The sequence below is a fragment of the Clarias gariepinus genome, chromosome 20 (genome assembly GCF_024256425.1).
Source record: "Clarias gariepinus isolate MV-2021 ecotype Netherlands chromosome 20, CGAR_prim_01v2, whole genome shotgun sequence".
Lineage (NCBI taxonomy): Eukaryota > Metazoa > Chordata > Actinopteri > Siluriformes > Clariidae > Clarias > Clarias gariepinus.
The window spans coordinates 110,590-180,861 of record NC_071119.1 but is presented as its reverse complement, the minus strand read 5'-3'; the positions used below and the strand labels follow the sequence as shown (position 1 = coordinate 180,861).

General features: G+C 40.8%; 7 protein-coding genes across 8 annotated transcripts; 5 read left to right on the top strand and 2 right to left on the bottom strand.

Moving 5' to 3' along the window:
- Positions 1–7,269: 7,269 nt before the first annotated feature.
- On the top strand, positions 7,270–8,334 carry cxcl8a (chemokine (C-X-C motif) ligand 8a). Its single transcript, XM_053480225.1, has 4 exons — positions 7,270–7,575; positions 7,750–7,867; positions 7,967–8,053; positions 8,166–8,334. Exons 1-4 carry the CDS (start codon positions 7,518–7,520, stop codon positions 8,176–8,178), a joined length of 276 nt encoding a protein of 91 aa, XP_053336200.1. The 5' UTR covers positions 7,270–7,517; the 3' UTR covers positions 8,179–8,334.
- A 1,639-nt stretch (positions 8,335–9,973) lies between these two features.
- wfs1a (Wolfram syndrome 1a (wolframin)) lies at positions 9,974–18,957 on the top strand. Its single transcript, XM_053479426.1, is given in 12 exon segments — positions 9,974–9,999; positions 11,929–11,985; positions 11,987–12,036; positions 12,769–12,993; positions 13,094–13,173; positions 14,962–15,106; positions 15,276–15,449; positions 15,723–15,794; positions 15,918–16,066; positions 16,204–16,314; positions 16,472–17,151; positions 17,290–18,957. Coding segments are annotated over 12 exon segments (2,931 nt in total). The 3' UTR covers positions 18,452–18,957.
- A 3,130-nt stretch (positions 18,958–22,087) lies between these two features.
- On the bottom strand, positions 22,088–29,985 carry ppp2r2ca (protein phosphatase 2, regulatory subunit B, gamma a). 2 transcript variants are annotated; one of them, XM_053480007.1, is made up of 9 exons: positions 29,318–29,985; positions 28,941–29,038; positions 27,228–27,402; positions 26,906–27,018; positions 26,504–26,681; positions 26,230–26,394; positions 23,866–24,035; positions 23,533–23,624; positions 22,088–23,301 (listed from the first exon to the last, which is right to left on the bottom strand). In XM_053480007.1, the coding sequence occupies exons 1-9, from the start codon at positions 29,376–29,378 to the stop codon at positions 23,010–23,012; spliced, it is 1,344 nt and encodes a 447-aa protein (XP_053335982.1). In that variant the 5' UTR covers positions 29,379–29,985; the 3' UTR covers positions 22,088–23,009. The 2 variants fall into 2 exon arrangements, with proteins under 2 accessions (XP_053335982.1, XP_053335983.1); XM_053480008.1 differs by having other exon boundaries at positions 26,293–26,394.
- A 16,050-nt stretch (positions 29,986–46,035) lies between these two features.
- LOC128508616 (histone H1-like) lies at positions 46,036–46,797 on the top strand. The gene has a single exon (XM_053480017.1). The coding sequence runs from the start codon at positions 46,075–46,077 to the stop codon at positions 46,702–46,704; it is 630 nt and encodes a 209-aa protein (XP_053335992.1). The 5' UTR covers positions 46,036–46,074; the 3' UTR covers positions 46,705–46,797.
- A 799-nt stretch (positions 46,798–47,596) lies between these two features.
- LOC128508620 (histone H2A-like) lies at positions 47,597–48,044 on the top strand. The gene has a single exon (XM_053480020.1). It carries the CDS (start codon positions 47,597–47,599, stop codon positions 47,981–47,983), a length of 387 nt encoding a protein of 128 aa, XP_053335995.1. The 3' UTR covers positions 47,984–48,044.
- Positions 48,045–48,765: 721 nt separating this feature from the next.
- LOC128508618 (histone H3) lies at positions 48,766–49,340 on the top strand. The gene has a single exon (XM_053480018.1). It carries the CDS (start codon positions 48,886–48,888, stop codon positions 49,294–49,296), a length of 411 nt encoding a protein of 136 aa, XP_053335993.1. The 5' UTR covers positions 48,766–48,885; the 3' UTR covers positions 49,297–49,340.
- Positions 49,341–60,070: 10,730 nt separating this feature from the next.
- LOC128508624 (histone H2B-like) lies at positions 60,071–60,582 on the bottom strand. The gene has a single exon (XM_053480024.1). It carries the CDS (start codon positions 60,445–60,447, stop codon positions 60,073–60,075), a length of 375 nt encoding a protein of 124 aa, XP_053335999.1. The 5' UTR covers positions 60,448–60,582; the 3' UTR covers positions 60,071–60,072.
- Between the last annotated feature and the right edge of the window lie 9,690 nt (positions 60,583–70,272).

Below are 70,272 nucleotides of genomic sequence, written 5' to 3'. Positions count from 1 at the left end.
TCTCACCCCTCATAAGTCTCACCTCTCATTAGTCTCACCCCTCATTAGTCTCACCCCTCATAAGTCTCACCTCTCATTAGTCTCACCTCTCATTAGTCTCACCCCTCATGAGTCTCACCCCTCAGGAGTCTCACCTCTCATGAGTTTCACCTCTCATTAGTCTCACCCCCATAAGTCTTATTTCAGTTGCATTTGACACTGTATTGTATTTGTCACTGGCTGACAGTTCTACTTTTGAGTTCATATATATCCTTTTAAAAAGGAGAATTGTAATTTCTATAAGAAAATGTTGGACATTTTTGTAGAATTGCCACAAAATAATTTGTTGTATTTTGTTAATTTTGCAGAAAAATATTTATTTTATTATTTAATAATTTTTTTCATTGGTGATGCTAATCAACAATTTGTTGTCCCTTTTCTTCTAAATGAGAATCGATTAGGGAATTGATAAAGAATCAAATCGTTAAGCAGAATCGAAAATGGAATTGGAATCGTAAAAATCTTATCAATTCCCATCCCTACTCACTAGTTTCAATTAGTCTCACCCCTCATTATTCTCACCCCTCATGGGTCTCACCTCTCATTAGTTTCACCTCTCTTTAGTCTTACCTCTTATACTGGAAGTCTTACTCCTCATGTGTCTCACCTCTTATTAGTCTCACCACACATGAGTCTCACCTCTCATTAGTCTCACCCCCATAAGTCTTACCCCTCATTAGTCTCACCCCTCATTATCCTCACCTCTCATTAGTCTCACCCCTTATTAATTCAATTAAATTCAATTTTATTTATATAGCGCTTTTAACAATGGTCATTTTCTCAAAGCAGCTTTACAAAAAATTAAAGAATTTTTATTTATTTATTTTTTTTAGAAAAGAAAAGGAAAGAAAATATTTGGAAGTGTGTATGTGTGAGAAAAATGTGTCTAGATAATAATGAGATGAATGAATGATGAATGAAATGTCTCTGATGAGAAGCCAAGGATGACGGCGACAGTGGCAAGAAAAAAACTCCCTGAGATGGCAATAGGAAGAAACCTTGAGAGGAACCAGACTCAACAGGGAACCCATCCTCATCTGGGTGATAACAGATAGAAATAACATCATGTGTGTTGTGCAGGTGAAAGTTCAATATAACAGAAGTTATTTAAATTAACATGAAGTCCAGTTCTGCACAGGTAGTCAGTAGGTGCAGAGGGCAGATGGGGTCTGGATCACTGGGAGCACAGGAGCAGGATGTGTAGCTCCAGCCATCAAAAAGCAGAATCCAGCTGGAGCTGGTCCTTCTCTGGATGCCTCAGGATCCTCGCAGGGTTGGCCTTTATCTACTGAAGCTGGTACAATCTCCAGATGCCTCGGGATGGGTAGAAAAATACAGAACAGATGGAGAGAATTAGCGTAGTTGCCATTTAGGATAGATGTACTGAAGTATAAAGTTATGGGATGAGTTACGCGTATGCCAGATTAAAGAGATGCGTCTTGAGTCTACTTTTGAATTGGGAAACCGTGTCTGCTCCCCGAACAGTGTCTGGAAGGCTATTCCAAAGTTTTTGAGCTAAATATGAAAATGCCCTGCCCCCTTTTGTAGATTTTAAAATTCTGGGAATTACAAGAAGTCCAGAGTTTTGTGATCTTAAGGAGTGTGGTGGATTATAGCGTATCAGAAGACTGGTTAGGTATGTGGGAGCTAAACCATTTAAAGCCTTGTATGTAAGTAGTACTATTTAGTAATTAATTCTAAATTGAACAGGTAGCCAGTGCAGGGATGATAATATTGGGGTTATATGATCATATTTTCTGGATCTGGTGAGAACCCTGGCGGCTGCATTTTGGACTAACTGTAGCTTGTTTATTGAGGATGCAGGACAACCACCTAGTAATGCATTACATTAGTCCAGTCTGGAGGTCATGAATGCATGAACTAGCTTTTCTGCATCAGATACGGATAGGATACTCCTAAGTTTGGCGATATTTCTAAGATGGAAAAAGGCTGTTTTTGTGATATTGGAAATATGATTTTCAAAAGACAAGTTACTGTCTAATATCACGCCCAGGTCTTTTACTGTTGAGCTGGTAGTAACAGTACATCCTTCTAAACGCAGGCTGAATTGTGAAAGCTGTTGTGTGCTGGTTTTTGGCCCGATGAGTAATATCTCTGTCTTGTCTGAATTTAGTAAAAGAAAGTTATTGGTCATCCAATCTTTTATGTTCTGGACACACTCGGTTAATGTAGACAACTTGGGTATTTCATCTGGTTTTGTTTAGATGTATAATTGGGTATCATCAGCATAACAATGGAAACTAATCCCATGCCTTCTAATGATGTTTCCCAAGGGAAGCATGTATATTGAGAACAGCAGAGGTCCTAAACTGACCCTTGTGGGACCCCATTTTTCACTGGCATTACATCAGACGGTACTCCATTTAGATCTACAAAATGGTTTCGATAAGACAGGTATGATCTAAACCATTTTAATGCCTGCCCCTGAATACCTATGTGATTTTGTATATGATCTATGAGAATATTATGATCTATGGTGTCGAATGCAGCACTAAGATCAAGCAAGACTAGTATTGAGATGCAGCCTTGGTCAGAAGCTAAAAACAAGTCGTTCGCAATCTTAACTAGTGCAGTTTCTGTACTATGATGTGGCCTGAAACCTGACTGAAATTCTTCTAGGATGTTGTTTTACTGTAAGAATGTGCATATTTGAGCTGATACTACTTTTTCTAATATTTTTTATATAAACAGAAGGTTTGAAATCGGTCTATAATTTGTTATTTCATTCGCGTCCAAATTAGATTTTTTAAAAAGCGGCTTAATAACTGCCAACTTAAAAGGTTTAGGGACGTGACGTAGATATAATCAGGAATTAATAATGTTTAGAAGTGGCTCTTCAACCGTAAGCATCACTTCTTTTAAAAATCTGGTTGGTATTGGGTCTAACAGGCACGTTGCTGATTTAGCTGAGGTGATAAGTTTATACAGCTCTTCCTGTCCTATACCTGTAAAGCACTGAGAATCTAAATGTGAAGCTATAGGCTGAACTTGATCGTGAGATACTATTAGAGGTTGAACCTCCGTTATTTTCTTCCTGATGCTATTGATTGTTTTCATTGAAGGAGTCCATAAAGTCTTCACTTCTAAACTGTGATGGGATACTCTCTGTGGGCATCTTAGGTTTTGTTAGGCGAGCCACTGTACTAAATAAGAACCTGGGATCGTTTTGGTTTCTTGCTATCAGTTGGCTAAGATGCTCGGTCCTAGCAGTTTTTAGGGCCTGTCTATAGCTGCACATACTGTCTTTGTACGCAATTCGAAAAACGTACGCAATCCGAAAAACAAACGTACGCAATTCGAAAAACACCTCACACAGACTCAAACAGTCTCACCTCTCATTAGTCTCACCCCACATGAGTCTCACCACTCATTAGTCTCACCCTTCATTAGTCTCACCCCTCATAAGTCTCACCCCTCATTAGTCTCACCTCTCATTAGTTGCACCCCTCATGAATATTATGAGCCACTCATTAGTCTCACCTCTCATTAGTCTCACCTCTCATTAGTCGCACTCCTCATGAGTCTCACCACTCATTAGTTTCACTTCTCATTAGTCTCACCTCTCATGAGTCTCACCCCCATTATCCTCACTACTCACTAGTTTCAATTAGTCTCACTTCTCATTAGTTTCACCTCTCCTTAGTCTCACCTCTTATACTGGAAGTCTCACTCCTCATGTGTCTCACCTCTCATTAATCTCACCCCTCATGAGTCACCATATATACACCATATGTACAGATCTTTGCAGTGCCTGATATTTTTGGAGATTTGGAATGAATCAATGAATGAGACCAAAGTCATTAGCTGGAGAAATGGGATTTCAGTAATTAACATAACACATTTTGTTCAGTAATTGTGTTGAAACCCATTTTTATAAATCATCACTAGTACTGTGTATGTTATAGAGAGAAGGAAAATTCTGATTCCTAAACCTTATCTTATATCATGCTACAGGATTCTCCTTATTATTATTATTATTATTATTATTATTATTATTAGTTTAGATGCTTTTATCTCCTCTCTTTGCGCTTCCATTGACCTCCTATGTCTTCTGTCTTCTAAACCTAAGAAGATTTCTTGTCCTGCTCCTTGGCTATCAAATGTACTGTGCAGCAATCGAAAAGAAACATGGAGTAAATCAAAACATGACTCAGATCTTGTCTTTCCCCGTCTTCTGTAAATTGTAAAGTGACTTCTGCTAAAACATTGTCTTCTACAAACAATGTCCATCTGTTTCTTTCTAAAACCTAAACTAAACACTCTTCCCAACAGTGTGTGACTGATGGTTGGTCTATTCAGTAATCGCAGTAAACCAGTGTAAGGATATATATATAATTGATGATGAAGTGATGGAGATTAGCTGATGTTAGATCTTGCACTACAAAAGACAGTAATAAATTTGTCCTCCAACAAATAAAAACTCCTTTACACTTTAAACGCGCAGGAAGTGTTATTTCCTCATGGACTCGATGAGATAACACGGTAGTTTAGGAATTAAGTCATTTTGTAATTTTTATAAGTGTGTGTGTGTCATAATTAGCCTTATGATTAGTGCCATCCTCAGCAAATGGTTCTGGGAAAATCCGGCTTCTTTGTCTCCCCATAAAGTGATAATTCCAATTACACACACTTGAGGTTTTTTTCCCGTAAAGAATTATTTCCTCTTTTTTCGGTTTCCTTTTTTCAGCATTGTGTGTGTGTGTGTGTGTGTGTGTGTGCGTTAAGTACTTTTAGCAGTGTTTGTTTTGATTCAGTATGTTTATATTGTAGTTAATGACACACAGTCAGAGCGCAGCATCTCAGAAACCTGAAGTTCTGATTAGATCCTGATGAAGAAGGCAGAGGTCACAGCGTCACAAGAAAGAAAGAGGAAGGAAGCTTCATTAGAGGAACCGGCATAGTCACGAGAGTCCTGATCTTCCTTGGTGAGGTTCAACAGTGTGATGATTCATCAGAATGTACAGGTGTGTGTTGTGTATGAGGCTGTAGAGAGGTCAGGGCGCCCATGCTGCCCCTGTGTACCACCGCAATCTCCTACGACTGAACCTCAGAGCAATGGGGGAAGGTGGCCTGGTCTAATGGATCACAGTTTCTTTTCTATTGTGTGTGTATGTGAGTCACACACACATACCTCAGAGAGAGAGAGAGAGAGAGAGAGAGAGAGAGAGAGAAGAGCTTATAGGACTATAGATTGCTTCTTACAGCCTGTCAGTGATCAGTGGTGTGATTACAGATTCCTGTTTTGCAACACAGGGATTTTAGGAATGTGTGTGGTTTGGCTGAATTGTGTCCACGTGCACACACACACACACACACACACACACACACTTGGCACACATGCACATATGTCTGTGTGTGTGTTTATCCATTATTAAAATAACACCTAAATAAATTATTTTTATTTTTTTATTTATTAAATAATTTCACTTTGTGTGTGTGTGTGTGTGTGTGTGTGTGTGTGTGAGTGAGTGATTGAGTTATGCAATAGGCCACATTTCCTGTATGGCATGCACATTGTTAGTATGATCCAGAGTGGAACGGATATGAGAACAGGCATGTACTGTAGCTGTCATGCACATGAGCATACTTTGTGTGTGTGTGTGTGTGTGTGTGCGTGTTATGACTGATGTGTGTGAATTTTGTGTTTGCACAAGCGTTTTTACGTGCACTCCTGTGTAAGTGTGTGTTTATGGCAAGTGTCATGTGTGATGTATTACTCCAGGGGAAAATGAGGATGTGACTAACGATAAACTCCGTAATTTATTAATATGTTATTTACTTTATTAATGCTGATAATAAACTTAATAAATCTGATAAAATAATGTTAACATTAATAGCATTCCTACACTAAATCAATGTAAATAAGATTTCACTAGAAAGCTTCACTAGCACTGATGATTCATGCTTTACCTTCACTAAACAGGAAATCTGATTTTATTTTATGAAACTAGATATCTGCTTCTTGACATGGAGGTGATTATTGGGGTTATGGAGGCGATGAGATCATTGGGGACATGAAGATGATTATTGGGGACATGGGGTGATTATTGGGGACATGGGGGTGATTTTAGGGGACATGGAGGTGATTTTTGGGGACATGGGTGATTATTGGGGACATGGGGGTGATTATTGGGGACTTGGGGTGATTATTGGGGTTATGGAAGTGATAAGATTATTGGGGACATGGAGGTGATTATTGGGGACATGGAGGTGATTATTGGGGACATGGGGGTGATTATTGGGAACATGGAGGTGATTATTGGGGTTATGGAGGTGATGAGATTATTGAGGACATGGAGGTGATTATTGGGGTTATTGAAGTGATAAGATTATTGGGGACATGGGGTGATTATTGGGGACATGGGGTGATTATTGGGGTTATGGAAGTGATGAGATTATTGGGGACATGGAGGTGATTATTAGGGACATGGAGATGATAATTGGGGACATGGAGATGATTATTGGAGACATGGAGATGATAATTGGGGACATGGAGGTGATTATTGGGGACATGGAGGTGATTATTGGGGACATGGGGTGATTATTGGGGTTATGGAAGTGATGAGATTATTGGGGACATGGAGGTGATTATGATCAGACACCTTTTTTTTAACTGGTTGCTTTCTGTAGGCTGTAAAAAGAAAATAAATATTTGTGGTAACTGTAAAATTTTAGCACAGCCCCTTGTTCAGATCGCAGCCCATCCGTTAGGACGCTGCTATGTCTCTGTCTTCTGTTTGTGCTTCTTGCTTTCAGACCCTGGACTAATGTGTGTGCCACAGCAAAACTGACAGGTTTTCAATCACATCACATCACACTGCTGGAGGAACTCCTGCTGCATTTGTCTGTTATAAGACGAGGTTTCTTTAGTTTATATCTGAACATCAGTAACATTAGAGTCGAGTGTGTGAATGGGTTTGAAACAGTTTTGTGCAACACTGTAACACTTCTTAATCATGTTTATGTTGAGTGCCAGGTGTCACCCTGATGAGGAGCCATTTTGGAGAAAGTTGTCTCCTGTCCATAATTGTTAATGGCTTACCTGTCCAACATTCGCTCTTACAGTCCTACACACCTACACTCTTACACACCTACACCTCCCAAAACTTTCCCCTCTAGCATCCTGCCTCTAATCTTTACTTCACTTCACACTTATCTTTTCCTACTTGCATGTGCACACACACACTTTAAGATTTAGATAGAACAGGTCGGCTGAGATGTCGGTGATGATCTCATTTCTGTGATCACAAAACAATTTTGTCATTAGAAACTTTCCCCACCACAAGTTTCACAATATAAACTGAGTCACACACAAACTCAGAGCTATATAACCGCGTGCCATCCTCACACACTTTCACAGACTTTCATACACACACTCACACAGACCTAACACAGGACAAGCCTAGACTTGAGTGAACAAATTAGAACTAGCAGCTTTTTAACATTAGTTTTTAAACATGAACAGCAGGATGGTTTCTATCTTCGTGCTTCTGTCCTTGATCACCCTGACTTCAGGTAATGTTAACACACACACACACACTCACATACACACACACACACACACACACGCACACATGCACACATGCACACACAGCTTTAATATCCATACCACTGGAGTTAATGCACATTGCTCATGGATGATGTTTATCATTGTACTGATGTGTGTGTGTGTGTGTGTGTGTGTTACAGGAGTGAGTGTAGAGCCACGGTGTCGCTGTAGTGGGGTCGAGAGTCGCCGTATCGGGAAAATGATTGAGAGTGTTGAACTTTTTCCACCGAACCCACATTGCACACACACTGAGATCATGTGAGTCTCCTGCACTCTCACCACCGCTTTAATAACAAACGTACAAATGTACAAGGATTAATTTCTGTGTGTGTGCGTGTGTGTGTGTCTATATATCAGAGCTACACTGAAGAGCACCGGGCAGCAGATCTGTCTGGACCCTAAAGCACCATGGGTGATGAAGGTGATTGAGAAGATCATGGCAAAGTAAGCACACACACACCCACACACACACACACACACACACACTTTGAGTAACAGCAATATTTCAGTTTAAATTCGATGCATTGTGTTAATTTGCATGCATTGTGTTTTGCAGCAATTCTCCCTGAACACTGAAGTCTAACCTGCACTATGTCGAGCGCGCGCGTGTGTGCATGTTTAAACATCTGAATTAATCTGTGCTATTTATTTCTGTTTTTATATAAATATTTATGCCATTATTTATTGTCATTGTTGATTTTCTATTAAAATTCATCCTTAATACACTCTGTGTCTGATGGCTCTGTTGCGCCTCCTAGAGGCAGGACTGTGGTGTGAGTGTCAGGTAATAGGTTTAACTGTTTGTTATAAAATAGCAGTCCATTTTAAAGTCTAGCATTTCACAGTGCAGTAATCCCAAAGTGCATAAAATAATGGAGAACTATTTAAAATGATCAATTATAGAATAATGATCTGGGACACGAGCTGTTTGTCCTAAAATGATCTACAGTTAAATAACAGAAAAACAAAGAGTATGTCTAAAAACAATCAGATATGAGTTGAGGAAATACACATACACACATGTTATAACCAGTGGCTGATTTGTAAAAAAAAATAAAAATAATCAAGGGGGATGGCATGGTCAAGTAGTTTTTAAAATATGTTTTTTTAATGAAATATGTTCCATTTTTAAGAATAGTTTTATCAACAAAATATAAACCTAATTAAATCAACTTGGAGCCATCTAAACAAAACACATGCATTTAAATAATGGGGCGGGGGGATAAATGAATAATTCTTCATGAGACACTAGCTTTTCTGCATCAGATACGGATAAAATGTTCCTAAGCTTGGCAATATTTGTAAGGTGTAAAAAGACAGTTTTTGTGATATTGGAAATATGATTTTCAAAGGACAAGTTACTGTCTAATATTACGCCCAGGTCTTTTACTGTCGAGCTGGTAGTAACAGTACATCCCTCTAAATACAAGATGAATTGTGAAAGCTGTTGTGTAGTAAAAGAAAGTTATCGGTCATCCAATCTTTTATGTCCTGGACACACTTAGTTAATCTAGACAACTTGGGTATTTCATCTGGTTTTGTTGAGATATATAATTGGGTATCATCAGCATAACAATGGAAACTAATTCCATGTCTTCTAATCATGATACCCAAGGGAAGCATGTATATTGAGAACAGCAGAGGTCCTAAAACTGACCCTTGTGGGACACCATATTCCACTGGCATTACACCAGACAGTTCTCCATTTAGACCTACAAAATGGTATCGATCAGACAGGTATGATCTAAAGCATTTTAATGCCTGTCCGTGAATACCTACAGTATGTGATCTACTGTATGAGAATATTATGATCTATAGTCTCTAATGCAGCACTAAGATCAAGCAAGACTAGTATTGAGATGCAGCCTTGGTCCGAAGCTAAAAACAAGTTGTTTACAATCTTAACTAGTGCAGTTTCTGTACTATGATGGGGCCTGAAACCTGACTGAAATTCTTCAAGGATGTTGTTTTACTGCAAGAATGTGCATATTTGAGCTGGACCATCACGAAAATACAAACAGTAAAAAAAATTGCACAAATTTAAGCAGCGCGTTACAACATTGAATTCTGATTGGCTATTTATAGTTTTTTATTTATAGTTTGTAGATGATCATACTTAGACAGTTTTAATATTTAACTTTCATGACAAATTTTACATAATACACAGCATTATTAATCTAACGGGATGTTGGGGGGGATGGTGGTTTTACAGAGGGGATGGGTTTTTAAACAAAATATTTTTTACCCCCTCTCAAATCAAGCCCTGCTCATAACGTTTCGACTTCAGGGTGGCTCACAAGGCTCGGACCTACTGAACGCTCCTCCTGTGTAACAGAGCAGGGGCAGTCTATGTGTCTAAGATCGATGCTTGATCAGAACGACAAACACAGGTATGAATATCATTCCCATTATCCCATATGAATGGGTCTGTGTCTTTCTTATCTTCTACTGAATAAATAAAATTTTTTAAAAGGTTAAAAAATTCCAGGCCTTACCACACTGTGTGCAGAGCGCAAACAGGAACCCTGGCAGCAAGTTCCAGACATCACGCTCGTGAGGTGGACTACACACTCCTGAGGTGGACTACACACTCCTGAGGTGGTATAAGTGACACGCTGGAGTGGTTTTAAGACAAAACTTCATCTTTATTTGATCCCTGGCAGCAAGTTCCAGACATCACGCTCAACATAACACTCTACGTCCACGAATCTTATCCAGAGTGACTTACATTCCTCTCCATAACGAGAGCACTCAAAAACATAAAACATTTCATTAAACTGTGAAACATTTCATTAAACCGTTAGTAGTGCATAAACGTATGTTTGTAAATATCAGATTTTAATACCTTAATATCAGATCAAAGAGAGTATTATTAACTTATTTTATATCAAAAACTTTTACACAAGAGATCTTGGGTCACCTGTTTGGTGCACAAGAGTTTGTTTTAAACATGTGAAGTGTAAACACACTCCTAAGCACTAATACTGTGTCTGAACCCTGAATAACTGTAAGACTGTTGCAACACCAGAGCGTCATCTTCATCCTGTAGCTTCCACAGACACCAGCGTAGAGCCTGCAGCTTATGACTGGATCAGAAAAAAAAGCTGGTGTTTAAATAGCACATTATCCTGAATGTCTAGACTACACACACCTGAGGTGTTCTACACACTCCTGAGGTGTTCTACACACTCCTGAGGTGTTCTACACACTTCTGAGACGGACTACACACTCCTGAAGTGGACTACACACTCCTGAGATGGACTACACACTCCTGAGGTGTTTAACACACTCCTGAGGTGTTCTACACACTCCTGAGATGGACTACACACTCCTGAGGTGTTCTACACACTCCTGAGGTGTTCTACACACTCCTGAGACGGACTACACACTCCTGAGGTGTTGTACACACTACTGAGGTGTTCTACACACTCCTGAGATGGACTACACACTCCTGAGGTGTTCTACACACTCCTGAGGTGTTCTACACACTCCTGAGATGGACTACACACTCCTGAGGTGTTCTACACACTCCTGAGGTGTTCTACACACTTCTGAGACGGACTACACACTCCTGAGGTGTTCTACACACTCCTGAGATGGAATACACACTCCTGAGGTGTTCTACACACTCCTGAGGTGTTCTACACACTCCTGAGATGGACTACACACTCCTGAGGTGTTCTACACACTCCTGAGATGGACTACACACTCCTGAGGTGTTCTACACACTCCTGAGGTGTTCTACACACTCCTGAGACGGACTACACACTCCTGAGGTGTTCTACACACTCCTGAGGTGTTCTACACACTCCTGAGACGGACTACACACTCCTGAGGTGTTCTACACACTCCTGAGGTGTTCTACACACTCCTGAGATGGACTACACACTCCTGAGGTGTTCTACACACTCCTGAGGTGTTCTACACACTCCTGAGACGGACTACACACTCCTGAGGTGTTCTACACACTCCTGAGATGGAATACACACTCCTGAGGTGTTCTACACACTCCTGAGGTGTTCTACACACTCCTGAGATGGACTACACACTCCTGAGGTGGTATTAGTGACACCCTGGAGTGGTTTTAAGACAAAACTTCATCTTTATTTAATCTATTTTTTCAATTTCTCATCTGTGATTCACTTTTCGATTATTATTTTTTAATATATTCTTTATTATTATTTATATCGATCATTATTTATAATAACTACGAAATGTATTTATATTCATGTGGTAACGCTGTGTGTTGTGGAAGAGCCGCTTGGTGATCAGCCAATCAGGTGACAGACCGTGTGATTGACAGGCTGACTCTCCAATAGGAGCGGACCAGGCAGTACAGCTGCACGAGACTTCAGTTTTCTCTCACACACACTGAGGGAATGGAGCCGCGCGCGCACTGACTGAACCTCAGAAGAGCACGCGCGTGCGTGAGTCTACTGTGTGTTACAGTTACATTACAGTGTGTGTGTGTGTTAGAGTGTTTCAAACTTTTTGACACATTAACTTTATAATGTGCATGGATGTGTGTGTGTGTGTGTGTACCTGTCTGAGAGAGAGTTTGTGTGTGTGTGTGTGTGTGTTTAAAGCACCTGTATGAGTTTAAATGTGTGTGTGTGTGTACTGTATTTGTGTAAATGTCCTGATGTGTGTGTGTGTGTGTGTGTGTGTTAGAGTGTTTCAAACTTTTTGACACATTAACTTTATAATGTGCATGGATGTGTGTGTGTGTGTGTGTGTGTACATATGTATCTGAATGTGTGTACCTGTCTGAGAGAGAGTGTGTGTGTGTGTGTGTGTGTGTGTTTAAAGCACCTGTATGAGTTTAAATGTGTGTGTGTGTGTACTGTATTTGTGTAAATGTCCTGATGTGTGTGTGTGTGTGTGTGTTAGAGTGTTTCAAACTTTTTGACACATTAACTTTATAATGTGCATGGATGTGTGTGTGTGTGTGTGTGTGTGTGTGTGTGTACATATGTATCTGAATGTGTGTATCTGTCTGAGAGAGAGTTTGTGTGTGTGTGTTTAAAGCACCTGTATGAGTTTAAATGTGTGTGTGTGTACTGTATTTGTGTAAATGTCCTGATGTGTGTGTGTGTGTGTGTGTGTGTAGCGTTTATGATTGTACCAGTGTTCCCAGTATAACACAGATTTCCTGTTAGGTTCCAGTCAGATGGAAGCCTCTTGTCCTGCTCCTGATGTCCCCCCTTTACCCCCCCTGACCCCTCCGCCCCTCCCTAAAGACCCCTCCCACTCACCTGGGCCCACTGCCCCTCCCCCCCGAGGACAGGTGCGCAGGGGGCGGGGCTTTGCAGCAGTGGCCAAGCGAGTGATTCAGGAAGAGAGGAAGAGGAAGGAGGATGAAGAAGAAAGGATGGAGCAGGAAGGTGACATCTCACGCTAACACACACACACACACACACACACACACTGTTTCAGTCTGTTTAAATCTGTGTGTGTGTGTGTGTGTGTGTGTGTGTGTTTTAGAGGATGCAGCTGAAGAAGATCTGAGCTTTGAGGAGCTTCTAGAGAAAGCTAAAGCAGGAGATCCCAAAGCACAGAGCAGTGTGAGTGTGTGTGTGTGTGTGTGTGAGTATGTGTGTGTGTGTGTGTGTGTGTGTGTGTGTGTGTGTGTGTGCGCGCTACATTGAGACACACAGCTCATCTTTCACAGAGCTGAATATAGACACACACTGACAGGGGGACTGGTTATTTACATCACCACACCAACCCTGTTGTCCCATACACACACACACACACACACACACACACACACACACACACACACACACACACACACCCTTATTAGTTTTGTGTTTGTAAGATTTGTATGCTGTATTTGCATTGTATGGATATGGAGTGACACTTCATGCAGTGTGTGTGTGTTTGTGTGTGTGTTTGTGTGTGTGTGTGTGTGTGTGTGCGCGCGCGCTGTCGAAATTTTAATTTGATCCTCTGGAATTTTATTGCCAGCCAAATGAGCATGGTATGCTTGGTAACATACTGTTTACATTCTTGTTTATTTGTTTACAGCGATGTTTATGTTAATGTGTCTATGTTTGTGTGTAAGTGTGTATGTGTGTGTGTGTATTACTGTGAGGAGGTTAGTGTACACGCTCTCACTCACTCATTCTCTATAGTGCTTTTCCTGTACAGGGTCATGGGGCGGGGCGGAGCCCATCCCCGGGGACAGGGCGGGTACACCCTGGACACAGTGCCAGTTCATCTCAGAGCGCGCACACACACACACACACACACACACACTGTGTGTGGACTGTGGGAGAAAAGGGTTAGGGTTAGGGTTAGGGAGTAGAAGAGTAGTTTTGGAGCACGCAGGAGCCTCCGCCCACCTGGGCCCACTCCGACACTCCCACAGCTGCACTACTTTCCTCCCCTCCTCTTTTCTGTTCCTCCCTCTTTAAAACTCTCTCCATTTCCCATTTTTTCTCAATTAAATGATCCTTTTCCTGTAAGACCTGGAATGATCTAACAAGGGCCAGGGGTGGCTCAGAGGGTCGAGGGTCGAGGGTCGGGGGGTTTGGGCCGAGTGCAGGAGTGTGTGTGTGTGTGTGTGTATATGTGTTGGGCTCTTGAGTGCAGCCTGTAATCTTATGCCCATATATAATCATCAGTGCCCGTCCCAGAACCAGGTGGGGGAGGGGTGGTGGGGGTGGTGGTGGTGGGGGAGGGGTGGTGGGGGTGGTGTTGGTGGGGGAGGGGTGGTGGTGGTGGTGTTGGTGGTGGTGTTGGTGGTGGTGGGGGAGGGGTGGTGGGGGTGGTGTTGGTGGGGGAGGGGTGGTGGTGGTGGTGTTGGTGGTGGTGTTGGTGGTGGTGGGGGAGGGGTGGTGGTGGGGGTGTTGGTGGGGGAGGGGTGGTGGTGGTGTTGGTGGTGGTGGTGTTGGTGGTGGTGTTGGTGGTGGTGGGGGAGGGGTGGTGGTGGTGTTGGTGGTGGTGGGGGAGGGGTGGTGGTGGTGTTGGTGGTGGTGGGGGAGGGGTGGTGTTGGTGGTGGTGGTGGTGACACAACCGGCCCCCAAAAGCACAGTGCAACATTTATATAACATAAAAATGGCCACTTTGACTGACAGCCTGCATGCTGCAATGTGTGTGTGTGTGAAAACGTGTTATGTTATAGGACTTCCCTGTCATGGTTCTTCGGTTTCTAACTGGCTTTTATCTTCTCTTGGCTTGTTTATCTGAAATGAGAAAATAAGTGAGAATTCTTCTGTAACTTCCCGTCTGAGGCAGTGCGGAGTCATGAAGTGTGTTTACACTCAGAGAGAGAGAGACAGTCAGGGGTCTGCAAATTGTATTAATTCTAATCACATTTTGTGTGTGTGTGTGTGTGTGTGTGTAGTTGGGTAAGTACTACCTAAAGTTAGGGGCGGAGTCTGGTGATGATGAAAATAACCAAATAGCTGTTGATTGGCTGGTGAGAGCGGCGAAACAAGGGCGGAGAGATGCAGCGAAACTATTGCAACAGTGTTGGATCCAAAGGAGAGGTATATACACACACACACACACACACACACACACACACACACACACCTTTCCGCTACTGTCTCTCACTCATCACTGACGTCCACTGCAGGCACGGTTCTTTTAATTCCTTCAGCCTGCCTCGGGTTTGACCTTCAGCACAAGACTGACCTTTGACCCCTGACCCCACAGGCATCACCCCACAGAATGAAGCCGAGGTGCGCGCTCTGTCGAGAGAGAGTAAGTTTGAGCAGGCGGTTCGGCGAGCGGCGATGATGATGTACTGGAAGTTAAACCCGGAGAGGAAGGAGAAAATGGACAAGAGAGAAATATTACAGAATGTCGGCCAGGTGAACCGGGGAACAGGTAACGCTCACGGAAAGTGTGTGTGTGTGTGTGTGAGGGGGGTGTGGGGTGTGAGGGGTCTCCCCGTGTCTGATTTTGTGCTGACCTGAAAAAACGATCTGATCTGTGTGGTCTGATCCGGCCCAGATGTTATGGATTAGTGTAGTGTGGGGGACTGTGTAGCCCATCTAGTTTGGTCAGTGTGTGTGTGTGTGTGTGTGTGTGTGTGTGTGTGTGTAGTGTAGTGTAGGTGTTTGTGGTGGGAAGTACAATCTCAGTTTGTTTATCTGACAGGTGGTGTCTGTGGTGGAGCTTCAGATGTCCAGACACAGAGAAAACTTTTGGAGACAATGGTGTCCAATGAGCGTAAGTGTGTGTGTCTGTGTGTGTGTTTTGCATATGAAAAGGTTTTAATAGAATTAAAACACAATCACTCTTAAAGCAGCAGAGTAAATGTGTGTGTGTGTGTGTGTGTGTGTGTGTGTGTAGCAGGTGGTCAGTATGTGGATGTGGAGGAGTTTGTGGAGATGACAAAAAAATACACAGAGAACATCACACAGACGCCGCAGGGTGAAGAGCTGAAGAAAGACACGGAGACAGGAGGAGTGTTGGACTGGAATGATGTTACATCAGATCAGGCAGGAAGATACACAACACACACACACACATACTGTCTGAAGTCCAGGATCACCTATGACAGTTTGTGATATAACCTTCTGTATAATGTAAGGGGTTATCGTGACCTGTGTGTGTGTGTGTGTGTGAGACATCACAGAAGGGGGAGTTTCCAGTATCTCATAAGAAAAGTGTTTGGCCTGGCAGTCAGATGATGCTGGAAACGAAGCGCAGCATGAAGAGAGCCATGGACATCAGATCCTATTTCCTGGTAAAATAATATCTTCACTCCCTGTTTTTTTTTTTTTTTTAACCTTAAAATTGTTCTTTTTTTATACGGAAGAAACCATTAAAGCACTCTGTCAAAGCATCTCTAAATGCCTCCTCCTTCCACATATGACAAAAGAAGTTTGTGTGTGTGTGTGTAGGGTCTACAGTTTCCTCTCCAGCTAATCCTGGATTTAAAGGAGCACCTGGTGGACTGGGCCTCTCGTGCAGGTGTTCAGTGGCTGAGCACCATCATCCCGACTCAACACGTGAACGCACTCGTCTTCTTCTTCATCATCTCTAACCTAAGCATTGATCTGTTCTTCTTTTTCATCCCTCTCCTTACATTCTACTTGGCTTTCATCGCCATGGCGATCTGCACTTTGAGAGTGTTTCGTAGCAGTAAATGCTGGCAGAACTTTAGCGCATTAGCAGCTCTGCTGAGGCGTTTTGAGCCCGAGCTGGACGTCGAGTCTCGCTTTGGGTGGAGTCAGCTGGAACAGCACTTTTACTTCCTGGTTTCTGTGTGTTTTGTGATCTTCAGTTTTCCTCTGGCGGATAAACGCTGGATCCCATGTTCAGAGCTCTGCACGGTGGCCATGTTCTTCACAGCTCTGAGTTACGCCTCTCTGACCCCAGCGGCGGCATCGTACACGCGCAGGGCGTTCATCATCGAGGTGACGTCGTCCCTCTGTGCCCTAACCACACGCCTTCCCGAGGAGTTTAAGACGTTGCGGCTTTTAGGCAAAACGTTTGCAACACTGCCACTCGGAGAGTTGGTGGAGATGACGATTAGCCTGCCGTGCTTGCTTTACCTGTACCTTTTCTTCCTGTTTTTCAGGTGAAAAACTTCCTCTTCCTGTTACTGTAGTGTATCAACATACTGTACAATTCATCAATATCTTATAATCTGCTTATTTTTTCATCTTGCAGAAGTCTTTACACCTGCCTGTGTGTGTGTTTGTTCGTTCCTCCTCAGCATGGCACGGATGCATGGATTCCGAGGGACGTACTGCTTCCTGGTTCCGTACCTGGTGTGTTTTATGTGGCTGGAGTTTGCAGTGATTCTCCTTCAGAACTCCACTCTGATCGGTCTGATTCGCACTTGTGTTGCGTACTTCCTCGTTCTCTTCGCCCTGCCTGTCCTGGCGCTGGGACTGTTGGCCATGTTAGCAATCCAGATGGTAAAGTGGTTTGTGGAACTTGAGCTAACGAAGATGTTGGTGACGTTGGCAGTGTGCGTGGTTCCGGTTACACTCCGTCTGTGGACTCGCTTCAGCCTGTCGATTCTGAGCGTGCTGCGTGCCGTCACACACCGCGGTCCTGTCAAACTCATCCTGTTGTGTTTGTGCTGCGTGTTTTTGGTGTGTGTGGGTTACGTGTACAGTGCAGAAGGGTTGAAGGTGTATAACTCCACACTGACCTGGGAGCAGTATGGCAGCGTGTGTGGCCCGTCAGCTTGGAAACAACATGGCATCACACAAACTCAAATCCTTTGCAGTCACCTGGAAGGACACAGAGTCACCTGGAGAGGACGGTTCCAGGGTGTCCGAGTTGCCGAGACAGAGAACGGAGCTCAGTCACTCATCAACTTGCTGCCGGTGTTCATGGGTGATTGGCTGCGCTGCCTCTATGGAGACGAATATCCATCCTGTGAGGGGAGGAACGTTAGCAGTTCGTTGGAGGAACAAATGGTTGTAAACGCATCAGTTCTATTCCATCAGCAAGAGGAAGAGGAACTGTGCCGAATCAAACCTGTAGCAAAACACCGCTGCCATGTTAAACGCTTCGATAAGTACCGCTTCGAGGTCACAGTGCGCCGTACGGCAGGCGGAGCCGAGACCGAAGACCCCGACAGTGACATCGCTCTCATCGCCAGCCACGAGTTTAAGCAGGTGTTGCTGAACCTGGACGAGGGCAGCATGGTGGAGTTCAGCACCAAGTTGCAGGGAAAGCTTGGATCCAAGCTCCCGAGACTGGAGCTGAAAGCAATTCACTGTCTGGACTGCAGATCGTCGCTCCTGCCTGAAGGGCGACAAGTCAAAATCGAACGTAATTGGAGAAAGAGCGTGCAGGCGGCTATCAAATTCGCCTTCGACTTTTTCTTCTCGCCTTTAATCTCAGCCAGATTTAAGGTGTGAGACGTAGTGTGAGAAGTAGTAGTAGTGTAGCATTGAACACTTTTCACTTTTTGTAAAATAAAAAAAAAAAAACGCTTCTCGTGAAAACAAAGCTCATATCAGCACCAGACTCAGGACAAAAAAGTGTAAAGTTTTTAATCATTCACAATTACTTTAAATGTACAGTATGGTGTTCTACAAGGGTATGGTTTAGGCCACCTTTAGTTTTCTAGAATGCTCTGACAGAATTAACAAAAATGTGGGTTTTTAAGTCTGTGCTGATGATGATGATTATAAGTTTTGCAGATACAACAACAAAATCAAAGACTGGCAAGACATGAACGCGCTGAACAACGTGTTATACAACCTATATTCACTCATAATTCTCCTCAATTCCCTCAAAACAGAAACTGATGCTCTGCAGTGAGGTCTAAGTCAAGGTTAAAGACTATGAAGATCTGGATGTTGGTTTAATTGCTAGATTTTAAAGTAAATTTTATGTCTTATTTTCAATTCTAAAAACATAGTGTCTCTGCATGAGTTTAAATTTTATTTGTTTGTTAAAATTAAAATGAAACAAATTTTTTTTGGACTTGTGTGTTTTATCTGGGATAGTGTGTGTGTGTGTGTGTGTGTGTGTGTGTGTGTGTGTGTGTGTGTGTGTTTGTGTGTGCACAGCAGTGATGTAGACCAGGGATCATCTCATTGTTGTTTATATTTATTTACATTCTGTTTTAAATCTGTATTTCTTTAATAGTTCATTAATACAGTTCTGTGTTATTTTACATACAGATGAGAAACACAGGATAAACATGCAGGTGTGTGTGTGTGTGTGTGTGTGTGTGAGAGAGAGACAGGGAGCAGATGTCAAGAAGCTGGTTATTAACAGCCGTGAAGCTTGGTTAATTGTTGGTTACAGGTTAGTGTAGTGTTGGTGTTAGTGCTGTGTAGTGTTAATGTGAATGTACTGCTTGTATAGTGCTGTGATGTTTGTGTGGTGTTGGAGTGGTGTAGTCTGTTCTGTAGTAGTGTTCTGTACTTCTAGTGTTGAGGTAGTGTACTATTAACATGAATCTAGTATGTTGTTTGTGTTGTTTTGGTGGAGTGTTCGAGCTGAGGTAGTGTAGTGTCAGTGTAATGTTGTTACTGTAGTTTAAGTGTAGTTTTCCCCCAAAAAAGTTACTCAAGTAAATGTAATAGAATAAATGTAACTTGTTACTACCCACCTCTGGTGAAATTTTAGTACAGTGTATAGTGTTACTGTAATGTTAGTAAAGTGTTGGTGTAGTGTTACTGTATTGTTACTGTAGTGTTACTGTAGTGTTAGTGTATTGTTACTGTAGTGTTAGTATAGTGTTAGTGTAATGTTACTGTATTGTTAGTATAGTGTCAGTGTAATGTTACTGTATTGTTACTGTAGTGTTACTGTATTGTTACTGTAGTGTTAGTATAGTGTTAGTGTAATGTTACTGTATTGTTACTGTAGTGTTAGTATAGTGTTAGTGTAATGTTACTGTATTGTTACTGTAGTGTTAGTATAGTGTTAGTGTAATGTTACTGTAGTGTTAGTATAGTGTTAGTGTAATGCTACTGTATTGTTACTGTAGTGTTAGTGTAATGTTACTGTATTGTTACTGTAGTGTTAGTATAGTGTTAGTGTAATGTTACTGTAGTTTAAGTGTAGTGTTAGTGTAGAGTTGTGTTACTGTAGTATTAGTGTAGTGTTAGTGGAGTTGTAGTGTTAGTGTAATGTTAGTATTTTGTTAGTGTAATGTTACTGTAGTGTTAGTGTAGAGTTAGTGTAATGCAGAAGTGGGTAGAATAGTCAAAAATGTACTTAAGGAAGAGAAGCTACACTTTAAAATAATATTACCCAAATAGAAGTGAAAAAGTATTTGTTGAAAAGATACTCAAGTACTGCAGGGACGCATCATATTTTTTGTGATGCATAAAAATGTACAATGTGTGTTGGCAATGACGCCTGGCCTGATTGGCCAAACAGAGTCATTGTGAAACAGTCATGCTGTAGATCCACCGGCTGCATGTGTGGAATAAACGGTTATAAAAGTAACGAGTCGAGTGGAGCCGAATGTAGCGGAGTGAGAGGAGTGTTTCTTCTTCACAAATCTACTCAAAGCAAAAAGTACGTGGAAGTAAAACTACTCATAGAGGTACATTTTTCCCCCCAAAAAAGTTACTCAAGTAAATGTAATGGAATAAATGTAACTTGTTACTACCCACCTCTGGTGAAATGTTAGTACAGTGTATAGTGTTACTGTAATGTTAGTAAAGTGTTGGTGTAGTGTTACTGTATTGTTACTGTAGTGTTAGTGTAGTGTTACTGTATTGTTACTGTAGTGTTAGTGTATTGTTACTGTAGTGTTAGTGTATTGTTACTGTAGTGTTAGTATAGTGTTAGTGTAATGTTACTGTATTGTTAGTATAGTGTTAGTGTAATGTTACTGTATTGTTACTGTAGTGTTAGTGTATTGTTACTGTAGTGTTAGTATAGTGTTAGTGTAATGTTACTGTATTGTTACTGTAGTGTTAGTATAGTGTTAGTGTAATGTTACTGTAGTGTTAGTATAGTGTTAGTGTAATGCTACTGTATTGTTACTGTAGTGTTAGTGTAATGTTACTGTATTGTTACTGTAGTGTTAGTATAGTGTTAGTGTAATGTTACTGTAGTGTTAGTATAGTGTTAGTGTAATGTTACTGTATTGTTACTGTAGTGTTAGTATAGTGTTAGTGTAATGTTACTGTATTGTTACTGTAGTGTTAGTATAGTGTTAGTGTAATGTTACTGTAGTGTTAGTATAGTGTTAGTGTAATGTTACTATAGTGTTAGTATAGTGTTAGTGTAATGTTACTGTATTGTTACTGTAGTGTTAGTATAGTGTTAGTGTAATGTTACTGTATTGTTACTGTAGTGTTAGTATAGTGTTAGTGTAATGTTACTGTAGTGTTAGTATAGTGTTAGTGTAATGTTACTGTATTGTTACTGTAGTGTTAGTATAGTGTTAGTGTAATGTTACTGTATTGTTACTGTAGTGTTAGTGTAATGTTACTGTATTGTTACTGTAGTGTTAGTATAGTGTTAGTGTAATGTTACTGTAGTGTTAGTATAGTGTTAGTGTAATGTTACTGTATTGTTACTGTAGTGTTAGTATAGTGTTAGTGTAATGTTACTGTAGTGTTAGTATAGTGTTAGTGTAATGTTACTGTATTGTTACTGTAGTGTTAGTGTATTGTTACTGTAGTGTTAGTATAGTGTTAGTGTAATGTTACTGTAGTGTTACTGTACTGTTAGTATAGTGTTAGTGTAATGTTACTGTATTTTTACTGTAGTCTTAGTATAGTGTTAGTGTAATGTTACTGTAGTGTTAGTATAGTGTTAGTGTAATGTTACTGTAGTGTTAGTATAGTGTTAGTGTAATGTTACTGTATTGTTACTGTAGTGTTAGTATAGTGTTAGTGTAATGTTACTGTAGTGTTACTGTAGTGTTAGTGTAATGTTACTGTAGTGTTAGTATAGTGTTAGTGTAATGTTACTGTATTGTTACTGTATTGTTAGTGTAATGTTACTGTTAGTGTAATGTTAGTTTATTGTTAGTGTAATGTTACTGTAGTGTTAGTGTAGTGTTAGGGTAATGTTACTGTAGTGTTACTGTAGTGTTACTGTAGTGTTAATGTAGTGTTAGTGTTCTGTAAGTATAGTGTAAGTGTAATGTCAGTGTTGTGTTAGTGTAATGTTAGTGTAATGCTACTTTAGTGTTACTGTAGTGTTACTGTAGAGTAGTGTTAGTGTAGCGTTGGTGTAGTGTTACTGTAGAGTGGTGTTACTTTAGTGTTACTGTAGCGTTAATGTAATGTTACTGTAGTGTTACTGTAGAGTAGTGTTAGTGTAGCATTGTGTTACTTTAGTGTTACTGTAATGTTAGTATAATGTTACTGTAGTGTTAGTGTAATGTTGGTGTAGTGTTAGTGTATGGTATAATGTTAATGTGTGGTTTGGTGTTGGTGTAGTGTTGGTGTAGTGATGGTGTAGGGTTTGTGTAGTGTTGTGTAACACTACACAAATGTAATAATTAAATAATTAGTGTTATTTTTTTTGACCAACTGCCTGTTACAGGAAGTAGAGGCATGTTTAGGGTACTTATGCGTGTGTGTGTGTGTGTGTGTGTGTGTAGGAGGATGAGTGATGTGATTAATTTAGGAAGAACATGATAGGAAGACTCTTTAAACTACTGCTGCAAATGGACAACCACGTGACACCCTTCTTGTAATTGTTAACACGCAGTCGTTAAGACACGCCCACTGTCAGTGTGTTAAGCGTGTCCTCTTTCCTTTCGCTTCCTTACAAGTGCTGTGCCATCTCTCTCTCTCTCTCTCTCTCTCTCTCTGCACCTCTGTGATCGGCTGATGTTCAGGAGAAACATCCTGTGGCTGTCCAGTGAAAGAAGTGTGTGTGAGTTACCGCTGTGCTTAGACGTGTCAGCTCCACCCAATGGTCTCCGTCTACATACACAGAGAGAGAAGACTGTGCGTGTTTGCATGAGTGTGTGTGTGTGTGTGTGTGTCACTGGGTCTCAGGGGTTATTCTGTCCTGGAAGATGTAAAGGTTGTTGGAGGCAGCGATGGCGATGATGTTTTCGGCCGGGTGCCATGCCATGTGCAGGATCTTTTTGCGAAAGTCCAGGCTGTCCACTCCCACATCTCCACGGCGACGGCGCCCCCCAGTGTACACACGCCGTGTCCGCAAGACTGCACGAGGTTTACTGTTTTCACGCCACGCCTCAAGTGTTACACCCCGCCCAGAGTCCCGGTCAAACATACGGAAAAAGCTGTTATACGTCCCGGTCATGATCACACTGATAAAGAGAAACAGACATTAGACAAATTTCAGGACATTTTTACTCATGGGTTCTGTCCTGCATTCAGAGCCCTCAGTGTTTATAAGTATTTGGACAGTCATACAATGTGCAATGTTTGTGCCTTTACACACCACCACAATAGATGTGAAATGTAAAAGCTGAATTCTACACATAAATCACATTTGACATCCAAATTCATGTATGTCAGTAATGTCCTGGGAGAATTACCTGTCTGTGCTGTTCCACACACACTCAAACTTGTCGAAAATGCAGTCATTCTCATAAAGCGTGCAGAGTTTACTGCGCAGGTACTCATGAACCTAAACACACAAACACACACAGTTTACTGAAAAGTCTGGCATTACTATACTAGATAAAAGTGTAGGCATGTCAGTGTGTGTGTACGTGTGTGTGTATTTATTAAGCACACTGTCTCGTCTGGTGTGTGTGTGTGTGTGTGTGGTATCAAGCACAGTGTCTCACCTGGTCTGTGTGTGTGTGTGTTTATTAAGTACACTGTCTCACCTGGTGTGTGTGTGTGTTTGAAGCACGCTGTCTCACCTGGTATGTCTCTACTGGTCCTTTCTCCATATTCAGGTCCCACACCTTCACTGTGAGGTAGTCTCGAGTTAGCAGATAACGTCCACTGTGGCTGAACTTCACATCAGAGACAGAGGAGATGATCTCAGAGAAGAACGAGCGGTTCCCTGGATCTTCAGGCTCTTCGAAGACTGGAGAAAGAAGTACAGGTTGTTCCCTACTTATGAACAAGTTTTGTTCCAATAGCACGTCTTTAAGTCAGATTTGTTTTTAAGTTGGACAACGTTATTTCTTTAAATAATTAGGGGAATCCCAGAGCCAATTTTTTTTCCCAGAGCGAATTTCCCAAAAGAAATAATGTTTAACTCCAATTATTCGTTCCACAATCAAAAAATATTTATATAAAAATTATTAATAGAAAACATAAAGTAAATATAAAACTAATTAACCTACATTTACATTTTAAAAGTTTAGAGCGTCTTTCACACATGTACACACATACAGATTTTTACATAGACTGCAAACTAAGTTTGCGAGGGGAATCCCGGACGCCATTGTGTCAGCTGTTTTCCACAGTATTGGACTGTGAACTCTGTTTTGTTGAGGATTTTCTGAAATTATTATTATTTACCCTCAGAACAGCATCACAGGACAGACATTTTCTATCATCATGCTCCCAGACTGATTCATTGAAATTGGTGAGGCTGACTCATTTCTCCCACAGACACTATACCCGAATTTAGACACTTTGTACATTTACTTACACGCTAAAAATATTATATGTAATGGTACATTTTGGTAACTGGGGCACAATCATCCCCCAGGATCTGATCGGGAAGCTGAGCCTACTGGGCCTAAACACCTTCATCTGTAACTGGATCTTGGACCTCAGGCAGTGCGGATCGGAAACTGCACCTCCAGCACCACCACACTGAGCAATGCGGTCCCCCAGTGCTCAGTCCCCTGCTGTTCACGCAGCTGACTTATGATTGTGTAGCAACACACAGTTCAAATCACATCATTAAGTTTGCTGATGACACGACCGTGGTGGGTCTCATCAGCAAGAACGACGAGTCTGTGTACAGAGGGAAGTGCAGAGGCTAACGGACTGGTGTAAAGACAACAACCTGTCTCTGAACGTCAATAAGACAAAAGAGATGGTTGTTGACTTCAGTAGGACACGGCGTTATCACTCTCCGCTCAACATCGTTGGCTGTTCTGTGGAGATCGTCAAGAGCACAAAATTCCTGGGTGTCCACCTGGAGAAGAACCTCACCTGGTCCCTCAACACCAGCTCCCTGCACAAGAAAGCCCAACAACGTCTTTTCTTCCTGAGAAGACTGAGAAAAGCCCAGCTTCCACCACCGATCCTGACCACCTTCTATAGAGGGACTATCGAGAGCATCCTGAACGGCTGCATCACCGTCTGGTTTGGGAATTGTACCATATCGGACCGCAAAACCCTACAGCGGATAGTGAGGGCAGCAGAGAAGATCATCGGGGTCTCTCTCCCCTCTATTGAAGACATCTACACCACACACTGCATCCGCAAAGCCACCAGCATTGTGGCTGATTGGACACACCCCTCTCACACACACTTCACATCTGGAAAAAGGTACAGAAGCATTCGGGCCTCACATCCAGACTGTGTAACAGTTTTTACCCACAAGCCATCCGTCTCCTCAACACAAAGGAACTGGACTGATAAACACAAACACACACGCACACACACACACACACACACACACACACACACACACACACACACACACCTTAATAACATTGGGACTGAACAGATAAAAACACAAACACAGATGCACAAACACACTGACAACTGTACATACCAACCTAATGCTCTTTTGCACAATATTTGTTATTTTCACAAAAAACTCTTTTCTATCTCTGCTGCTCTCTACAAGTAAATGTTTACTGTTTCTCCTCCCACTACCTCAATTTATTACCACAGAGTGTTGAAAACGTATTATATTTTGTTATTGTTGTGTTGTGTATTATAAGATACTTATTGCAGATGGCACGGTGACGTCTGTGTGTATGGAGTTTACATGTTCCCCCCGTGTTTGTTAGGTTTCCTCCCTGTACTCCAGTTTCCTCCCACAGTCCAAATACATGCAGACTAGGCTAATTGGCGTCCCCAAATTGCCCGTAGTGTATGTGTGAGAGTGTGTGTGTGCCCTGCGATGGATTGGCACACTATCCAGTGCCTCCTGCTCTAAGTCTCCTGGGATAGGCTCCGCCCCCTGCGACCCTGTATACAGGATAAACCGGTATAGACGATAAATGAGAGATACTTATGACTGGCATTAAAATTTTGGGTGTTGCTGTATGTTTACACTCAGTGTTCCATATCTGTGTGTGTATGTTCACTTTTGGCATGTGTATCACACAGGGCCGATGCCCTCATGTCACACAGGCGGATTGTTCCTTTACTGCTGCTGTAGATGAACAGGTGACAGTGCTGCGGGTGACACTCGGCTGCTGTTATCACCTCAGTCAGGTCCTCCATGTTCACTGGCTTAATGTCCACGATGTCTTGTTTAAGAGTAAAGGATCGAAAATCATTCTGAATAGCATGCTCATCAATGATGTTAACCTAACTGAACACACACTTGCACACACTCACGCATACACACGAGGATACTAAAGCTGCGATCAGTGATGTCCAGGTGCCACATGTTGATTCTGAGGTCATCAGCCGACAGGTACGTTGCTCCATCACTGTTCACTGATATGGAGTTGATGTGGTAGGTGTGGCCATTCGCAAAGACCCGCCTAGGACGCACCTCTACCATCAGATCAGTGGGTTTCAGTACCGGAACCTGGACCAATCAGAAGACCAGATTAATAACCTCTAGCACAAGAGGAACTACACATGTGAATAAAGGGAAGCATGGAAGCCACAAACACATGGTCCAGGGTGTGTGTTACTCAAGAAACATATCATCTCAGACCCTGTATTTTTACTGGCAGTATAGTCGCTTCTATTTGTAACTAATCATGTTGTAATATTTCTCTGATAAATATGATGGAGCTCTAAACACACCTGTAGTGATGTGATGGTGGAAATGTCCTTCATTCGTCCTTCTTCATCTTTTAGGTTGTATCCTTCTGGCCGTCTGTCCCTCTGACTCACCTTCCACAGCTTTATTGTCTTATCTGTAAACAGTTAATCATTGGTATTGGTTAGTTAGTTAGTTAGTTAGTGTGGATCTTTCCTATTGCACATATTATATCCACATCTCACTTCTCATTAAGAACCTATCAATGTGACCAAACTCCATACATGTAACTAATCTCCGAACGCTCAGCCTGATTGGGGAGAGCGTTATTCTGTTTGTTTCGGTTTATTCAGTGTCATGATTCACCATTGGTAGAAAGAAGAAAGTGTGCAGCATTCTGTTGAGGCAGCCAGCGGATCTTATTGATCTTCTCCTCGATCTCTAAACTCTTCAGATAATCAAAGTCTGGCTCATGGCTCTGAAATGTGCTGTAGACGTTATATTCCCCGGCTTCTCCCAGCTCCTCCTTATCGTCTTTACCCTGTCAACAACAACACACACACACACACACACACGTACACAGATGGCCCATCAATTGTCAGTAAGTAAATGTGTTCCATCGCACATATAGTGACCTTTAAGTATCCAGTGAATGAGCTTTTAAAAATGTTCCCATGTTAATGTTTCTTTGTTATTAGAATATTTCGTAATTCTTTGTTTGCTTTGTTGCTAGTTTTAGTTTTTTCGGGTCTCAGGCAGGTAAGGATGAGTTCGCTCATACATTCCAACGCATGTGCAGTGCCAGTCAAAAGTTTGGACACGTTAATTTGATCTTTTTTGCTTTGTGATTTATTTTCAACATTCTAGAACAATCCTGGAATGTTTTTAAACTATGAAATAACACATATGGCATTATGTAATTAAGTAACAACAGTAACAGTCAGGTGTTATTTTAAGACATGAAGGTCAGCTGTTCTGGAACAGTTCTTGCAAGAACAGTATTATCAAGTGCATTTGAAAACCCATCAAGCACCATGATGAAACTGGCTCTCATAAAGAAATCAAGACCAAAATTTATTCTCAGTTTCAGCTGTTTAAAGAAGATTGTTGTGTATTTTGGATTAATGCCTTCAGCAGTGTTTTACAGTGTAGAATAAAATAAACATCAGGAACAACCATGGAGTTAAAAGGGTGTACAAACTTTTGACCTGTAGTGTAGCTATGAGCGGTCTAAACACTTTCGGTAAGAGGTGGGTGCCAACCCTTGAATTTATATCTTGTGAGGGAAGAAAAAAAGGAAGAAGGTCTTGTTTTCTTTTTTGTTTTTAGACTAGGAAGGGTGTACTAACTTCTAGTTATTGTAGTGTTCTAGCAGACCTGATACTGTCCTCATCCATCTCAAGACTTTAGGTCAGGCCTTAACGGAAACATCAAATCCTGAAATTTAGATTGAATAGAAAACATGGTGATGAAGCTTCCTTGCTTGTGCTACTCAGTAATGGTGCAGGATTTTATATTGTAAATATTGTTTATTATATTCTTCTAGATAGACAAGGATGATGTTAAATTTAGTGAAGGGCTTTTTTTTCTGGCTCAGTGCTTATTTGACTGTGATATGATTTTTTTAGACGAACATGGTACTAACGAACTATTAAGCACTGAATTACCTTGTGATCTGACACGCCTGCTTCAATTAAAAGGTGCAGGTTTTTTATTAGTACATAATAAATAGAATAATAAAGCGTACAGTGCTGTAGGGGGCAGGACACATCCGCCTTCCATTCAGAACTCAAGGACTCAAACACAGTGAATGACAGGTCAAAACAGTTCTATTTTTGTAATTTTTTTGTTAAGTGTCATCTCCATAAGATAATCTAGAAGAGGATGAGAACCTGTTCCAGTCTGGTTCCTGTGTTCCTTGTGTTATCTTAGAGAGGGTCACTTTTCCATCCCCAGGCTTGTTTATTAGGGATCTACATCTATATCTAAATGTCTGTGTTGTGATAGTGCTTACTAATAAAAGTAAACACATAAATGACAAACCACTTAGGTCTTGACACCTAAGCTTTGACCCCTGACCTCAGTCTCTCTCTGGAAGATGACCACTCGTCCCCCTTTGTCTCCGGTGGCCAGCAGATCCCCCGTGTGATTAAACTCCACAGTGGAAATGACATCAGCTGCAGAAAAACAGAAAACTATTTATATGGTATATTCGTTATACAGTTATATAATCCAATCCAATCTAATCTTAAATCATTTTAAATGTTCTCTTTTTTTAGTTTAATAAATGTTTATTTTAGTCTAATGTTGGTGGGAACTGCTGAGTCAGCACTATGCAATGTTTCGAGTTTATACCTGGACTGTAGTCCCCATGGATGCTGGGTGCTGAGGTGTATTTTGTGTTTGTTCTTGTGTGTGTGTGTGTGTGTGTGTGTGTGTGTGTATACAGTACTTACCCTCAGTGACGTAGTCTCGGAGGAAGCTGTGGTTGATCTTGGGACTCTCGTCCTCACCCATGGGCAGCGGCGGTTTGTGTGTCTGCGCCCGTCCAGTAAAGACCCGTCCAATCAGCAGAGTCCTGGCCCGTTGAGGATCCACCCATTCTGCTGCGGCCTAACAGAGTGGCCTGCTGCACAGCATCCTGGGATATGAGAGGCCAGAAATGGCTCAGCGAAGCCTCGAGTAGCGAAAATTGATATTCTGTGCTCCTCAAATCTGTGAGAGCATTTAGAGTCCACTATCATACATACAAACACACACCCACACACACACTACCAAAAAATCCAGCAACGCCTGGCAATAAGAATCCAAGAAACACAGCAGTGCACTTCTGTGACACGTCCGTGTGAGTTCCCTGTCTGCTGTTGTCGCTTTTCCCACTGGGTGTGGTGTCCTTCCTTCACGAAGAGCCTGAAAACCTGAGAGCAGGAGAGCTGCAGGACAAGCAGATCAGAGAAGAATGAATGAAAGAATGCAGGATTACAGAGGCCTAATCCTACCTTACAGCCTGTGTGTGTAAGAGAGAGTGAACGGAAATGGAATAGAGGGAGATAGAAAAGTAGGGGGAGGAGAAAAGGCCAAACAGAAAGAGAGAGAGAGAGAGAGAGAGAGAGAGAAGATGTAGCTGCCTGTCTTTCTGCTGAGCATCTGCACAGCATCACCATGCCACTGCAGCCTCCTCCCATTACAGCCAATAAGAAACCAGCACTGCTCCATAGCTCCACCCACTGCAGGTGACAGAAGAAGTGAGCGGAGAAGGGGAGATGGAGAGAGGAAGGGAGAGAGAAAGAGGCTGTGAGGGAGGGAGGGAGGGAGGGAGGGTGAGAAGGAGGGAGGCATAAAAATAGAACACAGAGTGGAGAATACAGAGAGAGAGAGAGAGAGAGAGCAGGAGGAACAGAGCGCCGGTCACATGACATGAGGAGAGGAAGTGAAGACCAGAGAAAGGACGTGAACAATTGCACCAGGACGTGAAGGACAGCATGAAAAAGCACGAGAAAGAAGAGAATGATAAAGGGATTAAGTGACTGATGGGAATCATTGGATAGCCGACCTGTTAAAGCAGTGCGGCACTCAGTGGAGCCGACTAGAGTCAGTGTGAGGAACTACACTTATATTTATTATCATTTTATATATATTTTTTACAACAATAACAAAACAACAACAACAAAACAATAACAACAACAACAATAATATATGATTGATCAGGAAAGCAATCCATGAGTAGGCGTTACCTATTTTAAATTGGCATGGTATAGCTAATTTATTTTAGTACTTTTTATAAAAAATATGGGGTGAAATGTACCCAAACAAACTTAATGCAAATTGTTTCCTCAAATTTTCTTCATTTAAAAAGTTCACCCAACACAGTATCATGATTTTATATATATATATATATATATATAATTAAATAATCAAATAACAGAGAAACAAGGTACAAAACTATCTTTTATAAAAAAAAAAAACAGAATAAGAGAATAACACTGAATAACCGTACTTAGACTTGTGTAACTGTCGCCAACATAAAGCAAGGAAGCACTCTATCCCATTCAGTGTGGAGTTTAGCTAAGTTTACCAGTCAAAGGCAGACAAATGCACCTCATGCAAATGAGTCCAAAGTCCAAATCCTACGGACAGACACATGCACACTTATATAAACATTTCAAATTGTAATATTTAATTTAACATAGGATTATAACGATTCTTCATTATTAACACATACTGTATACGGCATTGACCGAATCATAGCTCATAAAAGCACATCTTAAAGTCAGTTATATTCATGTTACAAAAGAAAAATGTTTTGTGACTGTCCTAATTTTAAGTAGTTTGTATCAAACTTTTTCATTTTAATGAAGAAATGGATTAAAGACATAATTTAGAAAACAAGTGTTCCAGATTTCAACACTATGTTAAACTCAATATCAACAACAGCACTGTTAGCATCATATACTGGACAATTGTAGTTTTAATTTATGCAAGCTTGCTAAAATATGTCTATAATTTTTTCAACACAAAAATAACATTTGTTTGGGTGACAAACATTTCTCAAACACATCTTTAATATCAGGCAAGTGCATATTTTAAATGCTGTAACTAAAGCCTAACTCCAAACTTCTTGTTTTACCAGCAAAAAACACAAATACGTATATTTAAACGTTAGCTTTCTGTAATTAAAGTTATTTCTATCTTTTTCATTAACTTTATCTGTGAGACTTTGGCTAAGGCAGTCACTAGCTAGCTATAAGAGTTGTCTATCTTACTAGCTAATGTTTCGGGAACTTTAAACAGTTTGTGCTTTATTACTTTACAGGCATAAAATACGAGTCAGTATTATATTCCCGGTAAAACGTTTGAAATTGTGTTTTTTCCCGTACCACTTATACCTAACTAATGCGGGGAAAAATACTTTTTCTCCTGTACATTACCATTAGCTCAGCTAGCTTGTTATGACAAATGTTTGCCTAAAGAAAGCTACAAATGTGAACTCCTCAGCAAACATACAACAATGACCACAAATCTTATGAGAGATAAGAATAAATGTTACCCTTTGCTTTCATGATATGATAAACAGACAGCATGTTACAAACATATCTTACATTCAGCCGAGAAGCTTGACAAATGAACATGTGCCTCAAATAGCTCATGCTTACAACAGAGCCAATGTTTTGGGGTATATATTACAACGTTTTTTTAGGTTTATAATTAGGTAGTGTGGGTGAATTTTACTCATTATTATATAATTAAACTTGATGACAAAAATAATAGGTAAATGGTAGACTATTTGCAAGGGTAGTACAGTATTTATCATTTTTTACAGTGCATAATAGTTTAACAGGCGAAGGAATGATCTCAGCTGTGTAATGTTTGATGGGGTTGGAGTATTACCAATGGCACTCACTTTTTCAGGCGACTTGTGCAACCCTTCAGCATCAATTATGTGACCCAAATATTCCAGTGAGTACTTGAAGAAGTCACATTTCCCTCTTTCAACATGCAAGCCAAACTCCTCCAGGCGTCCAAAGATTGTATTCAGGTTTTCCAAGTGTTTAGATTCAGTCCGCCCAGTAACAAGAATCTCATCCAGATAACAATTTACATAAGGAAGACCTTTAATTAACATTTACATTTTACATGGTCACATTTGAGTAAATATAATTGTACATAATTGTATTCACACACACACACACACACACACACACACACACACACCACAGTGGCAGTTTAGTCAGTGTTTAACACACGTGTAAATAAATAGTTCCCTCTACTGGCTAAAATCGTAAAATTTGAAAAGACATCTGCCATCTGTCAATCATAGTGACACTACCTAATCAGGGCGTCTGTGGAAGTTACCATCAGCTCATGTACCACATGCCTTCATGCTACATCGTCTCTCAAACGGCAGTTATTGTCAGTTATAATAATGCTGTTATAATACGCGTCGTGACCTTGACTTATGCTAATGATGTATGTATGTCCCCATCATATGTGTGTAAGATGTGTGTGAGATGCAAAAAGTCATTCAGATACGTGGTTACACATGAATAACTGTGTGTGTGGTGTTCTCGGACTGCTGTACCTGTGTGTCTGATACACAGCAGAGTATTGTGGTTAGCAGTTACTATCACGAGTAGGGAGTCTACACATGAGTTACACGCTACAATCAATTACAAAGGTATTCAAATAAAAAGGTATAATTTTAAATATAATTTAAAAAAATTAATATCACATCTATCGTCACACCGCGACCCTATGTAAAGTCTTACAGAATTAGTCGTGATGTGTGTTTTGCCCAGGAAACCAGACTTTTGCAGTAATTTAAAACGTCTGAATTAGCATCAGAAATACAGAAAAAGTGAAAAGACATCTGATTCGTTTGCATTCAGGTTATTTGTTTACCTAAAGATGCTGATAAACACACTAAAATGAAAGGGAATCCGTCACAATCCTCATTTGCGCACACAGTGTTGGTGTACAGTAGGTACCCTGGTAGTGATACTGGTTCCCCGGAACAGTGGGCTGAGTCTACAATGTTCTCATGTGTGGTTTAAGCCTTAAAGGGGTCATACAGGCCTACATGCACTTTTTCAAGCTGTTTGGACTGAACTGTGTGTTGGGAGAGTGCGTACACAACCACTCTACGATGATAAAGAGCCGCCCAGTGGTTTTCTTTTCATTTATTATTATCCTAAAAAATGGATCTGTACTAACGCTTCGTGTTCCTGCTTCATCTTCACCAGGCTTGGTGAGTGTGATTTATTTTTCTATGACTCTTTCTAGATCGCCTTTTCTAATAAACACGATGAATGCGGAGTGTAAGTTAACTTACACTCTCATACAACATGGTTATGGCTTCTTCTCTATGTACATCCGTCTCTATATAATCCCTAATCGTCTGTTTATAATAAACAATGCATTAAGGTGATTGTCTAGTTGCAAACTGTGTATGTAGTCGGAAAACTATATTATGCTTACCTTTGTTACATTAGATGGTTTATAACGATGTCTGTCGAAGATTAAGAAGTCATGTAAACACATCAGTAAACACATCGCGTCCGTATCTCTCTCAGTAAGCTTCTCCGCTTTATGTTGTTGTTGCTCGCGGCAGCGCAACAGCCCGTTAATTCATGCCCATGCAGTGATGAGAAAGACAAATCGAGTCGATGCATGTCCATTCTTTTAATTTCTGCGTTGTCAAGCGATATTACAAACTTCCGCGTAGGTTCCGTACTTAAATCAAACCAAAAACGACTGAAGAAAACAGGCTCAGGCTCTATATTACAGCGTTTTCCAGTTTGGACTGCATTACAAAGCACTGCGTTGTGGCAATGCTTTGTGGGTAATGCAGTCCAAAGCATTGCCCGCACTGGACTACACTTCCGTGGCTATACCCCACGTGTGTTGTGAAGACACGCCCCACAGAACTTGGAGGGGGGGTGACTCAGCAGAGGTCATAAGCATTTAAATTAGCATGTACTGAAACAGGTTGCTGAGAACAGAGCTAGTTTTTACCAGGTAAAAGTAGTGTTTTTTTTACACAATCCTTTAAATTTTTTAATTAACGTATAATACAAACTTTTCATTAGGACCCTAAAAATCATATTAACATTTAATGAAAAATGGGATGTGTGGGACCTTTAAGGTTCCAGCGTTTTAGAGCATTTTCCCATTGGGAATGATTGTTCCGTTCTGTGAAGTTTAATACATTTTGTCCCCAAGGTGGGGACAGTTAGCCCAGGACTAGCGGTGATCACACGTCAGATTTAGCCAGGGACTGAGACAGGTAGAAGGAAAATAAGTAAAAAATATTGTTTTAACATATTGGATAAAATTTATTGTTAAAATTTTATTTAAAGATATTTACTTATTTATTTATTTATCGACAGATCTCTATGGCACAGGGGTTTGGTCAAACTTATAAAAACTATAACAGAACGTTCTGATAGTGTGTGTGTGTGTGTGTGTGTGTGTGTGTGTGTGTGTGTGTGTGTGTGTGTGAGAGAGAGACAAAAGCTCATCCCTGTTTTTCAACTTTTTAACTAAAAGAGGCGAAACAGCGTTACAGAAGGAAACTAGAGTCACAACTCCAACAGAGTGACTCTAGGAGCCTGTGGCAGGGACTAAGAAAAATTACGGATTATAAAGCAACAAAATCCGGCATGACGAACGCGGATGCGACTCTGGCAGACGAGCTGAATACTTTCTATGCTCGCTTCAAGGCTGCAGCTAAAGACGCTAGCAATGCTAATGCTAGCAGCGCTAACAGCTGCAGACAGGAAGACACTGCCAGCACTGGAAACGCGTTCATCATTTCCGAGCATAACGTGTGGAGAACTTTCAAGAAAGTGAACACCAGCAAAGCAGCAGGACCAGACCGCATCTCAGGTCGTATTCTCAGAGCCTGTGCAGACAAGCTAGCACCTGTGTTTACTGAGATATTTAACATCTCTTTATCTAAGTCGGTGATCTTCACATGCTTCAAAGAGTCCATCAATGTTCCTGTCCCGAATAAACCCCACCCTGCTTCTCTCAATGACTATCGCCCTGTAGCCCTCACCTCAGTAGTGATGAAGTGCTTTGAACGCCTGGTCAGAGACTTCATCATTTCTTCACTACCCGACACCCTGGACCCTCTACAGTTCGCTTACCATCCAAATCGTTCCACAGACGATGCCATCTCTCATCTCCTCCACACATCACTTATTCACTTGGACACTAGAAGGGGGGAATTATGTTAAAATGCTCTTCATCGACTACAGCTCTGCATTTAATACAATAATTCCCTCTACACTCACCACCAAGCTGGAACACCTGGGACTCAGCTCATCCACTGTATGTGTCAGGGGATCCCAACTTCCTAACTGGCAGACCACAGGCAGTAAGGATGGGTGGACATATCACAGCCTCCATCACTCTCAGCACTGGAGCCCCCCAGGGGTGTGTTCTGAGCCCCCTGCTGTACTCTTTGTACACATATGACTGTGTGGCCACTACCAGCTCCACCACCATAATTAAGTTTGCTGATGACACCGTTGTGGTGGGCCTGATCTCTGATAACAACGAGACGGCCTACCTGAAGGAAATTAGGAATCTGGAGAACTGGTGCCAGAGGAACAACCTCTTTCTAAACGTCAGTAAGACAAAGGAGTTGAAAGTGGACTTCAGCACTAAGCAGGAGATGAACTACTGTACCAGACCCCCGTCATCAACGAGAGCCCAGTGGAGAGAGTGGACAGCTTCAAATACCTCTGTGTTCACATCACGCAGGACCTGTCATGGTCTTGTCACATCAACACCATGGTGAAAAAGGCCCGACAGCGTCTCTACCACCTCAGACGCTTGAGAGACTTCGGACCGCCCTCCAAGGTGCTCAGGAACTTTTACTCCTGCACCATAGAGAGCATAATCGGTTTAATAACTGGTAATTTAAAAGATTTTGGAACATACCCAATGCTGAGTGAGGAATTAACTATTCTCAACAGGGGTTCTGTTATTGCTGGTACTATCTGTTTAAGAAAATGTGTCGGTACAGGATCTAATATACAGGTTGATGAATTTGCAGAAGAGATGAGTGAAATTAGTTCATTCTCTTCAAGGGGAGTAAAGTATTCTAGGTTCTGATCTGACATGGCTAGATTAACATCTGCATCAATTACATTGTTCGGTTTCAAAACCTCAATTTTATGCCTAATATTTACAATTTTATTATTAAAAACGTTCATGAAGTCCTCACTATTACACAATGTTGTTGTAGAGATTTCTGCAGTGGTCTTATTTCTGATTAATTTGGCTACAGCATTAAATAAGAATCTAGGATTATTTTTGTTATTTTCTATAAGAGTGGAGAGATATGTTGATCTAGCTACACTAAGAGCTTTTCTATAGTTCAGGATGCTCTCCTTCCATGCTATTTGAAATACTAACAATTTAGTTTGACGCCATTTACGTTTTAATTTCTGATTTTATAAATATAAATCTAGTATATAAATGTATTAATTTGCTTTAATAACAGAGTCAACCTATTGTTCTGTTTGTATTGAATTCACGCAGCAGAATAAACTGCCTCTTACATTTGCCATGAGTTTGTGTAGTGTTATCCTCTTTTTGAGAAGAGATAATGAATTTAACATGGTATTTTGCTTTGGGAAAATTTGACACTGTTATACTTGGGTTAGGCACTGTGGGGACGAGGGTTCGATTCCCACCTCAGATCTGAATTCACACTGTCTGCATGTTCTTCCTATGCTTAGTTACTTTCCTCCAGGTACGTAAAGGCGGTGAAGTGAGTGAGTATAGAAGATGAATAAAGTGAATAAAGTAGGGCACCATCCTGATTATTAAATGTCATATAGAATGTTTTCTTTGCTAATATTTTTCTAAATTTGAAAACTAGTTAAAGTTAAAATAATTATAATAATAATAATAATAATAATAATAATTCAATCTTTAACCACATTGCATAGAATATCATTTTAGTGTTTTTATCTTCACATCATACGTTTCATGGGAATGACCTACTGTGTGTAATTTTTCTGACTAACACTAATTATAATTCACCCTCAACAGGTTGTTCCAATGAAACAGTTGTGATTAGACAAAAAAAATTTCAGTATTCATTTTGGTAATCAAATCTAGGCCGCTCGTGGCTTAGCGGTTAGCATTTTCTTCTTGCACTTACAGGGTCCAGATTCGATTCCCACTGGGGTCTGTGTGTTGGTGTTTGCATGTTCCCCCCGTGCATGGTGGGTTTCCTCCCATAGTGGTACTCCCATAGTGCCCATAGCCAGGGGTGGACTGGGAGCAAAAAGTGGCCCTGGTCTTCCTGGCCCACAGCAGCCCACATCATAATACATTGGCTCATTAATGTAGAGAGAAATATTTTAACACCAGTTACTAGTATAAAACACAATACAGAAATCCATGCTAATTAAACATATTATTTGAAGTATCACCGAACATATATTTGGTCATATTAGTAAAACAAAGAAACAAAGAAAAGAACATCAAGACAAACAACATATAAATCTATAAAGACAATATTTTAAGAGGAATGGCAATAAAACTGAACAGGTAAGCTGAAATAAAATCAATAGCAGCATTAGCTCATGCTAGTAAACCAGTTACTCATTTTAGTTATTATGGTAGTTAATATTAATTCAAAGAATTAGAGAGAGAAAACATCTGATTTTATTCCAGCTTACGTGTTCAGATTGATTGTGATCTTTTTACTCAACTCTAGATCAGGGGAGAGGTGTTGGTCATCATCAGCAGGCACTGGTTCATCATCACTGACCTTCAAATTCAAATTTCAAATTTTATTTGTCACATACACAGTCATACACAGTCATACACAGTACGGCAGCACAGTGACCTGCTGCACTTTCAGCTTACACTGATGAGTGGTGTGTATCGTATACACTGATGAGTGGTGTATCGTATACACTGATGAGTGGTGTATCTTACTGTTACATCTCTAGGGATGTATGCATATAAATATTCATTTGGGGTGTTGTTTTTTCCCGCCCTTTGGGTGTGGCTGTCTGGTTCCTGTGTTGTACTCTCTCACTCTCTGCTTGCTTGGCAGTTAAATGCTCCCAGGTGATGCCAATCAGAGGGTGTCTACAGACGGTGGCCAATTTATCTTTTTCTCATAAAGTGTTTAGGTGAATGTCCATCCATACACGTGTGACAAATATGCAAAGAAAAACAAATCAGAAAAGGGCAAATACATTTTCATGGCACTGCACATGTGGTCAGATTGTTCCACTGGAATGAAACTGTGCCAGGTGGAGTTATAGCACTTTCAAAATCATACTAACTTTACACTGATCTGAATAACTTTGAATGATGAATAGGTTTTTAATACTCTTGTGACTCAATAAGTTGCCAAAATGTGGGCCTCCGAGTGGCGCAGTGGTAAACTGCTCGCCCTATTGTCTGGAGATCACTGGTTCAGTTTCCGGGTGAGGCTCTAACTTCTTGCAGCCGGAGGTCTAGAGCGCCGCTGTTGCCGGTTCCCAAGTGCTGGATGAAAGAGGAGAAGGGTTGGGCGTAGGGCTAGCAATCCGCCCTGGAAAAAAACAGTTGCTACGGAAACAGCAAAGTCCTCTACAATTGAGAACTCTCGTTGCCCTATGCACCGATCGGTGCTGGTGGCCTTACATTACATTACTGCCAAAATGTCTTATTTTACTGTCAAACTGTTTATAAGCCTCCTGGGACTCTGTGGAACTGGTGCTACTGGTCACTGAAAATATTGTCTTTATACCTAGTTTTATATGTTGTTCAATTCAATTCAATTCAATTTTATTTGTATAGCGCTTTTAGCAATTTTCATTGCCGCAAAGCAGCTTTACATAGTCAAAAGAATTATTTAAGTTTGTATGAAATGTGAATTTGTATGAATCAAAATGGTCAGTTTGTCCCTGGTGAGCAAGCCGAGGGCGACAGTGGCAAGGAAAAACTCCCTGAGATGGTAATAGGAAGAAACCTTGAGAGGAACCAGACTCAACAGGGAACCCATCCTCATTTGGGTGAAACAGAAAGCAGTAAATGATCTGCATTTATACAGTGTGTAGTTAATTGATGTTAATATGGAGTCCAGGTAGTTATTGAAGACCCAGGTAGACTTGTAGGACGTTCCAGTCCTAAACTATCGAACTGTCAAGTCCCCAGAGAAACAGTTGCCAACACCAGTCAAGGCCAGAACCATTTTCTAGGTAGAGAGAATCATTCCCAGACACCAGACGCATCCCAGAGAGACACACGGGGCATCAGGATGGGTCAGACTGGTCCGGAGGGCAGAGGGAGTCTGGATCACTGGCAGCTCAGGAACGACATGTGTAGCTCGACAGAGAGAGAGAGAAAGAGTGAAAGGGGGGGACAGGAGGAGAGAGGAAAAAGAAAGAGGGGGGGGGAAGAGAAGAAGAGGAGAGATGGCAGTTAGGTACGGTCACAGTCACACAATGTATAATGTGAATGTATATTAACTGTAGAGTACAAGCAGAGACTCCGGCAGGACTAACTATGACAGCATAACTAAAAGGGAGAGCCAGAAGGAAACACAAACATGAGGGCTTTCTGAGATGTAAAGCAAACAATCACCTCACCGTCAGCAAACCTGAGTGATCAATGAGAGTGAGGAAGACAGCATCCAAACATACCAGTTCACCATAATACTCTACGTCCATGAGTCCCCCAGATCTGCTCCTTTACCTAAGGCTAATCTATTTATAAAAATGCTTGGCTAAATAAATAGGTTTTTAGCCTGGACTTAAACACTGAGACTGTGTCTGAGTCCCGAACACTATTTGGAAGACTATTCCATAACTTTGGGGCTTTGTAAGAAAAAGCTCTGCCCCCAGCTGTATTTTTCATAATACGCGGTACTGACAAGCAGCCTGCATCCTTTGATCGAAGTAGGCGTGGCGGATCGTAATATGTTGTCTTATTGATCTTTAATTTGTATAATAAAATATTTACAAATATGACCCAATATATGTTCAGTGATCCTTTTTTTTCTTTCTTTATATTTTTATACTAGTATGTGGTTTTAAAAATGAATCTCCACTTTAATGAGCCAGTGTATTATGATGTGGGATGTGCTGGGCTGCTGGATCCAGACTCGCTGTCCCTGACCATCAGAGCCTCCGGAACTGGTACTTTCCTTCACAACGAAGCCATAATCTGTTCATCTGAATGTTTTCACAGCATTTACCTCTAAAGCTTTTTTCCTCTTTTTGCGTAACTTTCAGCTCCACCTTTTTTTTTTCCTCCTTTTCATTCATGGAAATTATTGTTAATTTGCACAGAGAAATTCGCTGCATTGAGAAAGGATCAATATCTCTGCCTCCGTAAATGAAAAAGTGTTCGGGCAATGAGGGAGGGCAATACATGTACACGCGCATGCGCCTGTAAATTTTTATCATACTGTAGGTATACCCCAACTATGAGAGATAAAATAAGAAAAAAAAAATCTAGAAAATCGCATTGCAGAATTTTTAAAGAATTTATTTGCAAATTACGGTGAAACACATACAACATGAAACACCAGAAACACAACATGTTTAGATGGAAACACAAGCACACAGACAATAAATGATGAAGGCTAACGCATGAGTTTATATCGGGCCACAACGAGAAATCTTTAGAAAAGAGCTGAGATAAATTAGAATTATCTGCTCATCCCGTGTTTACGTTTGAATTACCGATTAGCAGCGTCTGCGTCGCGTAACCTCCATCCGTCACTCCGTCTCTCCACCAATCAGTGCGCCGAAAAAAAAAGGTTGAAGTGTCATCTGATCAATTTATTCTTAGGTCAGGCTAAAGTGGCCATATACATCAGCAGATAGAATAAAATGGCAAAAAGTTAAAAATCGCTTTGGGGAAGCTGTGTGTGCAGTTTGGATGATGAACGTGTTTTTGCACCAGAGATGTAAAAGCTTGAGTAGCTAATCAATGTTGTAACCAGTACATAAGTGTTTTTTATCCAAGTGTTACTGTTTCCTATTTAATTCTTACTCTGCAAACTCGAGACTTGCGATGAGCGTCAGTAAACTTTAGTAAGTAATGTATAACAATAAACCCAATTGCTCCATAGTTACAGTGGGAACCAAAAGTTTAGATGAAGAAGGAAATCATATTTACATAAATATTTAAACTGCAAATTCAATGATGAGAGCCATAAGCGGAGCTTAAAGCAAAGAAATAAATAAAACAAAACACCTTCTAACTTTTATGCGGCAGTCAATCTGATCTAATAAACAACACGAAACAAAATCTGGGCGTAGGATGCCCACTAACTACACTGACTAACCCCATGGTTCTCAAAGTGTGTGGCGCCCCACTAGTGGGGAATACAGACATGACAGGTGGGGCGCATTGAAAAGGAGGGAATTAGTGGAAAATAATAGGATAGTACCTATTCAAATTCATGCTTTTCTTTTTTGACAATAAAGATCGGACACTCGAACCTAAACAAACACACGCAAAGAAATGGATCAATAATACTGTATAGGCCTCCGAGTGGCGCAGTGGTAAAGCGCTCGCCCTATCATCCGGAGATCGCTGGTTCGAACCCCGGGTGATGCTGTTTTCCTCTCACAGCCGGAGGCACAGAGAGAGCTGATTGGCCGAGCTCTCTCAGGGGGGAGGGATGAGAGGTACTTGTGCTCCCACATTAGTCACGGCGCTACAGCCAATCAAGGGCGTCTGTGAGCTCGCGCACACGGAAGGAGCGGCTAGCGCTTTCCTCCGAGTGTGTTACTCCGCCCCTAACGGTGCGTGAGCGAGCAGTTCGAAAAGATGCGGTCGGCTCGCGTCACGTGTTTCGGAGGAAACACGGGATAGCTTTCGTCCTCCCGACTGAGTGGTTGTAGTAGCCTTGATGTGTGTGGGAGACCCCTAGTGACGGGGAGTAATTGGCCACGACTAGATTGGGAAGAAAATCGGGGAAAAAAAGAATTGGACAGGACTAAATTAAAAAAAAAATAATAATAATAATAATACTGTATAAAGTAAATTAAAATAACATCAGAGAAAAAGTGGAACCATAGTGCAACAATAACGGTTTAACGTCGGCATGTTAATTCCAGAGGAACAATATATAAGGAAACATTCGGTATTATATATGTAATTTCATTTATTCCAATGTGTATGCAGATGTTTCTGTATTTTTGTTAAAAATTTATATTTTATCAGGCAGTACCAGTCATTTCTAGTTTCCAGTGTGGCAATAAAGTTACTTTTTGATCCTTCAGGCGCTGAACAGAAGGGAAGATCAATATCGTTCTACGCTTTTTGTTGGTGTGCGGCATTTTGCGATGATCCCTAAATCTCGAAATGTCGGAATGCATGCGTTTTTTTTCCTGTTTATAGAGACATAGAACATATGCGATATGTGTCACATCTGAGCAAAAAAACAAAATTGGGACACATTTACCTGACAGTGTAAACGTAGCCTTAGAGACAACACACCCAGTCACGTTAATAAGCCATTCGACTTCTTTGAAGGAAAGTTCTAGATAAGTGACGAATAAGCCTGTTATAACAATTGCGCGTGTATTTTATCTGTTTTGAACTTGGTGTTATTTAATCTTATTGGCTTAGAAACTAATATTTCAATAAATAGTAAACTTGGCCGATTTCTTTATCATTTTGTTGACAAGTGGGGCTTGAAAAAATTTCTGAAATGCTGTGTTACTTTTACGCCAGATGTAACGGGACACGCACCTTTCAAAAAGTTCAACTTTTGTCTCGTCGGTCCACAAGGTATTTTAGACTAATGATAGTCTTGGCAATCATTGAGATGTTTTTTTTAGCAAAATTGAGCCGAGCCTTAATGTTCTTTTTGCTTAAAAGTGGTTTGCGCCTTGGAAATCTGCCATGCAGGCCGTTTTTGCCCAGTCTCTTTCTTATGGTGGAGTCGTGAACACTGACCTTAATTGAGGCAAGTGAGGCCCGCAGTTCTTTAGATGTTGTCCTGGGGTCTTTTGTGGCCTCTCGGATAAGTTGTCTCTGCGCTCTTGGGGTAATTTTGGTCGGCCGGCCACTCCTGGGAAGGTTCACCACTGTTCCATGTTTTTGCCATTTGTGGATAATGGCTCTCACTGTGGTTCGCTGGAGTCCCAAAGCTTTAGAAATGGCTTTATAACCTTTACCAGACTGATAGATCTCAGTTACTTTTGTTCTCCTTTTTGTTGTCCTGAATTTCTTTGGATCTTGGCATGATGTCTAGCTTTTGAGGTGCTTTTGGTCTACTTCTCTGTGTCAGGTAGCTCCTATTGAAGTGATTTCTTGACTGAAACAGGTGTGGCAGTAATCAGGCCTGGGGGTGACTACAGAAATTGAACTCAGGTGTGATAAACCACAGTTAAGTTATTTTTTAACAAGGGGGGCAATCACTTTTTCACACAGGGACATGTAGGTTTGGATTTTTTTTTTCTCCCTAAATAATAAAAAACCATCATTTAAAAACTGCATTTTGTGTTTACTTGTGTTGTCTTTGACTAATAGTTAAATGTGTTTGATGATCAGAAACATTTTGTCTGACAAACATGCAAAAGAATAAGAAATCAGGAAGAGGGCAAATAGTTTTTCACACCACTGTAGCCCCTGGGGCATACTAACCTCGACTCGACACCGTGAATCGGAGATACTGTAAGTCCAACAACTCGTACTGGGCGAAGAAGTAGTAACCAACACGTAGCACCGTCAAATAAAAACAACACACAAAGAGAACAGAGCGTAGGTACAAACTATCACCAGCTAACCGCCAAGACATTCGAAAACCGGAAGTATAATGAGTCGCCGTCACAATGTGAATGAAAGAAAGAAAGAAGAATATTGTGTGAATTTATTTTTTATTTAAAAAGTTGTACTCTGATTTATGGTAGATTCATTAGAACTGAAGTAAAATATTTTTAGTTTGCCTTTGATGTTTATGAATTTTTTTTAAAAAATTCTAATATTTTAAAATAACTGAATATTTCATTTTCAAATATAGTGTGTGTGTTTCTCTTTCTAAGTAGTTTAGTATACTCAACCATAATCATGGGGAAGACTGCTCACTTGTCAATTGTCCAGGAGATGACTTTATGTTCTTGTTGTTCTCAGCAAATCCTTTAATAAAATCCTTTCCATTGTTATGCTGATGATACCCAATTATATATCTCAACAAAACCAGACGAGATACCTAAATTTTCTAGATTATTTGAGTGTGTCCAGAACATAAAAGATTGGATGACCAATAACTTTCTTTTACTAAATTCAGATAAGATGGAGATCTTGCTTATTGCCCCCCCCCAAAAAAAAAACCCAGCTTTCATGCATTCATGACCTCCAGACAGGACTATTGTAATGCATTACTAGGTGGTTGTCCTGCATCCTCAATAAACAAGCTACAGTTAGTCCAAAATGCAGCCGCCAGGGTTCTCACTAGATCCAGAAAATATGATCATATAACCCCAATATTATCATCCCTGCACTGGCTACCTGTTCAGTTTAGAATTAATTACAAAATAGTATTACTTACATACAAGGCTTTAAATGGTTTAGCTCCCACATACCTAACCAGTCTTCTAAAACGCTATAATCCACCACGCTCCTTAAGATCACAAAACTCTGGACTTCTGGTAATTCCCAGAATTTTAAAATCTACAAAAGGGGGTAGGGCATTTTCATATTTAGCTCCAAAGCTTTGGAATAGCCTTCCAGACAGTGTTCGGGGCTCAGACACAGTTTCCCAGTTTAAAAGTAGACTCAAGACGCGTCTCTTTAATCTGGCATACGCGTAACTCAACCCATAACTCCATACTTCAGTACATCTATCCTGAATGGCAACTACGCTAATTCTCTCCATCTGTTCTGTATTTTTCTACCCATCCCGAGTCATCTCATTACGTATTCACACGTATTTTATCATTTTCATCATATTGTGATTGTAGTTTGATGTCCAGCTTCATATGTCGACAAGAAATTAAAAACATGTGATAAACAGGACAGTCACGTGCAACAGTGAATCACTGTACTAACTGAAGGTCAGCCATGTGATCATAGAATGGAATAGTGAGGGACTATTAGATTAGATGAGTGCTAGCTAACAAAAAAATAAACAAAACCTCCCCCCACACCTGACACACACACACACACACACACACACTTTGGCTCTCTCAACCTGTGTCTCCCTAAGCTGTGCTTTACACAGGCCAAAACAAGCTCTGTTTCATATCCCACACACAGCGCTCGGCCAGTGCTCACACATCAGGCTCACTGACAGGACTCGCCTTCAGTTCGGACCAGAGTTCTTACAGCGGTGCGACCTGTTTTTGTCCGGTTTTTACACACGACACGCACGATATGCGCAGTCCGCCGGCTCGAGCTGCAGGCGCGCGGCGCACGTTTATGGCTACTGCGCGAGAGTGCGGCTGTCTAACTGACCGTGTCGGGCCTCGGAAGATGGAGGAAAGGCCTTTCTCACTAAACGTGTGCTTGAACGCTTGAGGTCTGCTGTCAGGACTCGGATATTCGCAGAGAAATGTCCGGAGAAAACACACTCGCTATCGTGTGACGGAAGCTCAGTCATTCAGCGGCTGCCTGGTTGAGTCTACACCGCTCTCATGTGTGCTTTAAGATCAGAGGGGAGGGAGGTTCCAGTGTTTTACTGCGCGCTCAGCGTTACACTCGTTTATTCTACTTAGATCCCTGAGAGAGAGAGATGGCAGAAGTGGCTCCCGCGCCCGCCGCCGCGCCGGCCAAAGCGCCCAAGAAGAAAGCAGCTTCGCGGCCAAAGAAAGCCGGGCCCAGCGTCGGCGAGCTGATCGTCAAAGCGGTTTCCGAGTCCAAGGAGAGGAATGGCGTGTCTCTCGCTGCCCTGAAGAAAGCTCTGGCTGCCGGTGGATACGATGTGGAGAAGAACAAGTCCCGCGTCAAGCTCGCTGTCAACAATCTGGTGAAAAAAGCGGTCTTGGTTCAGACCAAAGGCACCGGCGCGTCTGGTTCTTTCAAGCTGAACAAGAAGCAGAGCGAAGCCAAGAAAACCGCACCCAAAGCGAAGAAGCCGGCCGCCAAAAAGCCCGCAGCGGCGAAGAAGCCCAAGAAGGTAGCGGCCAAGAAACCCGCCGCCGCCGCCAAGAAGTCTCCTAAGAAGGCAAAGAAACCCGCCGCTGCCGCCAAAAAAGCCACCAAGAGCCCCAAGAAGGCGAAAAAGCCGGCGACCCCTAAAAAGGCAGCGAAGAGCCCCAAGAAGGCGAAGGCGGTTAAGCCCAAGACTGCCAAGCCCAAAGCATCCAAGGCTACCAAGCCTAAAGCGCCCAAGGCGAAAAAGGCAGCTCCTAAAAAGAAGTAAACATGTTAAGTTTATTTCTTTCATAGTTCCCCCTAAACGGCTCTTTTAAGAGCCACCCACGTTGTCATTTAATGAGCAATAACCCATTTTTTTGTCCAACTACATGAATAGAATAACCATGTTGTTTAATACTATAAGATTCTTATGATTTCGATAATTTGTTAAAGTTTACACTTCAGTCTAGTCATGTAAGAGTATATTGAAATGCATGTTATTTGGAAATATACGAGGTTTTTAATACAACTCTATTTAAATTCAATTTTATTTGTATATCGCTTTTAACAAGTGGCATTGTCCCAAAGCAGCTTTACACAATCAAAAGAATTATTTAAGTTTGTACAGAATTTGAATGTGTATGAATCAAAATGGTCAGATAGTCCCTGATCCAAACTGTTGAGTAGACATGAAGTTATGAGCAGTTAAGTGCACAGCAAATTCCCTGGTGCTTAATTACCAATTGGAGTGTTGAATTAACACCAAGCAGTGTTTAGATTAGTCTAGTTGGACTCAAAGTCTAAAAGTGTTAAATCAGCACTGGGTATTTTAGTGTGTGTCATCAGGCAAAACGGGCTGGACAGAAATTAATAAAACTTTTGCAGTACTTACATATTTGAATGAAGTTTAACCTGTACCATAAGTCTTTTCTATCAATACATGTTATAAGTGTTAATAATGCGTGTAAAATGAAAACATCAAAACTTTATTTTTCTTTTATCTTTTGATGAGACAGCGGCGGAGTTGGAGAGAAGTCGGAATTCAATGGCGTGTTAGTGATTGGCTGGTTTGTCACAACGATTGCAGCCAATGAGGATGCAGCAGTTTAGGCTATATTAGAGAGCGCTAGAGAACGAGTGTTAACACTTTCTGTTCGAACACGTTGACGTAGTGAATTATGTCTGGAAGAGGCAAAACCGGTGGAAAGGCTCGTGCTAAGGCCAAGACTCGCTCATCCAGAGCCGGACTGCAGTTCCCCGTGGGCCGAGTCCACAGGCTTCTCCGTAAAGGGAACTACGCTGAGCGCGTTGGTGCCGGCGCTCCGGTCTACTTGGCCGCTGTGCTGGAGTATCTGACTGCTGAGATCCTAGAGTTGGCTGGTAACGCCGCCCGCGACAACAAGAAGACCCGTATCATCCCCCGGCACCTGCAGCTCGCTGTGCGTAACGATGAGGAGCTGAACAAACTGCTCGGAGGAGTGACCATCGCTCAGGGTGGTGTGCTGCCCAACATCCAGGCCGTGCTTCTGCCCAAGAAGACCGAGAAGCCGGCCAAGACAAAGTAGATTCACCCACTGCTGTGTTTCAGTATCCAAAGGCTCTTTTAAGAGCCACCCAATTTTTCTTTAAAAGTGCTTTTTCCTTATCAGTTAAGAAACACTGTTGTAATACGTAAATTTAGAGGAATTATATGTATTTTTTGTAATAAGAGGTTACCTGAAAGAGTTTCCAAGGTTGTTCATTTGAGATCTCTTCTATATGTGTAACCGCTAACATCAGTAATTCCACCGTATCAGTTCAGTTAAATATGTGAACGTTTTATCTAATTTAGCAGAATTGTGATTAAGAAGATGAGATCGGAATTTTATTTATGAGGGTGACCAAAGTTCTCCAGTCCGGGGGACACTTTATACTAGCCCATGTGAAAGTTGTAATTAGCAGACAATATTTTGAGCTGTTGCGAAGTATAAAGATTAGTATGGAATAAATACATGTAAAGATCTAATAATGTAAGTCATTTAGGAACTAAAACTACTAAACCCCCTTGGAGATTTTAGAATAAGAATAAAAAGTAAAACTATGGTAAAAAAAAAAAAAAAAAAAAAAGGAAATGTGCATGACATTTGCTACCATGTTTTAACGTTGCATCATAAATGTAACCATTTTGAGACGTATATGTACAAAGCGATGTATACCCTTGTAAACAAAATTCGATGAATTTTGTTTTAAAGCGCGCTCGGTTTTGCATAAAGATAATGGAGTTTTAAACCAAGTCGGTGGGAGAAGAGAAGCCAATAAAAGTGAAGCTCGTTACGTTACGGGGTGACATAACACGTTGGGACCAATGACAGGCGGCGCTTTCAAGACGCCCAATCAGCGCAGCCGAGCGTTAGGCTGTAAATAGGCCGCGCTCTCTCGTGTCACTCATTCTGTTTTTCTTTGAAGAAGTATAGACAGCTCGTAAGCGATGGCAAGAACCAAGCAGACCGCGCGTAAATCCACCGGCGGTAAGGCGCCTAGGAAGCAGCTCGCCACTAAAGCTGCCCGTAAGAGCGCGCCAGCTACCGGCGGAGTGAAGAAGCCTCACCGTTACAGGCCCGGCACTGTGGCTCTGAGGGAGATTCGCCGTTACCAGAAGTCTACCGAGCTGCTCATCCGTAAGCTGCCGTTCCAGCGTCTGGTGAGAGAAATAGCTCAGGACTTTAAGACCGACCTGCGCTTTCAGAGCTCGGCTGTCATGGCCCTGCAGGAGGCGAGCGAGGCCTATCTGGTCGGTCTGTTCGAAGACACCAACCTGTGCGCTATTCACGCCAAGAGAGTGACCATCATGCCCAAGGACATTCAGCTGGCCCGCCGTATTCGCGGAGAGCGCGCTTAAACATTATACTCCGTCTAATCTACACAAAGGCTCTTTTAAGAGCCGCTTAATTGTTTCAAAAAAGTCGGCAAGTTTTTAGTGTTGGCTTTGTACGCATGTTTGACCAAAAATGTTCCAGAAGTCAATTTTACAATAAACTACTAGTCACTTAAGGCTTGCGTATAGGTTCATTTGGTGGTATATTACTTGTAATTTAATTAGCCTGTCTTCTTATAAAAACATAACATGAGTTAACGTGCATTTGATATTAAGACTTGTTTTGTCATAAACTAAATAATTAAATAGCAAGCAAGAGAGTACAAACAACTCATAAAATTATTCTAACACACTGTCCTTCTTACACACACAGTTGATGTACTGTAGGAAAATGATTCCTCATACACCCAGAGCCAGTCTTTAATGCTCCAGAGTCCTGGAACATGGCCATGCCATCAGGGAAGGTGCTGGATGGCATTGAAAATCCTTTTATTTTATTTTGAGGTTTATTTCTCTTGTGGGTTTGCGTAATGCATTAAAGCGTTCTTAACCCAGGTCCAGGAATTAAAAATTTAAAAAGCTAGCTTTGAGAACAGAGTTACTTGTAGGTTTCTGGCAGTTGGTTTTACAGAAAATTTGGGGGAATTAGTCTCAGGGAAAGGGTCAACACAGGCTCCACTACATTGTGACAAAAAAGAGGCCACCACAACATAAAAAAAAAAGAAAATCAATTAATTAAAAAAGTAACAATTTGCACAGCTTTTTAAAATTTACTCAACTTTTAGTGAAATTTGCTGGCCAAATTATAATTTTAAAAATATGATTTTGACATAACGATGTCAACTTGTAACATGTTCCCAGTCCAAATATTAGGGTAACTCAACTTGTAATTCAAATATGAAACTAGTATTGGTTCTAGATAGAGTAGCCAAAAATGTACTTAGGTAAGAGTAGCTGTACTTCAAAATAATATTACTCAAGTAGAAGTAAAAAGTAGTCATCCAAAATATTACACAATTATGAGTAAAAAAAATATTAGGTGATACTCAAGCACTGAGATACTGTTTCATCGTATACATATATACTCAGGGAAAAAAAAGAAACGTCCTCTGACTTTCAACTGTTTTTACTTTCAGTAAACTTAATGTGTAAATATTTGTATGAACACTAAAAGAGTCAACACCATAAGACATGAACTAAAAAAAATTTCACAATGTGTCCCTGAATGAAGGGAGGCTCAAAATCAAAAGTACCAGTCAGTATCTGGTGGCCACCAGCTGCTTCAAGTACTGCAGTGCATCTCCTCCTCATGGACTGCCTACTGCGGACAGTCTGAGCACTGATGGAGGGATTGTGTGTTCCTGGTGTGACTCGGGAAGTTGTCGTGGCCTTCCTGTACCTGTCACGCAGGTGTGATATTCGGATGTACCCATCCTGTGCGGGTGTTGTTACACGTGGTTCACGCAGATGAGCAGGGACCCTGGGCATCTTTCTTTGGGTGTTTTTCACAGTCGGTAGACAAGTCTCTTGAGTGTCCTGCGTTTTTTTAGAACTGTGACCTTAAATGCGTCTTAACAACAATTCCACAGGTGCATGTTAATTAATTGATTATGGTTAGTTGAACATGCATGGAAAACATTGTTTAAACCCTTTACAATGAAGATCTGTTAAGTTATTTGGATTTTTACAACATTATTGTTGAAATACACAGTCCTGAAAAGGGACTTTTCTGTTTTTTGCTGAGTATATATGCTGTCTGACTACATGTGGTTATTGTTACTGCGTCTGATTGGTGAAACAGTCATTCGGTAGATCTACTGGCTGCATGTGTAGAATAAATGGTCGAGTAGAGCCAAATAAAATCGAGTAGAGCCAAATGTAGCGGAATAAGAGTAGCGTTTCTTCTCCACAAATCTACTCAAGTAAAAGTAAAAAGTATGGTAGAGTAAAACTCCTCATAGAGGTAAGATTTTTTCACAAAGTTACTCAAGTAAATGTAACAGCGTAAATGTAACTCATTACTACCCACCTTTGGTTGTGGGCTCAATTAATCATATTTCTCTGGGGTTGACAAATTTCTATCGACTCAAAAAGGTAAGTCTTCCATTTGTTACGACCCCTTAGTCTAGGTTTCAGGGCCGCAACAAAAAAAGAAAATAAAAAAAAAAATCCTTTACAACAGGATAGAGAGTGCGTGGTCTTTATTTTACACACACACAGACACACACACACACACACACACACAGGAAGCTCTAAGCTTCAGGGTTGGGCCAAGGCCAAAATAATAAACAAAACTTCCCCCTATCTCCTCCCGCAATCTAACTAACCTACCAAAGAAAACTTTAAACAAAATACATAAACTAACCTAACTTCCTAACTAACACAGAAAAACAGGAGAAAATGGGTTTTAAAGGAAACGGCACCCAACCCCCACTGCTTCCGAAGAGAAAGAAAAAAAAGTATATACAACCAAACAAACTATTTACAATATTTACAACAAAAGCAGAATAAAGGTAGCAACAAAAGAAAAAAGAAACCAACACTCTACAACCCACAAAATATCGGCGCGACTCAATAGCTTTACACTCAATATTCAACACAATCTCCAACACAACACACATCTCCACAGGCAACAACGCGCGCTTCCGGGTTTCACCAGCCCGGTTAAAAGGACGCGCTTCTTCACGGCCAGCCAATCCCGTCGCACGTCACCTTCACGCTCAATCAGGGCGGAACCTCCTGCAGCAGGGAGAGCGAGGGAGAGAGAGAAAGGCAGGGAGAGAGAGAGAGCAGCACCAGCAGCCACGGGCGCACGCGCACATACGTGCACTACAGCCGCACGTAACACCCCCACCCATAAAAGTCAAAATCTTATTTTGACTAAAAACCTTTACGCTCTCGACCATGCGTCCGCCAAAACATTTCCCGCTCCAAGCAAAAATTTTGGACGTGCTCCACCAGTCCGTTAAAGCACATACCACGGAGAAAATATACCCAATCATGCCTAAGCCTAAACACATAAAGTATAAACACATGAGTATAAGGTGGTGACCTGCCTTTGCACATGATGGAAATACTGTAGGCAAGTTGGAACCAACATCATCATTATCAGTCACTGGTCTTTCTGTCACAATTTTGCGAGGGAAAACAACACCACCTGCCAGATCATTTCCTAAAATTAACTGAACTCCTTCAACAGGGAGTTCGGTACAAATACCCACAGATACTACGCCAGTCACTATTTCTGTTTCAAGCTGTACCTGATGAAGTGGAACTGTGATACAGCCCGCTCCGATTCCACGTAAAATAACATCAGTGCCCGTATAGGTGGTCTGAGACAGTGGAAGTGTACCAGCTAGCATTAGCGTCTGCGCTGCACCTGTATCTCGCAGGATGGACACTGCTCTGCGCACGCCTCCAGGGCTGTCTGCCACCCACCCCTGTAACATAAAAGGCTTATACGCTGCCACCGTTTGCTCAGGTAAAATCTGATTTGTTTGTTTTTTTATAAAAACCACAGACTTTGATTTTACTGATGTGTTTTTCTTCTTCCAGGCCTCACAGTCTGAAATCAGATGATCAGGAGCTAAACAATAAAAACAGACCCTACCTCCTCCTGAACGATTTTGAGAACTTCTAAAAACACCCCCTCTTGCAGGTTGCACACTGCCTGCTGAAGGTTTCACCTGCCCTTCAACCCCACGGGCAGCGAATTTATCAGTTCTTATAACAGGAGAGAATACAGTACGGTGTGTTAACACAAACTCATCAGCCAAAACAGCGGCTGCCGACAAAGAAGTGACTTTTTGCTCATTCAGGTGCAATACAACATTTTCAAACATACAATTTTTAAAATCCTCCAACAAGATTAACTCTTTAAGAGCTTCAAAAGTGGTAGTTTTTGTTGCAGCACACCACTTCTCAAACAATGTTTGTTTCTCACGGGCAAATTCAACAAAGGTTTGTCTATCTGCCTTCCTATGGGACCTAAATTTTTGTCTGTAAGCCTCAGGCACTAACTCATAGGCACGTAGGACCGTCTGTTTGACCGTGTCGTAATCCAGACTTTGCTCAATAGGCAACGCAGAGCACACATCCTGCGCTTTACCAGTCAGCTTACACTGTAACAAGAGAGCCCACATTGCTCTTGGCCACTGTAACGTAGCCGCCACACGCTCAAAAGCTATAAAATAGCTATCCACTTCGGTCTCTCTAAAAGGAGGTACTAAAACAATATGCTTGCTTACATCAAACTGGGGTGGGGAAGTAGTAACTGGGGCAGAAACGAGAGAAGAAGAACCCGGCGCAGCTGCTGCAGGCAACTGAGCGAATGATGGAGAGGCAGGGGAACTCTCCGGCGCGCTCTCAGCCCGGTGTAACCGGCTGAAATCTCGCCGAAAATGCTCCCGCTCCATCTCAAGCTCCAGCTCCCGCAACCGAAGTCTTTGAGTCTCCGTTTCCTCTCGTTTTATTTCCAGCTCTACCTCCCTCGTTTTCAGAACCAACAGTTGTTCTGATCTGTCAATCGGTGTTATTGTGGGTGATTTCATTACCTTATGCTTGGGGGGCGTGGAGGGTGACTGTGGCGCAACCGACGGCTTACCGTCGACCTCCGTCAGCGTTGAAGCGTCCTCATCCTCAGTGTACTCTCCCGCCACCTGAGGTAAAATCTGTTGCTCAATTAATGTGCTAAGCAATATTTTTTTTATCTCCTTTTTCAGACCTCTACGTGGCACATCAATTTCAAAAAATTCTGCAATGCCGAACAAGTCATCCTTACGACACCGGTCAAATTCTTCTAAGGTAGGATCAAGCGTAAAAGCTATCAAATCAAAAGCCATTATTACACTACTGTCCAACCTAAGAAGGCAGCCAAACAAACCAAAGCCGAGTATGCTCTGAAATGGACAGTCCCCACTTATTACTGGGGCAACACACGAGTCCCACTTGTTACTCTCAGTAACGGATGAGCCCCCCCACTTGTTACGCCCGGGCAATGGACGAGCCCCCACTTGTTACGCCCGGGCAATGGACGAGCCCCCACTTGTTACGCCCGGGCAATGGACGAGCCCCCACTTGTTACGCCCGGGCAATGGACGAGCCCCCACTTGTTACGACCCCTTAGTCTAGGTTTCAGGGCCGCAACAAAAAAAGAAAATAAAAAAAGAAATCCTTTACAACAGGATAGAGAGTGCGTGGTCTTTATTTTACACACACACACAGACACACACACACACACACACACACACACACAGGAAGCTCTAAGCTTCAGGGTTGGGCCAAGGCCAAAATAATAAACAAAACTTCCCCCTATCTCCTCCCGCAATCTAACTAACCTACCAAAGAAAACTTTAAACAAAATACATAAACTAACCTAACTTCCTAACTAACACAGAAAAACAGGAGAAAATGGGTTTTAAAGGAAACGGCACCCAACCCCTACTGCTTCCGAAGAGAAAGAAAAAAAAGTATATACAACCAAACAAACTATTTACAATATTTACAACAAAAGCAGAATAAAGGTAGCAACAAAAGAAAAAAGAAACCAACACTCTACAACCCACAAAATATCGGCGCGACTCAATAGCTTTACACTCAATATTCAACACAATCTCCAACACAACACACATCTCCACAGGCAACAACGCGCGCTTCCGGGTTTCACCAGCCCGGTTAAAAGGACGCGCTTCTTCACGGCCAGCCAATCCCGTCGCACGTCACCTTCACGCTCAATCAGGGCGGAACCTCCTGCAGCAGGGAGAGCGAGGGAGAGAGAGAAAGGCAGGGAGAGAGAGAGAGCAGCACCAGCAGCCACGGGCGCACGCGCACATACGTGCACTACAGCCGCACGTAACACATTGATGTAGTTTGTTAAAGTGGTTGTTTTTCTATTTAAACAAGTTGGTCTAACTTGTAAACTGGTAAAACTCAGACAATTAAAACATTGACAAGTTTTCGAAGAATAAAGGTTTTTTTTTTTTTTAAATAATGTATAAGATAAAACTGCAATCTGCATAAAACAGGAGAATACAAGTTCTATGTTGCTTAAAAATCCAAAAAATACCTGGAGACCACCGGATGCTTATCAGTATCTTCCTGATTCACATCATAACCTTTTTTAAAAACTAGCAAAGATTTGACTTTTGACGACTATTTTCCCCAATGTGTCAGTCACAAAAAAGAACCTATGACAATAAGACTATGTCTTTTTAAGTCCAATAATAATAGTTCGAATGGCTTCATGGGTGTACATCCAGTCCTTTTGGAATTTAATGTTTAGAGCACATATCTGACCAAACATCACTCCTAAAGAAAACTCATATTATTGCAGTTGCAGTAAGGCAGAATTTAAAATTATTGTAATTGAAAAGTTAGTTGGGGGGGCATTCAGCCTAATCCAGCCGAAAGGAAAACATGATGAAGCCTACTGTACGTTGCACTTGGATTCATGGTGGGGATGGTGGGGGCAGAGGAGAGACCCGTGTGTGTTTTGTGTTTAAAACCACTGGCAGCAGACAGCACGAGACCCAACAAATTAGGAAGACACTTAGAGACAACACACCCCAGTCACGTTAATAAGCCACTCGACTTCTTTGAAAGAAAGCTCTAGATAAGTGACGAAGTAAGCCTGTTATAACATCTGCACATGTATTTTATCTGTTTTGAACTTGATATTATTTGATCTTATTGGTTTAGAATTGGTAGTTCAATAAATAGTAAACTTGGCCGTTTTCGTTATCATTTTGTTGACAAGTGGGGCTTGAAAATTCGCCCACCGCCTTAAGTGGGGAATGACAGAAAATGTTTGAGAACCACCGTCTTAAATGAAGCTTCATGAAATGAACTTTTGGTGAGATTTTCAGCTGGAAAGCCTCGACACCTAAATGAGGCGTCATCTCACCATCGCTACTACACAGAGTTTATACATAAAATAATATCAGCAATCGCGTTTTCCTGTGGGAATCGCTCTCAGCGGTTTAATTCCGTGAAAGCAGCACGATGTCAGGAAGAGGTAAAGGCGGGAAAACGCGATAAAACGTCCACTGACCACAGCAGTAGGGAGGCCTGCAGCGCAGGCTTGAAGGCTTCCTTTATTATTTTAATAATTTGGAAGGCTGGCGAATAGTCCAACGACTGCCTATGCGCCCCTTTCTTTCTGTTTTTGGTTTTAATAAAGAGAAAAGAAATTATACGCATATTAATTTTGCGGACAATTTGAAAAAAAAAATGACGGCCCACGCGGGTCTCCCACCGACGGTTGTGAGACACTGGGCCCGTTTGAAATACACAGGCTCAGGGGAAACCCCAAGCAGGAAAGAAATAGGATCTAACCTACTACAAAGTCAATGGATCACAGCCTTAGATGTTCACTCTTTCATTGCTATGACTAATAAAAAAGACTATGAGATTTGTTTCAACAGTGAGCAAGCTTTGCAAAAATTTACATCAATTTTCAATACAAATGGCAATAGCTTCTGGGAAAACTGGGAGATTAATTCTTCATCCCCAGTTGACACCAAGTATGTCATTGTAAAATTCTGGACTGGTAGAATAGCTGATGCTGATATTGAACAATATCTCTTGCGGTTTTGTCAAATCTTACAACCTGTCTACAAGCCTGTTGATGAATTTGGTTTTTGGTACGGAGTTAGGAAATATAAAATTAAACTAAAAAAAAATCCTGATGGTACTCTGATGAAAATTCCCAGTTCTATTTCAATGGGCCCTTATAATGGAAAAATTTCTTATCCTGGACAGACTCAAAGCTGTTTCATATGCAATGCACATGACCACCAAGCTAAAGACTGCGGAGAGACGAGGTGCTGGAAATGTGGCAATTTCGGGCACAAGGGCAAGGACTGTAACAATAGAGAAGTGTGTAATCTTTGTCAGACAGAAGGTCACACTTTCTTTCAGTGCCCAAACTCGTACAGTAATAAACTCAAATCAAGACAACAACAGGCAGGTGAACCCAGCACTGTCCAAATCGCTCAGGTTCAATCAACAGCAGGAAAGAAAACCAAGCAAGGAAATCAAGTAGCAAACAGCTGGGAAGAAACAAAACTCGACGACGACGAGGAAGCCTCCTCTTCTGGAAGCAGCTCCACCAGTGGTGATGACAGCGACAGCGACTCTGACTCATCGGAGAGCGACAGCAACCGCTCAGATGCTTCCGGAAGACATCAGGATGCACAGCCAGGAGGCGAGACACAGGAGAGGAACACACGCAGACCTGACGAGGCAACCAAAATCAACCCAAGTAAAACACGTGAGATTGCGGTCAAGCGCAAGGGCAACAATGCTGTAACAAAACATGGAAAAGAGACGGAGATGGCAACGTCAACACCGGACATGAGGCAAGATGTAGGAATGAACAACAAAGCAGCAAAAACCGACACGGAGACTAAAAAGAGGATTCTTGCATCACCAGATCAAGAAAACAGCGAAAAATCCAAGATGAGAAAGACAAAGGTAAATGATCACTGACCTCTTCTCCCGTTTAAATGTCATTGGACTTGATAATCGCTACCTCCAATGTAAGAGGAATCCAATCAAAGGCTAATCGATTTAAAAAATTAAAAACTCTTTGTCAAGAACAATTTGATATCTTATGTTTACAAGAAACTAGATTAACAACGTTTTTCAGATGTTAGAGGGACAAAAGAATTGTGGGACAGAGGACCCTCCTTCTTCTCAATTGGGGAAAATAAGGCAGACGGTATAGCAATATTATTTTATAACAACAAGATTAAAACTATTTAAAGCCGAGAGATAATTCCAGGTAGACTCATGTTCATGGATGTCTTTTATTGTGGTCGGAAAATTAGAATAATTAATCTGTATACAGCGCAAGACACGGTTAGGAAAATCCAATTATTTAGAAAACTTAAAATGTTATTATGTGTCGGTTTCCCGATAGTAATCTGTGGTGACTTTAACACTATTACTGACGAAAATGATAGGATTTCAGATAAATTGTGTAAAATTAGGAGAGAAGGGATCTTCTTAAGAACCATGATGAATGAACACCAATGCCTGGACACTTTTAGAATTTTATTTCCAATGAAGACTGACTTTACAAGATTTGATGTTAATTGCAAAACCCGGATTGACAGAATCTACATTAGCAACAATTTTGGAGTAAAGTATTATAAGACTAAATTGTTAATTGACTCAGACCATCTAACTGTTATGTGTGGACTTTATTTTAAAAATGTTCCAAGAGTTAGTTATTGGAAGTTAAATGTGCAAATGTTAAAAAGCCTTTCTTTGATCCTAGATACAAAAAACGAAATAAATAGAATACAATCTCTAGATGTACTCACAATAAATAACTGTGAACTATGGGAAGTTTTAAAAAAACAATTAAAGGCTTTCTTAAAATATAAAAGTCGTACGTATAACAAAGAAAAAAATGATAAATATAATGGTATCATGAATGAATATATTGAGTTAAAAACAAAAACCTACCGAAATGAAATAGAAGAAAACACTTTAAATAACCTAAAAAAAAGAGATTGAATCTTATCATAATGAAACCTTGTTCAATATTCAGGTGCACGCAGGAACAAACACAGAAGAACTTTTAAATTCAAACAAAAGTATATCATTATACAATAGAAGAAAAGAATCTAAGTTTATAGGATTAATTAAGGCATTAATTAAGGCACCACAATTAGGTGCCATCGATTTCGGCATCAAAACCAAAATCTCTGCTATTAAAATAATCTCAAGCGGGATCAACAGAAACGCGAAATAAATCGGAAACATCACCAATTGGAAACAAAAAAAAGGCCGCCCTAGAACTGCAGTACCCTACTATAAACTTATATTTTCGGATTTTACATATAAATATCGAGATTTAAACATTGATTGGATAAATGATTCTAATAAAAAAATCTTTACTTTAATTAATGACCAAATCCATGGACAAACAATAGCATTTAAAAATCTTGAAATCGACCAAAATGCTGAATGCATAAAAAACTTACAAAATAAAAACCTCTCTGAGAACATTCGAGACACATCCTGGCTGGTGGCTGTAAGAAGACTCCCAGTAAGAGCAGTAGTCAAATGGAGCTGTTTTGTTAAGATGACCACGTGTCCCATGCCAGGATGTGAAGAGATTGAAACGCTTGAACATTTTCTCCTCGAATGTTATCGCTCTAAGGAAGTGTGGGACAAAATAAGTGACATTGGTGTAAAAATTGAAATTAATATGAAATCAGTGTTTTATGGCATTTTTAATGGAAAATACAATCAAAAAGAACGTGATGTTTCTGGTATATAATATGTATAACAAAGTCAAAACTTTGGAAAACACGCTCTAGGATGACCATTGATCAACAATTTGTGTCTAGTGAAAAAGTTGTTAAAAGTATTCAAATACATCTGAAAAAACAAACTTAACAAACCTATACAAAAACAAAACTATAAACAAAAACATTGGGGGATTCTGTTATGTGGGATGCACTCTCCTTATAGATGTGGACTCTATGAACTATAACAATTGTTAATTTTTGTTTGCAAATGTATTTATTATTATAATTATTCTTATTGTATTATTAATTATAATAATAGTCATTATTATTTCTAATTATTACCCTTTGACCTATTTGTCCTTTCAATGAAATTATCGTTGTGGATATTGTAATGTAATGTGACTGCCATTGTAATCATTTACAATCATTATATGCTTTTTCTCAATTTAAAAAAAAAAAAAAAAAATCGCTCTTTGAGGGACAACATGGGTGGCTCTTAAAAGAGCCGTTGTGTTGATGAAGGCGGCGGTGACGCGCTTTACTTGGAGCTGGTGTATTTAGTCACGGCCTTGGTGCCCTCGGAGACGGCGTGCTTGGCCAACTCACCGGGCAGCAACAGGCGCACGGCGGTCTGGATCTCCCTGGAAGTGATGGTGGAGCGTTTGTTGTAGTGAGCCAGACGAGAGGACTCACCGGCAATGCGCTCGAAAATGTCGTTGACGAACGAATTCATGATCCCCATCGCCTTGGACGAAATGCCGGTGTCGGGGTGAACCTGCTTCAGGACTTTGTACACGTAGATGGCGTAACTCTCCTTCCTGGACTTTCTGCGCTTCTTGCCTCCTTTGCCGGCGGTCTTGGTCACGGCTTTCTTCGAGCCCTTCTTTGGGGCGGTCTTGGCTGGTTCAGGCATGGTGCTGCTGATTTCTAACGAGATTGATGAAAAGAATGAACAGCTCCGCCTCGAGGGCCGTCTATGTACAGGTCACATTGTAATTAAGCACAAGCCAAAAACGGATTTGATTGGTCTATATTCAAAAACGCTACACGGGAGGAACCTCATACCACCTCAGTCTTTTCCTGTTACTCCTCCCCCCTCCGCTTCGCTTTGTGTCCCTTCCCGCCGTTTTAGAGTCGCAGGTTAATTTATTGTTTTTACTATAATAATTTAATCCGGAAATTAAGTAGATCACGCGTTCAACCATCAGAAAAGGTCAGATAAATACATTTTGTATATTAACGTTATCGTTTAACGTTTTAAGAGTCCACTTTGTATCGTTAACGTTTAAAAGAGTCCACTTTTATAAGTAGAGTGTGTACCACAAACTTTAAATACTTTGTTCATTTACATTTAGGCATTTGGCAGGCGCTCTTATCCAGAGCGACTTACAAAAAGACTTGCATTCGAAGGCTTTTAAAAACAGTTTCCTAATTATTCCTACAAGCTGAAGACTCCAACACATCGTCTTCCAACTAACAATGTTAACCGATTTACTTTAAGTGTTTAACTGATAAACATCTAAAAAAAATTTTGTCCGCTATATACAGACGTTGTATATAAATATCATGCACATTACTTTCCTTTTAAACACGGAGTAAAAACTCTTTTGCTGGAGATGTGGGTGGCTCTTAAAAGAGCCGTTGTGTTCGTGTCGTTAGCCGGTGGAGTGTTTAACCGCCGAAGCCGTACAGGGTGCGTCCCTGGCGTTTCAGCGCGTACACCACATCCATGGCGGTGACGGTCTTTCTCTTAGCATGCTCGGTGTAGGTGACGGCGTCGCGGATGACGTTCTCCAGAAACACCTTGAGTACACCGCGAGTCTCCTCGTAGATCAGACCGGAAATACGTTTCACTCCGCCACGGCGCGCCAGACGGCGAATAGCGGGCTTGGTGATCCCCTGGATGTTGTCGCGGAGAACCTTACGGTGCCGCTTAGCGCCTCCCTTCCCGAGTCCTTTCCCGCCCTTGCCTCTTCCTGACATCGTGCTGCTTTCACGAAACTAAACCGCTTGATGAAATCTACAGTGCCGCTATCACGTGTTTATACGTCTCCAGAGGACCTACTTGAGACCCGGCGAGGGGGCGGGACTAATACTACCCGTAGAGTAATACAATATTTTTTATACGTTTTCTCCGGTAATGATGGTACAAGGAGAAGTGATGTTTTCCCCATAATAATATATAAAATGAGCGATTATATTTTACACCAAATAAATCATACATCATCAGTGTAAGGGACCAGACATAGACCACAAAAATAACTGACTGTTATTAAATAATTTGACTGTTAACAAAACACACTGACACAGACCACAGAAACAAAGCAGGGATTTAGAGCATATCTGTGGCCTTAGGGTACATTTTCTAAACATTTCCAAGTCCACTATAACTTTAGGGCACCTAGAGCAGCACTGCAGCTAAGGCTCCTGTTGAGCTGATCACCACAAACATCTGCGTGCACTTTCAACCCAGTCCAGTTATAATTCAGTCATTCATTCTCTATACTGCTTAACCTGTACAGCATCGCCGAAAAAAAAATCATGACATCATGACAAATGAAAGTCTAGAGCACATAAAAAATTGCAAACAAAGGACATCAGTGAGACCATGAGGGATGTGTTGTGGCTCATCAGTGCTGATGATGAGACCATTGAACACTTACCAATAGACTGTCACTACTTAGCTGAGATATGGCACAAGATGAATTCAATTGGATTGACTAGAAATATTGAAGAAAAATCATTAATGTATGGAATTTTTGTAGAACATTTCTCAAAAAAAGTCAAAAACTATTAAAGCTTAACTTTTTTGGCTAATAATTTGCATAGCTAATAACAAAATATTAAGAACATGATATAAAATGACATCACAACAGTGACAAATCCTTGCTGACGCTGTTTTTAAACAGATTTTACAGTTTTTGCTCGTTGCTTGATCACTAAAAACCCATGCTTAGACTAAAGTAACACAACTTGAAGCTTTTGTTACCATACCTCAAACACATGGACCCATACCTCAAACAAAAGCGCTGCTTTGCACTCTAGTTGCAATTATGCAACACACTTACTCCTTTATGCAACACACATGGTCCTGTATACTACACTCTATTTCATACATAAGACACTTAGTTCGAAAATGAAATCTCAAGGTGCCATTTGGAAAACACATGTATCCAAAATACAAAACACATCGGGTAATTGCAACCACTCAAATACACACCCGAAGGCACTTACTTGCAAAACTGAACACCAATTAGCCAACTACAAAATGTGAGCATCACCACCATCAGAAGAAGCCTCACCGCTACAGGCCCGGCACTGTGACTCTGAGGGAGATTCGCCGTTACCAGAAGTCTACCGAGCTGCTCATCCGTAAGCTGCCGTTCCAGCGTCTGGTGAGACAAATCGCTCAGGACTTTAAGACCGACCTGCGCTTTCAGAGCTCGGCTGTCATGGCCCTGCAGGAGGCGAGTGAGGCCTATCTGGTCGGTCTGTTCGAAGACACCAACCTGTGCGCTAACATTATACTCCCGTCTAATCTACACAAAGGCTATTTTAAGAGCCACTTCATTGTTTCAGAAAATTCGGCATGTTTCTGTATTTTCTTAAATTATTATGGGATTGGGTTTGTACGTATCTTCATATGTATAATGATTGCAGTCCAGCTCTTACACAATTTATCGTAACATTTAATGTACAGTAATACATTTTTTATAAATGTTTTTTAATGTTTACAAGGTATTCTGAAACTCAGGTTTTCAAGTTAATTGTGAACTTAAGAGTTAGGTGTGGCTGTGGTAAAGTTTATGTGATTTTCAGACGCCAGAGTACTGCAGATGACTCTTTGATTCAATGTAAAATAATCATGTAAAAGAGAGGGGAAAAAAAGACATTTCTATATGTCATATAGCAAAATATAGGAATAAACTTAATACTAAGCTATTCATGCAAGGTGTGTAAACATCTTTTTGGCCAACACATGTACATTAGAACATTATTGCAACTTTTGGCAGAATGCTTGTGTATGTGTATAATTATCTGTGCACAATCCAGGTTTTTGTTTTACTTTTTTAATGGAAATATAAATGTTTAGCTTCACATTAACTGGTTTTGATACTGAATTGTCTGATATATAATATCGTTTCATTTCCATGTAAAGTAATTAAACCACATTATTAATTTGTCTGTGTCCTTCTGAATGCCATGTTGTTTGACAGTATGTGTGTCTGAGCATGTTACTGTAATATACTATCTAAGTATGACAACAGCATTATCATAAATACTGAATAAATCTTATCAACTTGATTGACATTCTAAACTTTTTTGATATCATTAAAAATAATTTTATCAAAAAGCACAGGGCACTGCTTTCAAGTTGTATTATCTGTAGTTTCTCAAAGACTTATGCTTCCTTAAACGGCATGAAATCACAGAACTCATGTAAAAAAAAGGATCGTCAAAACCCTTCTAAATGTCGAACACTAGTTTAGAATGGGAATTAACTTCTCCTACTACACCTACTACTGTACAAAATCGCTGAAATCGCTCTTTTACAAAAAACATGGGTCGATGAAGGCAGCGGTGACGTGTTTTACTAGAGCTGGTGACCAGGCTGTGTGTTCTACATTTCGTTTTTGCAAAAATGTGCAAACAAAGGATATAAGTGAGACCATGAGGGATGTGATGTGATGTGGCTCATTGGTGTTGATCGTCTGGCTGTACGCTGTGTTGTCAAATTGGGTCGTTATGTTACATCCAAAACATGTCCTGTTGAAAACTGTCCTGTTAAAGCTAGATTGAACACTTACTAATACACCATCACCGCTCAGATGAAATATGGCACTAGAGGAATTTAGTTGGATTGACCATAAATATTAATAAAAAATCAATAATGTATGGAGTTTTTATAGGACACTTAACAAAAAAGTAAAAAAAACAACAACCTTCTTTCACTCTCAGTGTTTATTTAGCAGCTCATTGATGAACAACTTCACACGGGCCGGCCAGCAGTTATAGTCCAAAACCTGCCTCCAATCCTCACGGTCTAGTGAGGGGGCAGTTGATAAGGACAGCTGAACCAGAGGGGTGTGTGTGTGTGTGTGTGTGTGTGTGTGTGTGTGTGTGTGTGTGTGTGTGTGTGACGAAGTAGTGGGACAAAAATCTCATAAACACACACATCCTCATATACTGCAATGCCAAAAAAAACCAAAAAAAAACCAGTAGTATACTTTAAGATGTAATTTGAGCAACTTTGATTACGATGCACAATGTAGTGTCCAATTCATATGTAAAAATAATGGCAAAATAAAAGTAACCACATATCATAACTTTTTTGTATTGTTGTAAAGTCCATTCTTTATGCTCACTGGGAAATCTGAGCCTTGTTTTTCCTTAATATCATGACCAACAAGTAAATTTCTGTTTAGTCCCAATCCTGTAAATTCTCATCACATTGTGTGGAAAAGATCTTACCTTTAATATTAAACACAGCTGTGATTTCTACTGTAAATTTTTACCCATGCATCGTTTATTAAGTGACCTTGACGTTAAGCCTTAAAGCACTCTGTCTCACCGAAATCTGGCTTAAACCAAATAAATATATTAGTCTGAATGAGTCTACTCTATCAGGATATTTCTAAAAGCACGATGGTGGTGCATGGTGGTGGTGTCGCCACTATCTACAATGTACTCACTGTTATTCAGAAAACAAAGCACAGGTTTAACTCATTTGAAGTACTTATCATTAATGTTGCACTCAGAGAAATACATAATAATCCCGTGCTATACCCTGGTATATACCTCTTGGTTACTTTGTTACACTTCCTTGTCCATTAAAAGAATGTTTTAAATATTTTTGCTGTGACCTCATGAGCTTTTACTTTAACAGCATACCTCTCATTTCCAATTTAAAAAAATGATTAAATGAACCTCAAGAGAATTATTTAAATAAATAAAAGGTTGGTATGTTGCCTGACTTTTAGTGAGGGGTCGTTCATGAACGTTTCTTTCTTCTGGAACGAATCTTTAACATGATTTAGATTTAACAGACTTGTTCATGACCCAGATAAAACCATGGATATTCTGAAAGCATTTACCCGGTTTTTAGAAACCAAAGGACTGGTAGGTTTATCCAGTGATTGACATAATGTAAAAATAATAATGCGAAATGAACCAAAGATCCTGACATGCAATTTTTTTGGTGTTTTAAAGGTTAACCAAGACTTCACACTCCTCTTCAATCCTAAAACGGCTAATAAATTGCTGGAAAAGTGGGACACTGTATTCAAACCAGGAATCATTGAAGAAGCCATGGGCTTGACTTTAACTCCTACTGTGCATTCCCATATCTCATCAGCAAGAAAACAGACAATCGGTAAAGACCATTGCAGTAAGTTTCCGTATACTATTACCTTATTATATGGGATAAGATTTTAGTATTTTTTAGACTTATGCAGCAACAAATTTATATGATGGGTTAGGGCTAATTCATTAATTTATCTTTGTTATTGTCAGAATGGAATAGTGACTTGGCCACTCTGCTTTTGCTTCTTTATCTCCTTCCACCTCAACCGGGAGGCAAGAGAGCTGCCAAAATCAGTGCTGCTGATGCTGCTGATCGCCTTGTGTATCATGTGTGTAAACTGTTTTTGTAGATTCCATGTTCTTATAGGCTTAATTGATTAATGGAATGCTTGTTTCTCTGGTTTCTTTATAGTCTTGTAACACCATTGATGAACATTTTCAGCAAAGAGAAGGATGGCAGCCATACCTCCTTGCTACAGTATATAAGAAGCCAAGACCAGATTGACAACTTTTACGTAGTCCTTGACAAAAAACTCATTCCCTGTCAGGTGGTTGGTTTCCTCAGTGCATTTGACGAGCTTTTCAAAGCTCACTTCGTTTTTTAATTTACATATGACAATGCACTCATGAACTTCTACACCCTTATTCAAACAACCATCTACAAAATTGATGTAGGCAAGATGAGAGGCAAGAGTTAAAGAGCTTCGCGCTAAACTACTGAATAGCTAATATTTGTAAAGCAGCTGAGAATGCCATCTTGTTTTAAATGCAAAGCATTATATGCATCTAGTTGGTCACTAATTTCACATTAATGTTCGAGCATGCCTTTTATCCCACTGTAAAATTCAAGTTGATTTGTGGACAAGAAACATGTATGAAAAAAGACCTTTATCTTTTAAAGACAATACTTCAGAGACACAATGTACTTTAAGTGATGAGTCTGTATTAGATACTGAGAATCTTGAAAACAGTGGGTCTAGTTTTTCACCAGGTCATGTAAAAATGTGTGCAGATATTGTTGAAAACTACAAGGAAGTGGTGTTTCCACTAATGTAGTATCATCACTTGTTTGTGATTTAGAGGAATTGGTAACCAACATACTGTACACTCTGAGATTCAGCAAAGAGTTCTCTGCTTTTCCTGTGAACGATTCTTTAAAGTTACAAATAGAACACTGTTTAAATGATTTTGAAAACCCATTTGCTTCTTTCAATACAAAGCCTAAAAGAAATAGATACTTTATTGAAAAATAGGGAATTGTTGAACCTGTTAAAATAGTTTTAGGTGTTAGGTATGATAGTAGATGGGACAAAGGAACGGCTACTTATTGCCAGGTGCCTGTAAATGATACATTTATATACATTCCTGTTTTAGAGAGTTTAATATTCATGTTCAGAAATCCGGAGATTTGTAACATGACCAAAGCAGGCATCGCATCGATTCTAAATTTATACAAAGACTTCAGGGGTGGAAGTTATTGTAAAACCCACCCACTGTTCTCTCGATGCTCAGATTCTTTACAAATTCAGCTTTATTATGACGAATTTGGCTCAAAACATGGAATTCAGAAGGTAGGATGTCTGTATTTTGTTTTGCAAAATTTACCCCCACAGTTTAATTCGTCAGTACTTAACATTTAGTGTCTCTGTTTCATTCTTTAGATATTAAGAAATATGGCTTTGATTTGATTTTTGAGCCCTTGCTTTTGGACCTTTAAACTCTTGACAGTGAAGGAGTGCATTTGCCTATATCATCTGAAATAACATATGAAACAATATGTCAAATTAGAGGCGATAACTTGGGACTTTACTCCATTCTTGGCTTTACAGAATCCTTCAGTAGCCACTATTTTTGTCGATCGTGTTTGATAAGTAAATTGGATGCTCAAGATGTATTTTGCGAGGATGAACAAAGTTTCCAAATGCATTGTGAAACTCTTCAATCAGATCCACAGCTTAACAATGTTTATGGGGTCAAAAGAAATTTAACACTAAACACTTTACAGTTTTTCCATGTGTGCATGCCAGACGCAAGCTGAGTGGCGCGTTGTGACAAATGGTAATACAACCCACAAAAATAAATAATAATAAGTGAATAAATAATTGTACTATCTGAATTATAAATACAAGTTTCCTAATTAGAACACGTAAAGCCTCGTATGTCATAATTACGAACCTGGAATGATTTATACCCGTCGCCCGATGTGCCGAGGAGCATGTAGAAGAAGCCATGCAGTAACCCTATTACAATAATTGAAATGATCTCAGCTGTCTTATAGTTTACAAATGTAAATGTGTTACCTTGTCTAAAGAGGTTATAATACAGTTTTTTACAGACGCTAGGACACATTTCTCAATACTTAGGTCACTTTTGCAAAACTCTTCACACAATTCTCCTAACTGACTTTCAGCTGGGCAAAGCAGTTCATTTCACATTCAAAATGGACTACAACAAGCAAAACACTTTACTCAGGTCTCAAATAAACTCATTCTTCCCGAACACTAGCAAAGGTCGACAGCCGGCAAACACACTTTGTCACCCACAAAATAATGACTTAAAAAACACTAACAACATGTAGCATTACACAGTGTTTTTTTGTGTAAAATAAGGACACATCTCTGTTATAATTGCAATATATGTTACTAGAATGAATCAGACATTATGCAGAATTCGTCAATATTTTATGTTGTTTATTTATTTATTTATTTACTTTTTGCACTAAGTAATTCCAAAATTCTTTCCCTTCCCCCTGTGTGAGGTAACCGTTGAGTCCTAAGCAGAAATGCAAAAACAATTACACAAAAGTTTTTTTACTTCTGAAATGTGCAACTGAGTCAACGCCCCATGCAGAATACACCTTACCTGTTGGTTTGCTGGAAAACTCTAACAATAGACGCCACTGTAGAGCTGCAGATGTGTCTGTACTCTCTGACCAGCCTCTATCATTGGGAGACCATGATTTACTACATGATCAATTACAGTAGCTCTGATCTCATCTGAGACTACAGCTCTTGATCTTCCTCTTATTCTTCTTCCACCATGCATACGTATTCCTCACCACCTCCCAGCCACTCTTCTTAAAAAACACTATACTGTAAACACAAAAAATCATGACAATTGTGCATACGTGGGCTCATGGATCCCGCCGTCTGTTGGGGTCTGGCCACAGGACCTTATCGACATCGCAAGCAATGTCTTCCCCCGCTGGGCACCGGGGAAAATATCCTCTTGCATGTCGAAACCATCCATGGATTGCTGTCACCTAAATGCTGCCGCAGGCCTGTTCCATTGCCTGCAGAAGAGGCATGCGGGCATGTGGTTGGCGGTCATATACAAGCCATCTCCAAGCCGAAAAAAAATCCTCTATAGGGTTTAAAAATGGTGAGTAAGGGGGCAAGTATACCACTTTAAATTGATTGTGGTTGGAGAACCAGGCCTGGACCAGAGCAGCCCGATGGAAACTGACATTATCCCATATCAACACCAAACCTGGGCTGTTCTGTACAACTATATTATGGAGAGCATCTAGAAATGTGAGTATATGTTGGCTATTGTATGGACCTAGTTTTGCATGATGATGCAGAAGCCTTCGAAGGCTTATGGCGGCACACAATGTGATATTTCCCCCGCGCTGCCCTGGGACGTGCACTTTGGCCAATTACATTACGACCCCATGGTCTTGTTTTGCACAGGTCGAATCCAGCTTTATCAATGAAAATGAATTCATGAGGCTGTGCAGCTCCATCCATGGCCAAGATTCTCTGTAAAAAAAATTATATATATATTACTGTACTACAGTGCTACACATACAGAACCCTCATCCCATCCACAGGTACCTGTGTAGCTCTCAGAATAGATCCATGTGGTACTGATATGGTACATATTCAGCTGCTACTGGATTTCACCAATACTGTATTGTAAATGTAAAGGACAGTTACACTTACCCGTACATATTCAGCTCGAAGTCCTTTGACCCTGTCACTGTTCCTCTCAAATGGGACTCTGTAGAGCTGCTTCATGCGTCTGATGGTGGTGATGCTCACATTTTGTAGTTGGCTAATTGGTGTTCAGTTTTGCAAGTAAGTGCCTTCGGGTGTGTATTTGAGTGGTTGCAATTACCCGATGTGTTTTGTATTTTGGATACATGTGTTTTCCAAATGGCACCTTGAGATTTCATTTTCGAACTAAGTGTCTTATGTATGAAATAGAGTGTAGTATACAGGACCATGTGTGTTGCATAAAGGAGTAAGTGTGTTGCATAATTGCAACTAGAGTGCAAAGCAGCGCTTTTGTTTGAGGTATGGGTCCATGTGTTTGAGGTATGGTAACAAAAGCTTCAAGTTGTGTTACTTTAGTCTAAGCATGGGTTTTTAGTGATCAAGCAACGAGCAAAAACTGTAAAATCTGTTTAAAAACAGCGTCAGCAAGGATTTGT

What these genes read in the sequence shown, in the direction of transcription:
- LOC128508624 (XM_053480024.1), bottom strand. Translation starts at nt 60,447, where the DNA reads ATGCCTGAACCAGCCAAGACCGCCCCAAAGAAGGGCTCGAAGAAAGCC.
- LOC128508618 (XM_053480018.1), top strand. Translation starts at nt 48,886, where the DNA reads ATGGCAAGAACCAAGCAGACCGCGCGTAAATCCACCGGCGGTAAGGCG.
- LOC128508616 (XM_053480017.1), top strand. Translation starts at nt 46,075, where the DNA reads ATGGCAGAAGTGGCTCCCGCGCCCGCCGCCGCGCCGGCCAAAGCGCCC.
- cxcl8a (XM_053480225.1), top strand. Translation starts at nt 7,518, where the DNA reads ATGAACAGCAGGATGGTTTCTATCTTCGTGCTTCTGTCCTTGATCACC. An exon ending in CTTGATCACCCTGACTTCAG is followed by an intron (nt 7,576 to 7,749) that starts GTAATGTTAACA and finishes TGTGTGTTACAG; the next exon opens with GAGTGAGTGTAGAGCCACGG. An exon ending in TGCACACACACTGAGATCAT is followed by an intron (nt 7,868 to 7,966) that starts GTGAGTCTCCTG and finishes TCTATATATCAG; the next exon opens with AGCTACACTGAAGAGCACCG.
- LOC128508620 (XM_053480020.1), top strand. Translation starts at nt 47,597, where the DNA reads ATGTCTGGAAGAGGCAAAACCGGTGGAAAGGCTCGTGCTAAGGCCAAG.
- ppp2r2ca (XM_053480007.1), bottom strand. Translation starts at nt 29,378, where the DNA reads ATGGGTGAGGACGAGAGTCCCAAGATCAACCACAGCTTCCTCCGAGAC. An exon ending in TCTTCCAGAGAGAGACTGAG is followed by an intron (nt 27,403 to 28,940) that starts GTCAGGGGTCAA and finishes TGTTGTTGACAG; the next exon opens with GGTAAAGACGATAAGGAGGA. An exon ending in CTTTCTTCTTTCTACCAATG is followed by an intron (nt 27,019 to 27,227) that starts GTGAATCATGAC and finishes AACTGTTTACAG; the next exon opens with ATAAGACAATAAAGCTGTGG.